The following is a 63129-nucleotide window of genomic DNA, read 5'->3' as shown; positions in this document are numbered from 1 at the left end:
TCAGGGACAGAGGCCCGTTTCTCTGCATCCTCAGCAACATATGTCAAACTCTGTATCATTGCTCGTCTGGATACCCATCCTAACAAGCGTGAGGTGGCATTCCATTGTGGGTTTGACCTGCCTTTCCCTAAAGACTGTGGATGCTGTGCATTTTTTTTTTTCTGTACGGGTTTATTCAAGCCACCCTTTGGTATTGGTGCCCCATCCAAAATGCCAAAACTAAGCTGTGAAGATTGTACTGTGCGGGTAACAGGAAGCCAACGAGAGTTTGTGAGCGGATGTGACCAGAGATAAAAAGAAAACCTTGGCAGACGCAGGGAAGATGGAGCCAGAGACCCAATTCAGAGGTCACTGTGACTGGAGCCACTGAAGCTCACATTGACAGAGCATCCCTAACAAAAGCGACACTCAGAGGCACCGAGGCAGCTACCCGAAATCACAGGGGGCTCACGTAAGGATGTTACAGCCCATGTGATGAATGGCTCTGCGTCCATAAAATTAATGATGCAGATGAATAAATCATGAAACAGAAAGCTGCTCACACTATATTAAGTGAAAAAAAAAATAAGGTTACAACACAGGTCGTATATCACAATCACATCCTAAGATAGATGACACATAATTAGATGGGAATGGAAGAGGAGGACAGGTTGGAGAAGTAGAGGACCTTGAGAACAGCCTGCCCTGAGATGTGAACAATGGCTGTGTCCCGCTAAACTCACCTCCCATCAAGCTATACACGAGCTCTATTTTCTTTATCAGCAATGTTGAAAACATCCGACTCGTTGGATCTATGCTGCATTCTCTCTGCGTTCTCAGGACCCATCACCAAGCAGGAGACATTTCATAGATATATCTAATGGCTCTCTCAGCAAAGCTGGGGGGGGGGGGCGGGGAACAGAACTCTGTTTCCTTGTCTGTATTTTCAAGTGTGCACATGCATTATGAGTTTTGTCACAAGAAAAAAAAGTAGTAAAGAAGAGTAATTATTGCCACCTGTAGCAGGAATCTTAGTTCTTATTAATAAAGTTCTTATTAATAAAATCAAACCCGGAGCCAAGTATTGGGGTGAACTGGAAGATCAGAGAGACAGAACAAGCCACAGCTAATCTCACCTGGCCAACTTCTCAGCTGGTCTTGTTTCCTCAGACTGGAAGCTTCTGTGTCCTCATATCCGAATGGCTCTCAGCTGAACTGTGCTGCTCAAAACCTAAAAGCTTAACCAGCTAAATGCTTCTAGTTCCTAGTCCTCACACTTTATATCCCTTTCTGCTTTCTACCACCACTCCCTGGGATTAAAGGCTCACTTTCTGGGATTAAAGGCGTGTGTCACCATGCCTGGCCGTTTCCAATGTGGCCTTGAACTCACAGAGATCCAGGGGGATTTCTACCTCTGGAATGCTAGGATTAAAGGTGTGAGTGCCACCATTTTCTAGCCTCTATATCTAGTGGCTGTTCTGTCTCTGACCTCAGATAAGTTTATTAGGGTGCACAATATTTAGGGGAACACAATACCACCACAGCCACCACCACTTCCACCAACACTAATGGGGTTCTTTGATTGTTCTCTTGGGTCCCCCAAAGAACCTCAAGGCCACAGGCCACCATCAGAAACCACTAGTAAAAAGTCAATGAGCTGTTCTCCTTCCATGAGCCCTCCCAATGTGGCCTTCCTCCAGCTCCCCATGTTTCTACTTCCTCTATGCAGAGTCAGCACAGGAAGAACCTGTTGATGCCCTCATAGACCTGGCCCCCAGATAACCACAGTTGGCTAATACCAGAGAAGGAAACCAGGCTGTAGCTATAGATCAAGCAGAATGGAACCAACAAGTAGCATGCTCTAAAAGCCACCTGCAGTCTGGGGTGTTAGCGCCTAGCACTTGAGCCCAGCACTTCTAAACCAAAGATGAATCACCCTGGAGTCAGCAGTCCTCTGAGGTTACTCAGGCAAAAAGCCCCAATGATTTTAAATCACTCAAGATCCTACAGTGAGTTAGCACATAATGGACTACATAGTAAATACATTTTGCTTCATGATGAGCTATGTAGAGAAAAGTACATGTATACATCTATAATACATACAATCACACAGATTATTAAGCCTTATACATGTGTAGGTATATATAGAAGATGAACATTCCATCCTTCATGTATTATTCTGTAATGTAAAATATGGGCCCTGATATTTCATTCCACTTTGTAGGCTAAAGGAGGAGGTAAAATTAGATTTTCATCATGGGGGTGCAAAAAGATTTTCATCATGGGATGCAAATAGGTTTTTCAAGCCATCAAAGTATTTCTCAGCTGCTCTTTGGAGAAAGGTTGGGTTCTTTACAGGAAATTTGAGGAGTTAGGAGATGAAGGAGGTGTTTGGATCTGGGAGAATCCCTTTTAGAAGGCTTTGAATTAAGCAAAGGTGTAGATAGTCTTCTTCTGGGAAAGTCTCCATTGAGAGCTGAAGTACATCTCTCTAAAGAATACTTCTGCGGCCTGGGAGATGGCTCAGGGGTCAAGAGCACTCACTGCACTTGCAGGATTGGTTCCCAGCATCTGAGTCAGTCAGCTCAGAACCACCTTTAACTCCAGCTCCAGGGCATGAGATGTTCTGGACCCTGCAGGCACCCACACATTTGTGATGCCATACTTACACACACACACACACACACACACACACACACACACACACACACAGGAAGGAAGGATGGAAGGAGGGGAGGGAGAGGGAGGGAGGGAAGAAAGGAAGGAAGGGAGGGAGGGAGGGAGGGAGGAAGGAAGGAAGGAAGGAAGGAAGGAAGGGAAAAGAAATGAAGGAAGGGAAGTTAAGGAAGGGAGGAAGGAAGGAAGGAAGGAAGGAAGGAAGGAAGGAAGGGAGGGAGGGAGGGAGGAAGAGAGTGAGGGGGAGGGAAGGAAAGGAAGGAAGGGAGGGAGAGAGGGAGAGAAGAAGGGAGGGAGGAAGGAAGGGAAGGAAGGAAGGAACGTGGAGGAAAGGAAAGGAAAGGAAAGGGGAGGAAAGGAAAATGGAGGAAAGGAAAGGAAAGGAAAGGAAAGGAAAGGAAAGGAAAGGAAAGGAAAGGAAAGAGGAGGAAAGGAAAGGGGAGGAAAGGAAAGGAAAGGAAAGGAAAGGAAAGGAAAGGAAAGGAAAGGAAAGGAAAGGAAAGGAAAGGAAGAATATCTCTTGCATTTATAACTATACCACTCTAACACGCCCAATCTTGTCTCATCCCAGAAGCTAAGCAGAGTCAGGCTTGATTGGTACTCAGATGGGAGCCTATGTCTGTGTGACTGGATACAAAGAATTCTCTCTCTAGAACAAAATAGGAGTCCAGGGCTTTAACTCTGACGGCAGGAAGGGGTTCAAAGACTGGGAAACTGGTTGACTCAATCCCACAACATAGGCAGGAGAGGAAGGTCCCACTTTGGGGTGCCCATGAGCATGACATATGAACTCTGACATGTTTGAAGGGCAGGATTAAGGATCTGTGCTTTCCATATATTTTTACAAATTCACCATTAGGCTTCCAGTAGATGGCTAAGTTCTAAGGTTACCAGAGATGCTGAGTTAAAAAAATAAATAAATAAAAATTTTAAAAAACTTAAGAACAGGAGCCCAGAAAAGCACACACACACAAAAAAAAAAAACCAGATATGGGGACCACAAAAGAATTCCTCAGGTATCCCATTCCCGGCCCCAACCACCTGAGGATGGCCTGGTTCAAGAATGCAAATCTTGGAAGAGGTCTCCAACGGTGGTAAGGCAATCATTACGGGAAAGCTGAAGACTCCCATACACCCGGGTTACAAGGGAGGAACTTGACAAAATTCTGTACCCAGAACCAGAAAGGCAGTGGTGAGCAAAACAGACATGGTCCTGGGGAGGGAGAGATGGCTCAGTGGTTAGGAGCATTTGTCGCTCTTGCAGAGGACCTGGGTTTGATTCCTAGCACCCATATCTAGTGAACATTTTGGCAAGCTCTTCCCATAAGGCATTGTGTGGTCTGGTAAAGACTTATTTAATATTTGCATTTCATACATTTCTCCAGCTACTTCAAAATGCAAACGCCATTCTTGGTTCACACAGGTCATAGGAAAACAGATGGTGGCTGGATTTAGACTGCGAAGTGTAGTTTGGCTACTCCGGTTAAAGGTTAAGCCTAAAACATAAATAATAATTAAAAATAGCTTATGATTTTGAGTGTTGCTAAGTACCTGGTGACACACTAAGTTTACTTCACTATGATAATATTACAGATATAATTCGGCCCTCTACTGCACTTTCTCAAGTGAGAGAAAAGTAAGGGGCATTTGCGGCTACATTTCCAAGAACTGACGGTATCCACGGGTGTGGTCAGCCTTGTGAACACCATCCATTACATCCATTTCTTTTAAAAGGCAATTCTAAGGGATGGGGAGTCAGCTTTGTCAGGAAAACTTTGGCCTTGCAAGCAGGAGGGCCCAAGTTTGATCCCCAGGACACTTTTTTTTTTTTTTTTTAAGCTAGACATAGTAACAGGCGTTTGTAACCCCAGTGCTGGGGAGGCAGAGGCAGGCAGATCCCTCACCTAGTTGTTAAGTTCAAGATCAAAGAGAGACTCTAAGATACTGGAGTAACAATCCTGGAGGTCGTCTGCTGGCATCTACACATGTGCGCACACACAACAATAATGACGATATTTACAATAACAATAACCTGCTTTTAAAAGCTCCCCTGGTTACCATACTTCAGACTACCCCAGTGCAGAGTAGGAAGGAATTGGATCCTACTTCGCCACTTGACAAAAGGAAAAGAGTCAGAGGGGGCTACAGAAAACACACTTAATATGAAGCCCACAGCCCATCGCCTCTCTTGACCCCACTGACCACCACTTCCCCTCACCTCTACAAATCGGCAAAAGGGACCACGGGAGACCAGGAGAGACCAGGAGAGCATCCTTCTCAACGAGGCAACACTTAGCCAAGAGAAGAGGCAAATTTAACAGGGCTTCTGGGCAAGGTGCTTGGCCCTGTTTATTGATGGGAAATGATTTACCAAAGTAAGGGCTCTTTGGGGACCTCTGAAGATTTTGGCAAGCCCCAGTTCCAACAGCTGCTGTGTGCTAAGAGGAACTATGGAGCTCTGAAAGCCTAGCAGCTGGAAAGTCAGCTCCCCAGAAACCTACCAGACATCCTCCATGTAAGCAGGGGGCATGTCAAGAGCTACCGTTCATTTGTTAGGGAGATGCCCTTCCCCTGTGTTATAGCTTAAATCTAGAATGTTCCCCCAAAGGTTCATGGGGAACCCTTCATCCCCGTATGGTGGTACTATTGTTAAGTGGAGTTTCGTTGGATGATGTAATCAACGGGGTATGTGTTGAAAGGATATATTGGCACCCTGGCTCTTTTCTCTCCTGCCTGTCGGTCACTGACATGCTCTAACATATGCTCCTCACCATGTCATCACACATCCAGAGACAAGAGAACCAAGCGACCCTGGACTGAGGCCTTTCCAACTGTGGGGCTAAACCAACTTCTCCTGCCTTAACTTGACAAAATGCCTCCGGGATTTTGTCAGAGTAGCAGGAAGCTAAGCAGCACACTCGGGAAGAAAGTCAAGGCTTCGACGCCACGCCTATAACACCTGCTTGGAAGGAAATATGGTTGCAATCAGTCCTCTGGGTGTATTCTCTCCCTCCGGTCTCCAAGTGCTGTGTTTGTTTGGTTGTAGTAGCACTGTCCCTGAGGATAAGAACTTCTTATCCTCCTCCCTCTCTCTCTCCCTCTCCCCTTCGCCCGCTCTCCCCCTGTCCTCCTCTCCCCCTCTCTCCCTCCCTGCCTCCTCTTTGCATGTGGATGTCTACAGAGGCCAGAAGAGGTGGATGTCTGCAGAGGAGCCAGATGCCCTGGAACTATAGTTACAAGTGGTTCTGAGTCACACCGCTGGAGTGCTGGGAACGGAACCCAGACCCTCTGTGAGAGCAGCAAGCGCTCTTAACTACTGAACCATCTCTCCAGCCTTCAGAACTGATTTTTTTAAACGTTCTTCTTTGATGATTCCATATACGCATATAAAGTGTTTTGATCAAATCCACCCTCCATTCTCTCCTCTCCAATTCCTTCCCTGTCTCCCATGACTTTTCCCTCCCAGCTTTTTTTAAACCTTCTGCGTCCACTTAATGCTGCCTGTATGTGTGTGACTGATTGTAGGACCATTTACTGGAGCTTAGGTAGCCTCTGAGGGGTCTTGCCCCTGAAGAAAACTGACTTTCCCTTCTCAGCAGCTATAAACTGCTGGTACTTCTCAGCTAGGGGTAGGACTTCATAAACCTCTCCCCTGGCCATGATGGGATTTCAGCTGACTTTATCGTGCACAGGACATGTTTAAAAATGCTTGGGTTAGGAGGCTCAACTAACCATGTAAGAAAGATAAAAAGTAAAAGTATGAATGTGATATATATATAATAAAATTACAAAGAGCAAACCAAGTATCTTAAAGGCAGCCAGGAAGAAAACACAGATCATTTATAAAGAAATGGTCAATAAACAGACAGTACACATCTCGCCAGCAACACTGAAAGCCTGCTGCAAGTGAAATAGTATTTATAAAATATGGAGGAAAAATAACCTGTCACGCCAGTATTGTGTGCTCAGAAAAAAAAACCATCTTTCAGAAATATGAACTACATAAGGCATTTTCAAAAAGGCAGACACTGGAATCATCACTACCAACAGAGCTCTCTAATACAACTCCTTGAAGAGATTTCAAAAAGAAGAAAAATGATGCCACAAAGAAAATCTGAACTATAAGAGCAGTGGCGAAGACATTAGCCAACCAGTAGACATGAACAAATTCTATCTATAAAAGAATGTTTCACTCGTGAGCTATAAAACTAGACTTAAACTATGAGAAAGTAAAAATACGTTCAATGAAGACATAGTGGAACATGCCTGTGATTTCTGCATCGGGAAGCTGAGGCAGGAGGATCTTGAATTCAAAGCTAGCCTGGGCTACACAGTGAGACCCTGTCTCAAAACAGTTCTGGCTTCAGGGGCCTTTCTATAGACCATGGCTGACGCGTATATTACATTCTTGGAAACTGCTGAGAATTCTTTTGTTTCCTCTTTGAAAAAGCTTCGTTTTTCACTTGGCCCAAGGCTTGGAGGGGGCTGGTGGGCAGTTACAAAGCTGCCTAGTGGCTGGAGAGGTTCAGGGGGAGGTCCTGAGACAGGCTGGTACAGAGCACAGTGGGCAGGAGGGGGTGCCTCTTGGAAGTGGCACCTAGTCATGCTTGAGGGCTAGCCTCTGGAAGGGAGGCTAGCCCAGCAACATGCCAGTCTGCCATGGAGGCAGCCCAGCCAGCCTACAGAGGTTGGCCAAATGGTCGCCAATCTTTGTTATTTTTAATGATCTTTTTGAGGTTATAATATAATTACATCACGTCCCCCTTCCCTTTCCTCCCTCCAAACTTGCCCATATATGCCCCCTCTTGCTCTCTTTCATATTCCTTGCCTCTTTTTTTTTCTTTAATTGTTGTCGTTGTGTGTGTGAATGGGTGTGTGTATGTATGTGTGTGTGTGTGTGTGTGTGTGTGTGTGTGTGTTCTTGATGCCCTTCACCTCCTCATCCACACAGTGGTCCTCCAGGAAGTCACAGAAGTGTGGGTCTGTGTGGGCAGAAGCTATCTAATGAAGATCCTGATCTGAAGAGATGACAGGACCCGGCTCTAAGACGCACACTTGGACTGACAGAACTGAGACGCTCTCTTCTGCAGGGTCCTCCCCACCCCAACCACACTGCTCCCGGGTCGACCCTCCAGTGCCTGGGAATGAGTGTGAGGAAGTGGTCTTCGAGTGGTGTAGGGTCTGGACCACTGAGGTCTGGGAGAGGGTCAGCATGTGGGTCCCAAGCCTGCTGCTGCTGGCTATGACCAACTGGAGAGAACGCCAAGGTTAAAGAACCTCTGGAGATGCCCCCACCCACCCGGCCTTGTCTGTGTCAAGCCAGCTGCCGGCCACCTCCCCTCGGGGGTGCACATTCTAGTCTGATGAAAGCATCAAGGCATCATTAGGCGGATCTCTGTGAGTTCGAGGCCAGCCTGGTCTACAGAGCGAGATCCAGGACAGGCACCAAAACTACACAGAGAAACCCTGTCTCGAAACAAAAAAAAAAAAAAGAAAGAAAGAAAGAAAAAGAAAGAGAAAAAAAGAAAGAAAACAAAAACAAAAGAAAAGAAAATGCTTTCATCTAATGGGGCAAAAATATAGAGGATGTACAGTAAATGTGAAAGCAATATAAAGATGGAAATAGAAATTAGTTCAAATACAGAGGCAATAAAACATATAAATTCGGGCTGGAAAGATAGCTCAGTGGTTAAGAGCCCTGGATGCTCTCCCAGAGGACCCAGGTTCGATTCCTAGCACCTACATGGCAGCTCACAACTGTGACTCCAGTTCCAGACGATCTGACGCCCTCTTCTGGCCTCTGCAGGTACTGCATGCACATGGTACACAGATACGTGCAAGCAAAATGTTATACACATAAAATAAAAATAAATCTCTTTAAAAGTAGATTATTTAACCAATAAAAAGATAGATGCTGTAACTTACTACTGTCTGGTTTAAAGTAACCGGTGTGGTGACTCACCTGCAATCCCAGCACTTGAGAGGCTTGGGCAAGAGGACCTGGAGTTCAAGACCATCCTTTACCATTAGACCAGTCTGGGCTAAATGAGAACCAGGCTCAAAAACTAAAACAAGAGGCTGGAAATATGGTTCAGTGTTTAAGAACACCGGCTGCTGCTCTTTCAGGAGATGTGGGTTCAGTTCCCAGCACCCACATGGTGGCTCACAACCATGTATAACTCTAGTTCCAGGGGATCTGATGCCCTCTTCTGGCCTCCTTGGGCACTGAACACACCTGGTGCACAGATATACATTCAGACAAGATACCATACACAGGAAAAATAAAGATAAATAAATCCTAATTTGTTTTTTTTTTTTAAAAAAAAAAAACTAAAACAAAACATAAAAATAAAATAACATAAGGGTAAGAAACAAGAAGTCAGAGAAAGATGGAGATCATTCTAGTGACCAACCACAACAGAGCCCAAACTACTATCTCACAAAACAGCCACAAAACAAAACAACAAGAAAAAAGTTATTTGTGTTTGCTAGAATGATATGGGAATAATATTCAATGATTAAAGCATTCATCAAAAATCTGTAACTGCTACAAACTTATAGGCCACTGATAAAATAGCATTGGCTCATGTGAGCAAAACTTGAGCTAACAGGAGGAGAAACCGAGGAGCCCATACCCAGAGTGCAGGATTCCAGCTCCCACTTCATTTAAAAGCTCGATTTAATGGGCATAGCATATAGAGCCAGTATCTGACAATTAGATTCCTCTCAATTACACATGAAACATTTATTTTAAAAATGGACCACATTCCAGGCAGTAAAGCATATTTGAACAATTTTCAAAGAATCGATATCATATAGACTGCAGTCTCAGATCATAATGCAATTAAGTCGACAGCCTTGAGGAAATAAGAAGACTGGACATTTAAGACCCAGCTTCTCTATAATTCATGAGCCAAAGGAAAATAACAACAGAGATTTTAAAATACTATTGAAAATGATAAAAAAAAATGCTGTAGATTAGATTTTATGAGAAAAAATTAATGGAGTACTTTGAGCAAAATATATATTCTTAAATTCTTGTGTTTAAAAAAAATTAATTGGGCCGGGCGGTGGTGGCGCACGCCTTTAATCCCAGTACTCGGGAGGCAGAGCCAGGCGGATCTCTGTGAGTTCGAGGCCAGCCTGGGCTACCAAGTGAGTTCCAGGTAAGGCGCAAAGCTACACAGAGAAACCCTGTCTCGAAAAACAAAAAAAAAAAAAAAAATTAGTTGGCATGATTAAAATGCATTGTATATATGCATGAAATTCTCAAAGAAAACATTGACAATATTACATTATATTTTGTTTGTTTTGGTTTTGGTTTTGGTTTTTCTGAGGGTCTCACTCTTTAGACCAGGCTGGCCTCTAACTCACAGAGATCCACCTGCCTCTGTCTCCCAAGTGCTGGGATTAACAACATGTGCCAGCACACCCAGCAACAAAAATACTACATTTTTAAAGGACTACAAATTACTGAAATGAGTACCCAGCCTTAGAATTACAAATCCAGCAGAGTCGCTCAAGGAAGGAGGAAATCATCAAAGGGACAGAAAGTCACAGGAAGCAGGATTAGAAGAGAGACAGCCAGATGAAGTCACAGATTGGTTCTATAATAAAAACTCATATATATACTCCTCTAAAAAAATTCACCTGTGATAAAGGGGGTACATCAGAAATAGGGAATATACCTAAAATGACCAACAGGAGAAGTTTTTTCAAAATAATAGAGTAACATTAAATTTTATGCCAATAAGAAGATATTTTAGCTAATATAAAATTATATATTTTTACCAAAATTGGCTCCAAAACAAGTATAAAATGGGGATAGTCCTATAATGGCTAAAGAAAATTAGAAACTTAAACTATTTCCTCAAAGGAAGAAGAGATAGGACCCAGAGAGAATTACAGGCAACTTATACCAAACTTGTGAGAAAGGGGTGATTCCAATTTTATACAAACTCTTCCAAAGAATGAAACAAGAGGAAATGTATCCCAAATATTTTAAAGCTAAAATACCGCAGAGGCCAAAACCAGACAAAATAACAACAAAAGGATCGTTAGAGTATACGATGCAGTGGTGGAATCTTGCTCTGTTGTCTAGACCAACCTCAAGCTCTTCACCCTCTCTCCCTCAGCCTCCAGAGCAGCTGGGATTCTAGACATGCGCCTTCATACCCAGCTAACTTTGCAACTCTACACTCCAGGTTTATTTAAATTTTTTATTTTTTTTAATTTTTTTTAATTTTGGTTTTTCAAAACAGGGTTTCTCTGTATAGCCCTGGCTGTCTTGGAACTCGCTCTGTAGACCAGGCTGGCCTTGAACTCACAGAGATCCACCTGCCTCTACCTCCCAAGTGCTGAGATTAAAGGCATGCACCACCATCATCCTAAACATATTTTTAATTGATGATACTTTCAGCCAACTAGGGGTTTAGCAGAACATGACTAAGCCATCACAAGCCAACAAGTAAGTGTGTGTGTGTGTGTGTGTGTGTGTGTGTGTGTGTGTGTGTGTGGTAAATACACAGAGCAGCAGTGAAATAACTAGACAGAACAGATTTTAAAACATGGAAAGTAAACCAATATGGAATCTTAAAAAGTATTCAAGCACCCCACCAGAAAGCCACTGACAATGTGCCAGACTTTAGTTCTAACATAGCAATAGCTAGCTACCTTAAATATAAATTTTCCAAATATATTAATTAAAATAGATTAATACATTGAAACATGAATAGCAAAGCCAGAGTCAACTACATGCAGTACAAGAAACTTCAAACATAAACAATTTAGTGTTTCAAGAATGGAAAATAATATATGACACAGTTTTTATTTGTATATATTATTTATGTATTTACTTTATGTGTATGAGTGTTTGGCCTCCTTGTATGTCTGTGAACCATGTACTGCCTGGTGCTCAGGAAGCCGGAGGAGGGCACTGGATTCCCTGGAACTGGAGTTGTGAGTGGTTGTGAGCCACTATGTGGGTGCTGAGAATCGAACTCAGGTCCTCTGCAAGAATAGTCAGTACTCATAAGTGCTGAGCAATCTCTCCATCCCGTGGGAGAGTTCTCACTTAAGAAAAATGTCCACCAGAGAGCTTAGGTATGATAAGGCAGCACCAGCTCGCTCATCCTGACGAGATCACACAGACACACCGGATACAGCAAGAAGAATGTGGATGAACTGCTGGTGTGAAATGAGACAGGCTGGGACTCTGACTAAGGGAGAAACAGCTGCTCTTTTCTAAGTTTCTAATTATTTCAAAATAAATTCATTGTAAACAAGAAAGGTGAGACACTCATACACCAGACAAGCAAACCCTGAAGGATTCGTCTCAGGAGACCCAATATACTAAAGGAAAGATGAAGGGGGCAGTGGATTTGTAGAAACGAAGACTGGAGATTCTGCAAAGAAAGAAAGAGAGGCACAAACAGATATGGACACGCTTTGATGACATTAATGCTAGCGTTGGGTTCCCCTGAACTTCCCCATGGGGTGTCAATTTTATGCCTGACCCAAGCAGATCTCATCTGCTGGACCTGGGATCTGAGGACCTGAAAGAATGGGGCGGACTACAGTCTAATGCTGTAGACAGCCTTACCTCATTTTCAGTGGACTTTTATATAGGAATGTAACAAAGAAAGCAATGATCCAAGGAAGGTTGTTCGAGTTCAGAAAAACATGTAAATATACATCAATAAGCACATACTAAATATCAACAGAGCAGCCCTTTCTCAGAACTTTCTCAGGACAGACCTATTTAAACACAATTGTTGGGCATGTACTATAGATTATATCTGGGAAAGCATGAAAGCCAGGCACAAGGCCATATCCAGATTCAGAGCACACTGACCACATTGGGTTCTATAGCTGTATTCTGACATCCAACAAGAATAAACATGTCTTACAAATTGAATGTAAATGTTTGTCCCAGGAGGCACAAAATCACGTCCAAGAACAATCCAGGGAACAAAACACACCTGAGGTAAAAGGCCCTCTGCCTTTTCCCCTGGAGCCTCTCTCGCGGCTCCCCAAGGCACTGTTCACCATGCATCATTCTTTTGACCTTGTTCCAACATTGGAGGTCAGGGGTCCCGTACTGTGACCTCAGACCATAATTTAAAAGTCCTGTTTTTACAAAGGACTCCGAGACTTAGATTCATGATTGATGCATCCTCCCACCTCACAGAGCAGTGGATGCCTCTGATGAACTTCAGCATTGGCAAGGTTGAGAAAGTGTATCTTTCCCACAGAAATCAGGGTTGTGGGGTCAGAGCCAACAACAATGGGATGTTCTAAAACACCTACAAGGGACACCAGCACCTCCAGCCAGTGCCACCAGCCACTGCAGGACACAAACACGGGACCCTGACATGCTGACCACAGCTGACAGCCTGTTGAGTATACAGGACATATGGCCAGGGTCTGCCATCCTCTGAAGGACTCTGGAGGTGTGGGTGAGCCTAGGGAGATAGAGGACCATCCAGCCGATGCAGCTAAACTCAGAGAAATATCAAGTTACGTGCTTCTCAGTAATATAAATTAGGTCTTCGCTACCTCTGTGCCCTCAAAGACTGGAATAGGGCAGGCGTATTCATTTGCTAGAGCATCCATAACAAAATGCCACTATCCATGTGCCTTAAATGACAGAAATTCCTTTTTTATTTCATGATGCTATAAGTCTGAGGTCTCGGTGTCAGGTTTGGTTTCTTCTGAGGCACATGTATCAACTGCCCAATGATTCTGTTCTCACACGATCTTCCCTATGTGTGTTTGTGTCCTGATGTGCTCATCTCATGGGGACATTGGTCATACTGGATTAGCGTCTGCCTCAATGGCCTTATTTTAGCTTTATTGTCCCTTTAAAGGGCCTGCCTCCCCTCCAAATGTGGTCATGTGGAATTAAGGCTTCAACATATGAATTTTGAGGGGACACAATTAGCCTATAAGCATAGGCATTTGATAGCTGTAAGCAAATAAGTATTACTGAGTGAAATATATATATTTATATTTATATAATAAATATATATATAATTATATATATTTATATAATTCCTCTATTATAACATGACTTTTGTGGCAGATTTCAATCCCAGATGCCTGAGCTGAGGCATGCAGCAGCCATGAATGACCTGAACTCTCTTTCAGCCAGTGATTACAGTGTCCTAACGCCATCCCAGTGGAACATCAGGCACCAACCAAGTGGAATACAATCTGCTTGCTATTGCTACTACTCTGATGTCCTCAATTTTCCAGCACTAAGCACAGAGGTTACCGTCCAGGAGGGCTCAGTGACAGTCAGCTTTCTATCACTGTGACGAAATACTGAGGGAAAGACTCAAAAGGAGGAAAGATTCATGTTGGCGCATGGTTTCAGAGGTTTGGGTTCAAGGTCACTTGGCTTGGTTGTTTCCGAGCCTGTGATAAGATAGAACAACCTATCTGGGAGCACAGGGTGGATAGAGCAATGCTCAGCTTAAGGCAGCCAGGAGGCAGAGGGATGGAGAGAGAGAAGATGGGCAGACAGAGAATGGGCCAGGAAACAAGAGGAAAGAACCTGGGAGAAAATACCCTACAAAGTACACCTCTAATGGCCTTCTTCCTCTATGCAGACCCCTCCCCTGAAGTGCCCACTGGACTAGGAACTCATCAATGGATTAACCTATGGGTGAAGTTAGATCCCTCATAAGTCCCGCCTCTCAACACAGCCATATTGTAGACCAAGCCTTCAATACATGAGTCTTGGGAGGTGTCTTAGAGTTTCTGTTGCTGTGATAAAACACCATGACCACAAGCAACCTGGGGAGGAAAGGGTTTGTTTGGCTTACATATTCTAAATCACAGTCCATTGAGGGAAGTCAAGGCAGGAACTCAAGGCAAGACCTGGAGCAGAAGCCATGGAGGCATGCTGCTCACTGGCTTGCTCTCCATGGCTTGCTCAGCCCACTTTCCTGTGCACATGACCACCTTCCTAGGGATAACATCACCCACCAGGGGCTGAGCCCTCCCCCATTCATCATCAACCAATCTATGGGCTTGCCTACAAGCTACTCTGATGGGGTATTTTCTCAATTGAGGTTTCTTCTTTCCAAATGCCTCTAACTTGTGTCAAGTTGAAAAAAATGAGAGGGGATGTTTCAGATCTAAATCACAGTAGGTTCCTTGAATCAATTTATCTTTTGAAATTAACTCATACAGATCCCCAAATGCCATTTAAGCACAGCACATACAATGCCATCCCAAGGAAGGATTTCATCATTAGTATACATGGTAGGACAGTACTGGCTGGTCCAAGATCTCTGATCATTTACCCTGGGTTTTCTAGATCAGCACCCCTAATATCCTCAAAACAAACATTCAATTCCAGGTCCCAATCTCTAGATACATCATCACCTTAAAAAATATTAAATGTTTTAGGCTAGGTGTGTTGGTGCACACCTTTAATCCCAGCACTGGGAAGAGAGAGTCAGATCTCTGCGAGTCTGAGCTAGCCAGGGATACATAATGAGATCCTATCTCAGAAAACTAATAAACAAAATATATGGTTTGAAGTTAATCTCTCTGATAATTTCTTCAAATCCTAAAATTATTTGTCTTTAGACATGGTGGATTCTTAATCAAAAATAATTAGCTTTGCTATCCATATGTCACTTTATCCATTTATTCATTTATTCAATATTTAATGAGCATTTGCTACACGCCAGGTCCCAGTCTAAGGCCTAGAACATAATTATAAAGAGAAACTTCTAGTCCCATTAATCTTTCATTTAAATGAAGGAGACAGATACTATGATGATGATGATGATGATGATGACGATGATGATGATGGTGATGGTGATGCAGAGGATCCAAAAGTACTGAGGATGTGAAAGCAGATAGGGATTTGAAGGCTAGATTAGCTCATGTGCCAAGAGGGGACCCATTGAAGGATGCAAGAGCTGAATGTCAGGAGAGACGGTCATGTAAAGTTCAGAAGGATCCTCTTCCAGAAGGAGAAAACAGCATGTGCTAAGGCCCTGGAGCGGGAAAGGGTATTTAAAGGCATGTTCTTTAAAGGCTCCTAGTATCAAAGGGTCAGCAAGGATCTGGAATACAACATTCTTGCAGTTGAGACTGAGTCTCCTGAATTGGGCACTAGGAGTTTCATTCCTGTAAACAAGCAGCAGCCCCACCCCTCATCCTTCCGATGCATCTAGTTTTTTACCATAACTAACCTCAGCTTTTCGTCCTCTGGCTTGAAGCACCCTGTCGGCTGGAGCTGATCTCAGGGCACATCAGGTCCTCCTGATGAATATGACTTTGTCCTTTTGGAGCCCCGGCACCTAGGACCCAGCACTTTTCACCCACCAAGCACCCAGCTAAGCACTCCATATGCAGTGTCTCCTTTAACCCCACAACAGCCCCATGGCAGTTACCACTTTTCATTCCTATTTTGCAGCCAAGAAGATCAGGGTTCCTAGAGAACGGTGATTCATTCCAGTCTCCCAAGCAAGTAATGGGAGAGCAGGGTTTCAACTCATCCACGTGCATGCTCTGCCATTGTAGGCGGTCTGTGCCACTATCCCTCCTGTTATTTGCAAGACTTGACCTAAACCGGTTGCTGAAATACTGGGGGAAAGAGTCCTCAGGCTTCTTTACCACCACCCCCCAAAGTCTTTTGGGACCAGATGCAGGTGGACTCCATCTGTGTCTCTAGGGAGGATCTTACTGATCAGAGACGCCAAGACTTGAGCACAAGACAAAAAGTATATTCACTGCTCAGAAAAGTTCCCCCTGGGAACTCCGGTGAGGAGCCAGGAGGGTTGAGTATCTCACATGCCTGCTGCAGGAAAACTCCAGGGGCTCATAACATTCCACTTGGACCCTAATGGTTGAAAATTCCATTCTCTTTTGCCTGAATTTCTGTTTTTCCCAAACTTCTGCTACCTGGAGATACAGAAGTCATCAGTGCCTGGGTGGGACAGCCTGACAGTTGGTGATTCTACACCTTCCCTGGAGCCGCTCAGTGACTCATTTTGAGTTTTATAGAAAAACAAGTAAGTACCATGAGGGACGGGTGGTACAAACCTGCCGTCCCAGAACTCCAGAGCTGAGGCGGGAGATCAGGAGTTCAAGGCCAGCCTAGAACACATGCTGAATTCCAGGCCTGGCTGGGATACATAAAAAGACTATGTCAAAAGAAGAGGAGGGAGGGAGGAATGGAAGGAGGGACGGAGGGAGGGAGAGAAAAAAGGAAGGGAGAGAGGGAGGAAGCAGACAGACAGAGCACTTCAGAGTGAGATAAGATAGGAAAAAGTACGTCTCAATCCTCATTATACTTACTTCACAGGATAAAAACAAAGCAATCAGGTGGATGGACAGAAGAGAGCATGTGGAAGGAGGGAAGACGGGAGGAAGCCACTGATGGAAACAGAAAGGAGCGAGGAAACAGAAGAGGTCAGATATGGTTCTGCTCACCATAGTGCTGACTTTGGGGGAAGAAAAAAACAAACAAACACTTGATGATACTCAAATGGACAAAAGAAAACCTTCCTGTAGTGAGAGCATGCTGTACTTTCATTGGCCAAAAAAGATGCAAGAAAGTTTAAATCCTTAATGCACAAAATTCCCCAGGAGCCCCTGAAGAGCGTCCGAGCTCACCCTATCATGTATAATTGAGTACATCGCGGACGGCCCGATGACCTTTCCTGTTTCCACACAGATTAGCTTTGGAGCCTCCAGCAGCAGCTAATGTGCCGCTCCCTCACGGAGCTCTCCACAGCAATTAAAACAGTTCATTCTGAGTGTCGGCGGCCCATCCCAGCCTCTGTGTGGATTGCAACGGCGCCCAGAGTCACTCACTTCAGCTGTGTCTGCTCATCCAGCAGCATCTCTTCAGGTAGCACTCCCTCGTTGTGGAGGGGAGGCGTGTTAAGTTTTTTCCTCAAAAAAAAAAAATGATTGTTTTGGATAAGCCTTTCCTATTCCTTATCCAGCTGGTTTCTCACTTGTCAGATGGAGGCAGAGAAACTGCATTACGTGTGGTCCTGACCCTTCGGGAACAATTTACTTCCAAGAGATTAGTGGTGGAACCCATCTTCCGCACACAAAACCCTAACTTGGTCCACAAATGGTGCGCTGATTTTTACATCGTAACAGTGACACCGAGTCTCCAAAAGCAGAGAGGGAAGGGCTATCTTATTGGGCCTAGAGCAGAGTTATTCCATGTCCAGTTCCACAGACCAGTGGTAGCTGGGGTGTTCTAGAAGTGCAAAACACTATTCTAGCATAGTGATACTAACTGAGGTGACTGCCTCCCAGGGGACACTGGACACATTTGATTGCCACAGCTCCTGGCAAGCAGGAGGTAGGGACTCCTCCAAAGCACAGGACACATCCCCCAATGAGAGAACCACCCTGCCCTAAAATATCAACAGAGTCAAGCCGAGAAATATATATTTAACCCATGTAAAAAGCCAGACATGGTATAACATGGATATAATCTCACATTCCTGCAGAGGGACGGACGGTAGGGAGAGACAAGAGAATTATCTAGAAACTCATGTGCCAGCTGGTCTGGATGGAGAACGCAGCTCTGCAGAAACAAGAGGCCTGCCTCAACCAAGTGAGAGGAGAGAACCAACTCTAAAAGTTGTCCTCTGACTGCCACATACACCTTGTGACACACACACACACACACACACACACACACACACAGAGGCATATACACACATGCACATACATGTGCACACACATTGACACATGCACACACTACACACACATGCATATGTACACACATGCACACACACATGAACACACTAACAATTATTGTTATTATTATTCACCATTATGTGATCTTCCCAAGACGTTGAACCTATGGTCAGTTCTGAGTTAGATGGTTGGTTAGTGAGGTTTACATGGTTAAAGGTGCATTAGCACCGATCTGAGACTGTCTGTGACTGTTTAAATGACCTTATACCCTCCTGGCAGGATGCATGAACACTTGGAGGATGATGGTGTAGAGACGGGGTGGGCAAGCTTGGCAATAAACTCCTTTGGGTCCAGACCCAATCCCATGCTTCATTAACGGTGGGATGTTGGGCAGGTGACTTGAGCTCCGTGAGCGTGAGGTGCTGTGGAAGTCAGTAATAAGAGCTAGAGCGCATGTCATGTCGGCGTCTGAGGTAACCTCAAGACCCCCAACCAAGTCTTGTCCCTGCTATGTGCCTCCACTTCAGCCTGTAACAGACCTGATGACTTGCTCATAAACAACAGGATACTCCAACAGTGATGGAGTCACTTCTGAGACTAAGCTGTAGAAACACTCTCCCTGTCCCCCTGCCTCCCTCCACTTCTCTGCCCTTGTTCTGAGAAACCGGGCTGCTGTGACTAAACACCTATAGTGCAAGAACTAATGTCTCCCCTCACCAGTTAGCAAAGACATGGGAACCAAAGAGCAAAAACAGCCAGAAAGGGGGGATGAGCACTCTCTTTGCCGTGACTACAGGGTAGCAGGGGTCTGGTTCTAGAGGGCTCCAAGTCTGGGCAACTTTGCTTTGATGTATTTCAAAAACAAGTTTGAGTGGGTGTAGGAGGGAAACATCCCACTTTCTTTAACTTTGAGACACTAGAGTCTATTGTACAAATCCCATTTTAGGGTAATTATGACAATTTAGTCATTCATAAGCCAACTCGGGCGCCTTATAGTGGGTTATGTTGAGATCTACCTGTGTCTGGGGCTGCCCCAGAGGCTGCTAACCTGAGTGCTAGGTCTCGTTACTGACTCCCATAGCAACTCAGGCTTGTGAAGTTTAAGTCCAGTTTGCTTTTCTCATATGTGTGTGTGTGTGCACATACATGTGTGTGTGTGCACATACATGTGTGTGTGTGTGCGCATGTGTGCACGTGCACATGTGAGATACGTAGCCAAGTCCATTTGTACCTCTGTCCTGCTCACTTCCATCTCTCCTGCCTAGTGGGTTTCTATCCTGGATCTTTACGCACCTACTTCTTCTCCCACTACATGTCTTGGCTTAAATGTCCAGCTAACATCTGAGTGAGACCTTCCCAGTTCCTTGTTTTCTTGCCACACTTGGGGATGGACCCCAAGACCCAGTGAATGTAAGGTGATGCATTCCACCGCTGAGCTACATCTCCCGCCCTTAATAAGCCCCTGTTACTAATCGGACGTTTCCTATTTGGACCACCTGGTCCCAAATAACTGACTCAGGGGCTGAATATGAATTATAAATGTTCGGCCAATAGCTCAGGCTTGTTATTTACTAACTCTTACTCTTCAGTTAACCCATATTTCTACTTATGCTTTGCCATGTGGCTCATGGCTTGATACCTCATTTTCTACACACCCTACTTGCTCAGAGGCTGACTGGCAGCTCTCCTGACTCAGCCCCTCTTGATCCCAGCATCCTTAGTTTGGTCATCCTGCCTATACTTCCTGCCTGGCTATTGGTCAATCAGCATTTTATTAAGCCAATTTGAGTGACAAATCTTTACAGTATACAAGAGGATTATTCCACAGCACTATGATTTGTCTCAGGATGCACTCTAATTTGATTTTCTGTTACTGTGATAAAACACATACCAAAGGCAACGTTGGGAGAAACAGGTTTGTTTTAGCTTACAGCTTACAGCCCATCCTCCAGGGAAGCCTCCAGGGTCTCGAGGCAGGAGCCTGGAGACAGGAACTGAAGCAGAGACCATGAAGGAATGCTGCTTACTGGCTTCTTTCCCCTAGTGTCCTCAGCTGCCTCTCTTACACAGCCCTGGCCCACCTGCCCAGGGATGGTACCACCCACAGTGGGCTGGCCCTCCTAGATCCATTAGTGTTCTAGTCACTCTTCTATTGCTATGAAGAGGCACTATGACCAAGGATCATAAAAGAAAGCATTTAAATGGGGGCTGGCTTACAGTTTCAGAGGCTTAGCCCATTATCATCATGGCAAGGAGCATGGCGGTACACATGGTACTGGAGCAGCAGCAGAGAGCTACATCCTGATCCACAGGCTGAGATGGAGACACTGGGCTTGGCATGGGCTTCTGAAATCTCAAAGCCTACCCCCAATAACACACTTCCTCCAACAAGGCCACACCTCCTAATGCTTCTAATCTTTTCAAATAGTGCCACTCCTTGGTGACTAAGCATTCAAATATACGAGCCTATGGGGACCATTCTTATTCAAACTACCACAATTAGTAATCAAGAAAATGTCCCATAGATATGCTCACAGACCAGTCTGATGGAGGTGATTTTTCAATTGAGGTTCCCTCTCCCCAAGTGTGTCAAGTCGATGACTGTAGTGGATAGCTGTTCCATCTATGACCTTGAAGCACTACCCCGTAGAGATATAGAAGGTAACTGCCCTAAGTACCTGCCCCTGAGGTGTGGCTCAAGGCTACCCTTAAGACCTGAGATGCATGTAGGCCAGGTCTCTTTGCTCCTTCATGGGACTTGAAATTCCCAGGCCGTCTGCTGTCTGATCATGCCAGGATTAAAAAAAAAAAAAAAAAAAAAAGAGGGCTGGAGAGATGGCTCAGAGGTTAAAAGCACTGGCTGCTTGCTCTTCCAGAGGTCCTGAGTTCAATTCCCAGCATCCAAGTCATAGACAGAACAGCTATCCACTACAGATGCCTGAAGGTAACTAAGATAGGTTGTCAGCTTACTAAACCTCACCAGATATCTACCATATGTTGGGTATGGGTTAGGCTCTGAACATACAGCTGTGACCAGATCAAAGCTCAGAACTGAGACGCATTTTGAAGTGATTTGTTCACACATTTTGAAATAATTTTGATCGCTGTTCTTTTTTTTTTTAGAAAGGGGCTCACTTTACACCGCCCCCTCAAAATATAACTTATTTTTTATCATGATACACATCCCTAGCTCCTAACATAGCTCAAGGCATTTGCAGTGTTTGCAAACAACTCAAGGAAGAGGTGACTCCTTACTTCCTTGGGCTTCTCACCTGCTCATTAGTAGACTCAAGACAATGGCCCTGAGTTGAGGCAACTCTCTCCCAAGGGGTTGGAGTTTGATCCACAGACACAAGCTAATCACTAGGAACCAGAGTGGGGGGTGGACAAAGTCCTCTGGTGGGTCCCCAGCTTTGTCTGCTTAACCACTAATGGTTAAGCAGTCTGTCTGCTGTCCTGGGATCTGCTTGTCTATCTCTCCTTAGAGCCTGTGGAATAAATCTTCCTCTCGATAAATTTCCCCACATCAACTTTAATCACTCTCCAGATCTGACAGCTGACTAATACAACTAATTAGCACAAAAGAACATTAATTAACTCATCTCCAGATATAGTTTAAAACTCTTTAAGGATATCCTGATGTTCTTGGAGTAAAATCCAGACTACGCCTGGACTGGAGAGGCCTGACCTGATGCAGTAACCCTCATCTCTCCTACCTCATCTCCTTCCCTCAGTGGTCTTCTTGCTGGAGTTGGGACATTCAGAGTCCTCCCCACTACTTTTTAAACACTTTGAGTTCTTTTCCACCTCAGGATCTCTGCATGTGCCATTGCATCGCCTGGAATATTCCTTGTGCAATTCTTCAGGTGCCCAGCTTTTCTCAGTTGCCAGATCTCTACTCAAATTGATGTCACTTCTAGAATAGAGAAACTGCTCATTAGGTAAAGCACTGGTCGGACAAATATGAGGGCCTGATTTTAGACCATAGAAGTCGTGTGAAGACAGACAGGGTAGTGTAGTTCTGTAATCCCGGAATGCCTCTAAAAGATTGGAAGCAGAAACAGGAGAATCCATGGAAGTTCACAGGCCAGCTAGCCTGGCCTACGCAGAACAAGAGATTGCCTCAAATCTTTACATGCATGCCAGGCATGGTGTGCATGCACTCACACATACACATGCACACACACATACACACACATACACACGCACACACACATACACACATACACACACATGCACACACACATACACACATACACACACATGCACACACACACATATACACATGCACACACATACACACATGCACACACATACACACATGCACACACATACACACACATGCACACACATACACACACGCACATGCGCACACATGCACACTCACACACATGCACACACACATGCACACACACATACACACACATGCACACACACATATACATACATGCACACACATGCATACACACACACACACACACACACACACACACACACACACACACACGAAATAACACCTCTACAGAGAAACACTCGAAGTCACTCATGGGTCCAGCAGGTCTCAACTGGCACATTCACATTTTGAACATCAGAAAACGATTTGCAAGGATGCAGAGAGCCAGCAGGGGTGACACACAATACCAGGAACAACAAAAGGGCTGGTGTCATATGTTGTCTATGGCTAGAGAGAGGAGAGCAGTCACTGGGACCCAAAGGGAGAGCTCCACTGAGAAAACCACTTTGGAGGATCTGTAGTCTTGAACCCAGTGGTTCACACAGCTCTGAAAACACCCTGACATCTCCTCCTCCTCCTCCTCCTCCTCCTCCTCCTCCTCCTCCTCCTCTTTTCATTCTCCTGCTAGTACTTCCTGTTGCCCAAATCCATGTGAAACCAGAAGTCAGGGAAACCTGCTGTTACAGACCAGAAACTGACCAATATTTCCTACTAAATATTTTCCACTTTTCGAGTGTCACTATCACAACTACTAGACTCTGCTTTTGTGGCTTGAGGAAAGCCATGGAGAATGTATACATGTATGAGTGTGACTGTGTCCCGGGAAATCTTCACTTGCTGGTTGCCCACCAGAGCTTGATGATAAGACTCTACTGTGCTCAAGGAATCACACACACTCCAGTCAAAGGACACGGAGAAATCAAGTTGGTGCTGATCAAGAGCATCCTTCCTGATAGCCAACTTTCAGAGTACCAGAAGGTGTCATGGAAGATGCTGAGAGTAAATATCATCAACAGTCATCTATGCAACAGCAGTATGAAACTTATGGGGGTAGCAACCCACTTCTTAATTGGATTTAAGGCTCACTCCATAAGAGTACTATGTCAGTACTGTAAATCTGGCTAGCAACCTGTGGTTGAGTTCACAAGTCCCAAGGATAAACTACTACTATTATTCCCTTCAATTAAAATAGTATCAAACTGCCCTCTAAATTAATCTCTCTACCCATAGATTAGTGCAGCTCAGACCTCATCAGAGAAGATTCTTTGTGCAGTGGGTTGGGGTTAATGCAGAAACTCATGACTCAAAATGCAAAGGATTGAGTTCTATGGAGTGCTCGGCATCTATTTCACCCTTCCAAGGCTCATGGACTATCACAGAAAAGGGGACAGAAATATTATAAAAGCCAGAGGTCTGGAAGAGCTGGACCGAAACAGTGACTTCTGGTCATGACAGGAGTGATTGCCTACACAAGATCAAGCCAGTCACCATTCTGCATGGAGGAAAGAGGGAATCATGAGCCCCCATCCTGAGAAGTTATTGACAGTTCGTAGCTTCTGGAAAGGAGAGAGTCAGATCTCTTTAAGGGTGTGGTCCCTTGTAGCCAACCATATTCCAGTGGACAGCCCCATACCCATGACTATATGGGCATCACAAATTCAACTCAGTGGATTATCTTTAAAAGAGGACACAAAGAAAAGTAGGGGTGGATCTGGGAGGAGTTACAGAGAAGAGCAGAGTGATGATGATCAAAATACACTGAATGGAATTCTCAAAGATCAATAAAAATATGCAGAAGAGAGGTTGGAAGATTGTAAGAGCCAGAGGTGGTAGGTGACTTCAAGGAAATGGTGTTTTCTGGACCATGTAGAATAAATATGCAAACTTAGAGATTGTGACAGTATGCACAGGACCTATAAAGCTCAAGCCAGACAAAACCCTAGCATAGAGGAGGGGAGGTAGGCATAAAGTCCCGCCCCTAGACAAGGAGCTATTGGCATTTGATTGATGGTGGAACAGGGAAATGTTGGTTTCCTTCAATGGAGTGACACTAGTATACATCAACCACACTACATGGTAGGCCTTGTGCCTGGGACTAACAACACAATCTGAACTCCATCATTTGTTTTTAAATAAGAAGGAGAAGAAAGAGGAGGAGGAGGAGGAGGAAGAGAAATAATATGTAGCTGGGTGGGTGGGTAGGTGGCAAAGGATCTGGGAGGATTTGGGAAAGGGAATGAATATGATCAAAATACACTGTATGAAATTCTCAAAGAATAAATAAAAACATTATAAAAACACCTTTTATAAGACAAATCTTTATTTACAAAAGCAGACAATAGGCCATAGTTTTCAGGCCTTTATTGTAGAACATTAGTGGTGATATTCTGGAGCAGAGGATAGGGTAGAAACAGGAGAGTAATGACTGTGGGGTTGAGCTAAATCTATCTAGTATGCTTCCCCAACCATCCTATCTAAAGCTTTTGCTACAGTTTGGATGTTAAGTGCCTCCCAAAGGCCCATGTGTTAAGGCTTGGTCCTCAGTATGGCATTATGGAGAGATGGCAGGATCTGTAAGACGTGGGACCTGTTGGGAGGTGTTTAGGGAGATGGAGGCATGTACTCAGAGAGCATTGTGATGTCCAGTCCCTTCTTCCTCTCTTTTATGTCCATGTCCATGAGTTAAGTAGGTTTGCTCCACCACACACCCCTATGAGCCGATAGACCATGGACTAAAACCTCCAAATCTGTGAGCCAAAGCCAACCTTTTCTACTTACAGGTCAATTATCTTGGGTGTGTGTTACTATGATAAAAATCTGTCTAACACTGGGTTGTAGCCGTAAGTTTTCTCCTGTCCCGCCGGGCCCCGCCGATCCTGCAGACACTTATAAAATAATCATTCAGAGGCTTAATATTATTTACAAACTGTATGGCCTATGGCAGGCTTCTTGCTAGCTAGCTCTTATAACTTAACCCATTTTTATTCATCTACAAGTTGCCACGTGACTGTGGCATTACCGGTCTGTTGGCATCTTGTTGCTCCTTATGGCTACACTGGGTTTCAGTTTTCTCTCTGTTGATGTGATAAACCATCTGAGCAGATACAAATTAGGAAAGGGTTTGTTTTATCTTATACTTCCACCTCACACTCCATAGTTGGGAAAAGTCAGGGCAGGAACCTAAAGGTAGGCTGCTCGCTATCTCATGTAGTGTTACCTCTGACCAGTGAAATCATTCACAGCCCAGGATAGTACAGCAGGAGCCATGGAAGATCCTGCATGCTGGCTTGCTCCCAGATACACACTTATCTAGTTTTATTATACAGCCAAGGACAACCTGCCAAGGGAATGGTGCCACCCACAGTGGCATGGATCCCCCTACATCGATTAATAATCAAGACAATCCCCCACAGATATGCCTATAGGCCAATCTGATCTTGGTAATCACACAATTAAAACTCCCTTCTCAAGCGACTCCAGGCTGTGTCAAGCTAATAGTTAAGCTAGGATATACAGTACTCCCTTCTATCAACACAACTTTATCTTATTTTATACCCTATATCATAAGTTATAAGTATCTTGTCTATCTAAAGGCACAGGAATCATGAGTCTCTTCCTCTCCACTCTATGACTGGCACCCAAAATAGTACCTGGTAGATGGTAGGCAAATAAACACTTTTGGATGAGTAAGTAATTAATATAAAGACACGGGTTGACAAAAATCCAGACTAACTTGTCAACCTCGAGTTATATGCACCAAGTAATATGTTCCAAAGGCAGAAACCTAACTCTCCCCTTTCCTGGGCTACACTTAAGTACAGTCCTTGTTGATTCCATTTCTATCTTCCAAATGCCTTCTCTGTGCCAAGCTCGCCCACCCTCACCCACGTGTCTCCACTGTCCATTAATGCAGGTTGCAATTCCCCATGTCAGCGTTCAGCCTTTCAGGCTGTGAGTGGTTGGGAGTGCAAATGTTTTTTAAATAAGTCTGCTTCGTGGGACCTCTCCCCCATCCTCCTGATGTGGCTAGCCAGAGCAAGCCTGCTCTTATGTTGCCATTTATTCCAGGGGAAGCCAAGGCAGCATCCTGGGTAGGGCAGTAGGAGAAGAAGGAAAAAGAATGGACTGATGAGAGTCTCTGAAATTCCCTACACCCTCTAACGCAAAAGGGAGCACTCTCCAACGTTGTTCAGCATGAAAGAAACAGTCAGATCATCGTAAAATATCAAAGTCCTTAAAAAATGATTAAGCAGAGAATAAGGTGGGAGATGGGCCCTGAGTTGTAAAGACTCAAGACACAGAATCGTGCATGCAGTTTTATGGCAAGGATGCAGAAAGCCGTTCCTGTAAACAAGGATGATGGGGAGCATGGGAAACATCACTGGCTGGAGTTGTGAAGTATGAGTGATTTCTGTCTGTCCGTTTCTCCCACCTGAACAAGTATCTCAGCCCTAGTCCCAACCCTGGCACTTCTGACCTCTGGGACCTTACCTAAGTCTTCTCTAGTTGACCCTAGATGTCCCATCTGTAAGAGGGACATCTAGCTTACAGAAGCTGCTGTGGGAACCAAGGATGTGTTTATTGAGAACACAGAGTGCACATAGTAGGTACTTACTAGATGTGAGGCGATTCTTGGGTGTTGAACTAGCACTGAGCACTTGAACAGTCCCTCACCACTGTTCTATTGGGCTAATTACCATAAGGACTGTAGAGTGGGGTCCAAGGTGCAGGGTTTTATACCATCCAATCAGCAGGAAGAGCAATGGGATGGATAGGCACTTTATTAATGAATACAGTGGAGGGTAAATGAAGAAGAATTACAGTTTAAGCTTTAGCGGGTTTGGTTTTTATGTCCCACTGTCCTGAACTGGTTTCACTAAATTACTCAGTTTAAGAAATTAACAGGCAGAAGACTCTGCTTTCATAGCTCCTTTCTCTCGATTTTGCCTTTTTTTTTCTCCCTCGTGAAAAGTTGCTGGAAACTGGGAAGGTGTTCTAATAATATTAGCCAAAAAGCCATTGTTCTCTTGTAGCAACCCCCTGAGACCACAGCAGTTACTTTACGACTACTAAAGGCTGGTGCTTGAGACTAATGTGAAATTTGGCAACAAACACACTCGACCTCTTATACCATTTCCTAAAGATCTGGACTCTCTGGCATTTCATAGATCAGCAGATTCATAGGGCACTCTCTCCCTCACTCTCCACCCTCCCCCTCCCCCCACCCTGTTTTCAGTCTCACTAGGTAGCATGCATACTTCCTCTTGTTTTCTGGCATCCTGTGCACATCTATTGCCCGAACCCCTGAGTTCCAGCATGACCCGTTGCATATTAGGGGTCCACCAAGAACTGTGAAATCGGTCTCTGAGTCCTTCTTTTTTCCTCTCACCTTATTTCCATAGTACACTGAATCCAGGATCTTTTTTTTTTTTTTTTTTTTTTTTTTTTTTTTTTTTTTTTTTTTTTTTTTTTTTTGGTTTTTCGAGACAGGGTTTCTCTGTGTAGCTTTGCGCCTTTCCTGGAACTCACTTGGTAGCCCAGGCTGGCCTCGAACTCACAGAGATCCACCTGCCTCGGCCTCCCGAGTGCTGGGATTAAAGGCGTGTGCCACCGCCGCCACCACCGCCTGGCTCAGGATCATTTTATTTAACCTGATTTTTTTCGGCTCTTGTCTTACCTCTCCTCTGTCAACCAGCCTGTTTTTCTTGCCCTTACGAAAGTTGCCTGGGTTCCAGCCAACAATCCCCTGCCCGAGCTCACGGAAGCCACCCTGACAGAAACTCAGAGACCCAAAAGGAGAAAGACATGGGAAAGGAGGAGGACTGGTGGGGAGGAGGGGGATTCAGAGAGAGGGCAGTGTGAGAGAGGTGTTGATGGTTAAATAGATGAAAATACACTGTGCATGTGTGAGAAACTGTCAATAAACAAATAAAAATAAGTTAAGAGCATTTGCTGCTCTTCCAGAGGATCCAAATTCAGTTACCAGCACCCATATCGGGTGGCCCACAACAGCCTGTACCTTCGACTCCAGTGGATCCTACCTGTGGGCCCCTGCACTCGTGTGTACATACACACAGACACACATACTACAGAATAAAATACACATTTTTCAAAGATTGACATTTGTCCTGTAGGATCATGAGTCACAAAGCAATTGTCACAAATGCAAACCCATGGGTATCAACCACGCTCACCGCAGTGTTTTTCAAAACTGCGACAACAACAATAATAAATACTAAAACGACCTAGCCCTAGTGACCAGGTCATGGCGGCAATATTAAGAAATAACCCGTGTAGTCAGTGGGAAATCCCAGGGACAATGGCAGCATCTGCAAAGAGTGTTAGTAGCCAGATTCTCTTGAGGAAGACAAGGGGAAATAAGAGCGTAAATCCAATTTTAGTGAAGAAAAGTGTGTCCGTGTTAGAAGGCAAACTAGAAGCCAACAGGCCGTGTCTTTGTGGCAGTCACCATTGTAACCCTTCCTTGTTATGCCGCTCTGCGTTCCTTGGTTCTCTAGGATGAACTCAATTCACATGTGGATACAAAACTCTCAGCAAACATCAGGAAGACGTTTTGCTCTCCGGGGCGCCAGGCGCTTCCTTCTCCAGCCTGTTAGGAATTACTTTCTCTCCATCACCCCTTAAAAGGGAAGAGAGTGCCACATCACTAAGCAACCAGCCAGGAGGGTTCCTCCAAGAGCAACAAGCTGACCTCTGAAAATCAGTGAGCCTCTGGATCCTGCACCTGGAAACCCCAGCCGGATAACCTAACGTACATCCCCCGCAAGAATCTGCACCATGTACATCATACTTTCTGGTGTGAGCACTTTCTTCTCAATTTCATTTTAAATGTTTCAGGTCATTGCAGTTTCACGGCTACACTTTCGACCAGTCAACAAGCTATTAACCCGTCTTCCCTGAGTAGACTAGAACAACGCCAACAAACTTCCAAGATGTCCATCTAACTTTCTTGTGTGGATCTTATAGTGGGAGAAAACGTCTTAACCCTAGTTAAAATGCCTGTACTTCCACTTGGACCCTACAGGAGACTTCTTATTAAACTCATCCTAGGTGTCCCCATTTGTGAATGGATACCTCACCATCTAGCTAACAGATGTTGCAGGAACTGGGGCAGGGGAGAAGGCTCAGTGGTTAAGAGCACTTGCTGCTCTGGCAGAGGACCCACGTTCAGTTTCTAGCACCCACATCAGGCAGTTCACAACCACCTGTAACTCCAGCCCCAAGGGATCCAACACCCTATTCTGGCCTCTGCTTGTACACACACAGGTAGCCATACATACACACAGACACACACACAGGTAGTCATATATACACACAGGCAGACACACGCACTCACATACACACACACTCACACACATAACACACATAAAGTCATTTTTTTTTTTTAGTTGTAGGGATTAAATGACATGGTGCATGTAAGGAATTCATTGTGTGCATAGAGGAATCACTCATTAAATGTGTGATAAATTTGGTAAACTGGACTATTGTCTGGCAGAGGCACCAGCATCTTGGTTTCCATTTCCCTAGTTAATACTAGCAGGTTAGAGTTGATGGTACAGCTCGTGACCTTGAAAAAGCAAAATTCCACTTGGTATCCTAATGCGATGAAATCGCTACCAATCCATGGAAACAGCTTAAAGATTATAGGAATTTATTGGGGGGGGGGGGTTAACTCACGATTCAGGAAACTCACAATACAGGAAATAGGTATTGAGGCACGGTCCAGCGCTGTTCTCCAGAGAGCTCTGCCCTAATCAGCCCCAGCATCCAAGACCATAAGGTAGCGATAAGAAGTCCAGGTACTTCATCCCAGGTCTTAAGGGGTCCCTGAGCAAGCTACGCCCTGGGAGGGGGGTAGGTAACTAGGAATTACCTGCTGCCTCACTAGGGGTGGTCCTTCAGGGTAAGGCACAGACAACCACCTCTAAATCATCCAAACCTAAAGTTTGGTCACACCACTAAATTAACCAGAAGCGGTACCACTGAGCCTTCCCACTGTTGATAATAGACAGAACTGGAACACTGGTTGTAGCAAAGGGGAAAAGAAGACAGAGTGAAGAGTCACATTTGAGATGGAATCAATAGGGTTTGATGAATAGCCCTTAGAGAGGCTGAAGGAAAGAGAAGAATGGAGTCCCCAAGCATCTGATTTGGATGATTAAATACAACTCTTATTCACTCAATGAATTATCTACTGTGCACTTACTATGGTTCAGGTGCTGTTCTGGGTGCTGGAGCAATCATAGTCTACCGAAGAAGAAAAAAAGTTCTGCTCTGGAGAGTTTCCTATTATGTCAGGGAGACCAGCAAAGAAACAAACAAAGAAAATGGCTGACTGTGAGAACTTAGACAAAGACAGTAAACAAGTTAATAAGGTGGCGAATAATAAGACAGGGTCTATTTAGGACAGGATGGTCCCCTCTGCACAGGTAACCAACCCATGAGGTTCCTGAGGAGGCGGAGCCAAGAAGCAGGGAGGAAGGGAAACATTCCAAGATGGGGAAGAGCAGGTGTAGAGATTGTGGGGTGGGAAAGGCACTGTATTTGATAAGGAAAAGCCTATGCAGCTGAACTATAAGGAGGGAGAAACTAGCAGAGAGGCTGGAAGGGAAGGCAAGGGCAGTTAGTCAAGGATGGGCCTTGAGAAGAAGGTTCTGAGGTAGATCTTACGGTACTTGCAGAAATCTTCAGACTAAAATTCCAAGGCTACAACCTAAAATCTACAGCTGATACTGAATGGGAGAACGTGTCCAGTTGTACCAGAATTGCCAGAGAATTTCAGAAATAATGGATTTCTCAGGCACCAAAAATATAGGTTTCTAGATCTAGAACTGCCCAAGACCTGGAAATCAGTTTCTTCAATGCTCTGGTCCACTCATTCAGTAATGTTTCTTGCCTCCCTCCCACATGCTGGGACGCACCTAAAATAGCTTCTGAGGTAGAGAAAGAACACACCGTAAATGAGCATTATGACCCTCACACACAAAAATCGCCAATGCTAATAAAATATCACCCAACAGTAATTGGACCTACTCTTGATAAGACCTGTCTTGAGAAAATGACTTTGAACTGACAGATCAAGAATAAGGACAGGCTGTCTGAGAGGAGAGCATTCTAGGCAGAGGGAGCCACCAAGGCAAAGGGCAAATGGAAGGCTGAGTGGGTGTGGTGGTACACCTCCCAGCACATGAGGTGTTGAGGCAGGAGGAACCCACAAAGACTGGGTCTAATCTTCTGGTTTATCCAAACTCAATTAACCAACCAAAGTAAGAGAAGAAGGCATAATGAAGAAGACACCAGTTCATCTCCGGGTGTTCCTCAGCAAGATCGCCCTGGGCACTGCTCCCCGCACTAATACAAAAGGTCAGAAATATGATTGTTCTCTCCCCTTTCTGTGTCTGTATCTGTGTCTCTCTGTGTGTCTCTGTCTCTCTGTCTGTGTCTCTATATCTCTGTGCCTGTCTCTGTGTCTCTCTGTTTCTCTGTCTGTCTGTCTGTCTGTCTCTCTGTCTGTGTCTCTATATCTCTATGCCTGTCTCTGTGTCTCTGTTTCTCTCTGTGTGTCTCTGTCTCTGTCTCTCTCTCTCTCAGAATTGGCAGTTCAGTGAAGCAAATAGGTAAGTGCAATCCAATAAGTATGACCCCCCACACACACACTTTATAAGCAAGAGCATCCTAGACAATGACGCTCATGTTCTGAGAAAGCGGTGATGATTAATACCTTTGGGTATGGCGATGTAATTGCTTTTGAAACCTTGTGTTAATGTTATTGTTTTATGGTCCTAGCAAGCTCCAAATATCTGGATTTCAGATGGAATTTCTGCAGCAGTGAATCCTGGGTCTGAAATACTGCATAAACATTTCTACTTTAAGAAATCAGAATCCTGGAAAAATGCTAACATTTATTTATTGTGCGTATAGATTTGCCTGGTTTAATGTGCAATCTCATGCCTTCCTTGCAATGTCCAGGTAAGGCACGGACCATGACACCCCCCAACACACACACACACACACACACACACACACACACACACACACACACACACACCTTTTTCAAATGCAGAAGCTGGGTAGGTGATGGGGACTTCCTTTCCTGTGACCAAGCTGCATCTGGGCCAAGAGTCTCCATTCTGATTTCTCAGGAATGGCTAAGATCTTAATGCAGCTGCTCTCTTGGCCCCAGGACCCAAAGCAGATCTCTCTGTCTCTCTGTCTCTCTGTCTCTCTCTGTCTCTCTGTCTCTCTGTCTCTCTCTCTCCCCTCCCCCATCTGTCTGTTCAGGTTGTATGCACCAGCCAAAACTACGTCTCCCATGTAAAAGGGAAAGTAGAGAGAAGACCTCCTTGTTTCTACTGGGGGGGAGAAGGTGATGGAAGATACCAAGGTGCCTACTCCAGCCTCCTGAGCCTCCTGTGGAGTGGAGGAAGTGTACTATAAAGACTTTTATCAGCTGGGTAGGAGGATCTTATTCCCTCTAATGATTCAAATTCAGCGGTATTTTAAAAGGTGAGATGGTCCTTTGCAGCCTGCACACCACCACCACCACCACCACCACCACCACCACCACCACCACACACACACACACACACACACACACACACACACACACACACACACTAACCAGTTTAAAACTTAAAAGGCCTTGTTTCTTCTTTTCCTGAGTCCTTTCTTGCAAACTTCTCAGTGCATCCACAGAAGGGTCTCTAGATGTGAGGGAAGTGTTTCCCGCTGCTCCTCTGCCTCCTAGAGTCTGTGTGTGTGTGTGTGTGTGTGTGTGTGTGTGTGTGTGTCTCTCTCTCTCTCTCTCTCAATCTCTGTGTCTGTCTCTCTCAGCCTCTTTCTCTGCCCCTCTTTGTCTCTCTGTGTGTATCTCTCTGTCTCTCTGTGTGTCTCTGTCTCTGTCTCTCTCTGTTCCCCGCCTTCCCTCACTTGCTTTCTCCCTCCCTCCCTCCCTCTTTATGGGGAGGCTCTTGGCCTAGGTCCCTGAGCCCAGGCGGGCGCAGGCAAAGGACCGACCTACAGGAGGAGTGAAGTCACATCTCCCTTGAGGCTGGAGCTACAAGCTTTTCAGTGCCTCTGCTCACCATGAGCCGACAGCCACAGCCCCAGGCTGCGCGGACAGTGCGCTCCGCGTCTCTCCCGGTGTCGCCGACTTTGCCCATGTCCCAGTATGCGTCCCGCTCAGACTCCAAGGGTGCTTTGGACAGCAGCAGTCCCGATGCCAACACGGAAGATGACAAGACCGAGGAGGACATGCCTGCGCCCAAGAGCTATCTGTGGCTCACCATTGTCTCGTGTTTTTGCCCAGCGTACCCAGTCAACATCGTGGCTTTGGTCTTCTCCATCATGGTGAGTGGGGTTGGTACCAAAAGCAGCTGCAAAGGAAAGATCCGGCGGTGCTGTCTCTCATGGACCTTGTGCGCTGGGTTTGGGGGTGCATACCTCCGCCTTGCCTTTCTTCGGCTCGGGGGCTCGGCTCTCTGAGCTCTGCCCAAGACCATCAGCGCTCTGCTGCACAGCGCTAACCAAGCCTTCTGCAGAAACAACTTTGCGCTTCATTGCCTCAGCGCTCCCTCTCCAAGTTCCCCGTCCCCAACTGTTTTCCTAGGACCTCATTGCAGCAAGCCCTGGCAAGCCACAGTGCGCCCCATGCTGTGAGCTTGCAGGCTGTGTGTCCCGGGCTTGGCCACATTGAGGACCCCTGCCCTCCAGCCCCCCAAAGCTGCGGGTTCTTTCTTTTCGCTGCACGCTGGGCACTGCCTCCATGGGGTCCCCCGGAGATTAATCAAGGCTCCTCCTTGAGCTTGCCGCTTTTTGCCCAGAACGCTTTCTCTAGTTTCAAAGTTTCTTCCTACACTCAGAACCTCTCCCTTGCTTCTCGCTGGCACCTGTTTTCCAGCTCCCTGGAGGCGTCACCTGGACATTCCCACAGGACTTTGATTGTACCCTACGCTTCTCTCACAAGCGAAAAGCCTGTTCGCTCTTTACTCTCCCTCAGGCTGTCCCAGTCCGTCCGTCCGTCCCCACTTAGCTGCACAGGGACCTTGTCGGACTATTCCCAGGAGCCCCTCCACCGCTCTATCCTACTCCCAGGGCCTCCAGCCAGTGCACTTGGGGACTCCTCCATGGAGCTGCACCCTGGGGCTCAGCTCCATCGCCCTCTTCAATGCTCTCAAGAACCAGATCCTCCCTTATTGACTAGAGCAGCTGGTCCCCGGGTGGTGGCGGGGGTGAAATTCACACAGACACTGTCCCGGGACAACCCCAGCAGTTTGCGCTCCCTCCCCCACAGGCTCACTTCCCCAGCGGCTAGCCAGTGCGACTCCCACCAAAGACAAGACTCCTTCGGCTGGCCTGAGGTTCGGCAGCCTGCATCAAGTGTTACCCCCACACACACCCGTAAAACCTTTCCTGGGTACAGCAGAGACTCCATTTGCACCCACCCACTGCCCTTCCCCAAAGGCTGCACCAGCATGCAAGGGTGCAATCGCTGAAGCTTTGAGCTTGGTTCAAATCCCAGTGGCACCACTTGTTACTCCCAAGGTGTCCAGAAATCGGTGCAGATCGCTGAACCTGGGCTTCTTTATAAAACGGGAATCATCATAGCCCCATTTTACAGCGATCATAAGTATGGATGAGATGACTGTGACGTGCCTAGAACGGTGCCCAGCATCACAATAATATTAATATTATTTTCCTTACCCAAATGTCACTTCGTGAGGCCTGACTGAAAGTTTAAAACAGAAGCCCTCCCCCGAGCTGCAGGTGCCTCTTCCCTGTTGCTTTCGGTACAAGGTACTTCTCTCCACCTGATACACTATTTAAGACTTCTAAGTTTTCATCTGGGGGGAGCCCATGAGTGGAGGTCAGAGGACAGCTTTCTGGAGTTGCTCCTCATCATCTTCCACCTTCATGTGAGTTCCCGGGGATGGAACGTGGGTCACCGGCTTGCACAGCAGGAGCCTGTACTGGCTGGGCCAGCTCTTATTTTATTTTTTAATATGTCTGTTGCCCCCTCATTACACACAAACTGCAAGCTTTATGAGGGCAGGGATGTTTGCCGTGTTTATGAGTGGGTGCTACAGAAGCAGTCACAAGAGCGTCTGACACGTGAATGATCTTACGAAACCAATGCATGTTTGAAGGGAGGTGTTGATGGATTCACATGTCCATTTTGCTCCTGTTTCCAAGTCCCGGAAGTTGAAGCTATCGCCCCTGTTTCCGTAACACCAACCAGCCAACTTCCCCACTTCCTTCCTCTCCCTGGGTATCTGATCCTGGGTTGGTTTTGGGTTTTATCTTTATTTTTAGAGAGGCTGGAAGAGTTGTGGGCCGCCAGACTCTCCCAGCAGCAGACTCCCAGGCTGAGCACCAGTGCCCACATTCGATCCTGGTTTATTCGTGAAGCAGCTAACTTACCCTTCCCGGTGTCACGTCGGGAAAAGCACCTACAGAGACTGTTCCCTCTCACTAGTCCAGAATCAGCTAACAGCTGGTGGTGACAGGCTGGATGCTAATGACGCAGCTGGGGTGTCCTGGAGGGATGAGGCTTAGGACGGAAGCCTCTCCTAATCCCCTCACTTCCCAAGCTTTTCTCCATAGCTTCACAGCATGATACTTGACTGTCAGAACACAGAAGGCTTTGGGAAAGGTCTATACCTTTTTTTTTTTTAAGCTTTAGTTGTTCATCTGAAAAGTGGGGACGGGATGTTGGTATGTGTTGCTGTCGTTTGCTGTGGTTTGGAGTTCTAATTTACTTTTATTTGTTTGTGGGAGTGCCCGTGCCCGTGATATCAGAGGCCGGCTCTGTGGAGTTGTTTCTCTTCTCCCACCTTTACGGGGGTTCTGTGGATGGAACTCAGGTCATGAGGTTTGTGTGGCAACCGCTTCACCAGCTGAGCTGTCTTTCCAGCTGTGGTTTTGTTGGTATTGTTTCAGGCTTGGGGTTTGTTGGTAGTGAGTCTGGCATGGCTCTTTTTGAGAGGGAGTTTCACTTTACAGTCCAGGCTAGCTTTGAACTCATGAGCCTCCTGCCTTGACCTCTTGAGTTGCTGGGTTGACAGGTCCATGCCACTGTACCTGGCTTGTGTGCATTGTTTAACATTGAGTAGTACAGTCATGAGGATGAGACAAAATGTATCGTGCCAATCATGCCGAGCCCACAGTGTTGTGCTGGGTGTGTGCAGCAATCATTGCACCGATCAGTAGATTTGGTATCTGGAGGCATCACATGTTACATATGGAAACAGGCAGAAAATGAAACAATTGAAGCCAAAATTCTAAACAGCACCTCCTACATGCTTGCTATTGTGCACTCTCTGAAGTAGTATTGGAAGTCGTGTCCCATTCAAGTAGTACAAACACGGGCTGGATGAATTTCATGACAATGATTACCAAAGGCAAAGAGAAATAAGGTTGTGCAGCGGAGAGGTGAGAGTCTGGGTGTGTCAGTTGTTGAAAGGAGAGAGGGAAATTGTATTTGTTCCAAGGTCAAAGCAAAGATCTTCTGGCTGGCATGACATCATGAGAGCAGGGAGAGCGAGAAAGACCCAGACACATTGGCTTTCTATTAGATCCACTCTCATAATTTCTCATTAACACATCAGTCTATCGATCATGTGATTGGGTTCATTCATTCATGAGGGTAACACCCTACTTACCTTCTAAAAGCACAACCTCTTGATAGCTCGTAACAGGGCCTGAATTCCAACATGAGGGCTGATGAGACACCATATTCAAACTATAACAGTAATCATCCAATCCTGCCATGGATGCACAAGATTTAAGATGTCTTCTGATGTCCTATCCTGGCTGTTTTCCAATCTCATTCATCTATAAATTCATGACAAGTACATCAATGTGTCTGGGGGTCTCAGCTGGGAGTTGCACATTCCCCATAAAGACATTTGGAAATGTTGGGGATCATCTGTAAGAGCCACAGTGATTTGGGGAGTCTGGCATTGAAGAAAAGAGCCAAAATACAAATGTCCAGCAATGCTTCGGGTTTTCTCCCAGTGCCGAACTAACATATCCCAGGTACCAACAGCACCCTAATTCATGTGATCAAACATTCTGACCAAAGGCAATGTGGGGAGGAAAAGGTTTATTTCAGCTTGTAATTCACCATCTTCCTCCAAAAACAACATGGTCAAGTCTATCACAGCTTGATTTCTGTTGCTGTGATTAAAAAAAAAAAAAAAAAAAAAAAAAAAACCACCCTGATCAAAACCAACTTGGGGAGGAAAGGATTGATTTGGCTTTCACTCCCAAGTCACAACCTATCACTGAGTAGAGTAGGGGCAGAAACTCAAGGTAGGAACCTGAAGGCAGGAACTGTGGAGAAATGCTGCTTGATGACTCTCCCTGGTGCATGCTCAGCTAGCTTTGTTATCAGCCAAAGTCCACCTGCCTAGGGATGCTGACACCCACAATGAGCCAGGCCCTCCTGCATCCAATAACAATCAAGACACTTCCCCACAAATGTGCCTACAGGCCAAATTGATCTGGGTAGCTCCCCAGGTGAGATTCCCTCAAATGACTCTGGGCTGTGTCAAGCTGACAGCCAATGATAACTGGACATTAGGACACACTCTAATAATAATTTAAAAAAATACTGTATAATGGAAGATGATGTAAATATCGTGTGCTGAAAATTTTGAAAAGACTCAGAACAACCAGTTTCAAAAGTGGTTAATAATATATATATACACATGCAATCTCAAAACAATCAACACCTATACTACTAAGCCAAGCCTGAGGCGCATTCTATAACATGTACATGGGCATAAAACTACTTTGAATAAATACAGAAGATTGTTCAAGCTGTGGGGATCTGTGTTCTTTCTAACACCCACTGTGGAACCGGGGAGTCCTGGGGTTAAAGACGCCACACCCACAGGTAAACGGCAGGACAATACCGATGCTATATTGGAAAGCTGATGTGCTTAGCATCCCCTGTGGTGGAAGCATGGAAGTTCTCAACACACTGAGAGAATACTTGTCGGAAGTATATTTCACCTGTATTCAACGTGGAGCCTTGTACTGTGTGACTTTTCCTAGGGTGACATGAACAAATGTCTGTTCTTTCCAGACAAGGCACCAAAGACAGACAAAAGAGATAATTCCACCCAGGTCTAGCTGAGTGAATCTGTGAGTGAGTTTGAGGTTACTTCCAGGAGCATGGATGACTCAAAGGCAGCTGCATTACTAAAAAACCCAAAGTTTAAGCTGGGCGGTGGTGGTGCACGCTTTTTAATCCCAGCACTCGGGAGGCAGAGGCAGGCAGATCTCTGTGCGTTCAAGACCAACCTGGTCTACAAAATTCCAGGACAGCAGCCAGGGCTACACAGAGAAATCTTGTCTTGAAAAAAACTTAAAAAAAAAAAAAGTTTCCCTCCTCCCTCAAGGAGGCAATGTTTCAATAGCAGGGAAAAAATGACTACACAACATATATATCCCAAGAACTTCCCTCTAGAATGAGTTATGGCTAACCCACACTGCGTTCCCACTTGAATTTGAATACAGCACCTTCCTCAGCACAGGTTCAGCCCTGAACCAGGGCACACAGCTCGGCAAGTGGAGCATAGGCTGGTTTTCAGGTTTCTTTCAACATGCTCCCTTCTGTCCCCAGTTATTTCTATTTATTACATCTGAAAGGAGCCCCATAACTTCTCAGCCCTCCACCCTGGAGAAAGAATGCTTGCCAATTCAACAAACATCTCTATGCTGGACTTTCTCCAGGTACTGGTACCTTCCCCTATCTCTATAATAGACTTTCTCCAGGTACTGGTACCATCCCCTATTTCTATACTAGACTTTCTACAGGCACCAGTACCTTCCCCTATCTCTACACTACACTTTCTACAGGCACCAGTACCTTCCCCTATCTCTATACTAGACTTTCTCCAGGTACTGGTACCTTCCCCTATCTCTATACTAGACTTTCTCCAGGTACTGGTACCTTCCCCTATCTCTATACTAGACTTTCTCCAGGTACTGGTACCTTTCCCTATTTCTACGATGTTAATAAGACCAGCAAAGATCTCTGTGGATCTGTAGATCTGGAAGAAGTGAGGTCTCCAGCGAGTTGTAAGACTACTGACAAATTTGGAGTTCACCTTCTATCGGTATTATAACTAGAATTTGATGGCTGCCTCAGAAGACTGTGGCTCAGTCTACGCTAAGCCTCCCTCCTTCTTGGTATCCTGATGCAATGATCTCTACAACTGACCTAAACGGTCACTGCAGTCATGGATACAGAACAGCCCCCGACTTCTGACTGGATAGCTTCCAATCTTCTTTCACCAGGAATCCTCCTTCACACCTTCAGAGCCTCCCTACAGACGCCAGTGAGGTTCCAATCCTGTGCTGCTTGTCCTTTATGGTTCCATATAAGTGTCTCAACCTTTCTGAAGCTTGGGGTGTTTTAACCCTGCAAGATGGGGGCTGAGATGATACTTAGCCAAGTGCACTTGTGGAGATTAAAAGATAAACATTTACAAGTTCCGGTTTACGACCTAGAATCCAAGCAGAACACAGTACTGAAAATGATGATGGTGGTGATGGTGATGGTGATGATGATGATGGTGATGGTCATGATGGTGATGGTGATGGTGATGATGGTGATGGTGATGATGGTAGTGGTCATGATGGTGATGATGATGATGATGACGGTGGTGGTGATAATGGTGGTGGTGATGGTGTCTATAGACTAGAGGTACAAGTCATTACCTTTCCCAGTGGAAATTGGCTGTGTGACTAGCAAATCTGATATTAATAAAAGCAATGGCACACCTCCTGAATAAGTACTTCTTGCAGCCTCAACGTAAACATTAAAGCCAAACTAAAATACACTGATAAGCCTTCATCTCCGCACGGAATAATGGAAGTTCTCGTTTTTCTTACCCTGCTCTGAAACCACTTAAAGTGCTGGTCGGTGAACTTAGAAGTGTATACACACCCAAAGACAAACTAAGAGTACAGGAAAAGGAGAGAGAGAGAGAGAGAGAGAGAGAGAGAGAGAGAGAGAGAGAGAGAGATGGTTGCGCACTAACTACACAATGTGCCACTATGAAATCTAGATCCTATGGAGTAGCCAAGAAGAAAAAGTCAATTTTCCCTGCAAAACTCTAAAGTAACGAGATTCAGAAATTAGAGGCATATTGCCTTTGGAGGTAATTAAAAAATGGTATGGCCAAAGAAAAGAGAAATCTTTGAAAGCCTGTTCAAGAAGTGATTAGGTTGCTAGGGAGATGGCTCAGTGGCCAAGAGAACTTGCTACTCTTACAGATGACAGTGTTGTGATTCCCAGAACCCACACGGCAGCTCGGCAACCCCCTACAAATCCAGTTCCAGAGACTCCGACACCTCTTTTGAACTCCAAAGGTGCCAGGTACTCAGGTGGTGCATGGGCACACATGCAGGCAAAACACTAATACACATAAAAAATAGCTCTTTTTTTTTAACAAGGAAGCCAGAAGATACCTAATCATCATTTATGGCCTTATGAAGCCAGGCAACTGCATCCTCAGCAACTGTGACCGGAGGTGGATTTGCTCTCTGTCGAGAATTAACAGAAGGTGTCTGTCTAGACACAAGTCAGGGCAGAGAGTAGCATGCAGGAGCCACCTGAAATCGGGATTAATGGAGAGTCACTGTGTTCAACAAGGAAGCCTGTGTCCCTGCTTCACTGATCCCTTACTCTGGCAACCAGAGAGGGGATGGGAGAATTTCTCTCCAAGGATGTGACCATTTCAAACACAAAGTTGTACTAACTACCAATCTTAGTGCCATGACCAACACATGACATAAAGAAAAGAGGGCCTTGTTCTGCCTCACAGTTGGAGGGCACACTCCATCATGGTGAAGAAGCTGAGGCAGAAGGTCACATTGAGTCTGAACTGTGCCCCACAGACTCATGGTTTGAGCCGTTGTCCCCAGCTGATGGTGAACTTCTGGAAGGATGTGGCACCTCTGTGAGGTCAAGGCTGTCCTATGGAAGGAGGTCAGTAGGTGTGGGTCTTAGTAGGTTGTAGGGGGCCTCTGGCTCCTTTACGCTCTCTATGCTTCCTGGTCTGCCATAATGTGAACAACAACCATTGCACATCCCACGGCCGTGAACAGAGCTCCACTTTACTGCCTCCATGGGCTGAACCTCTAAGAGAGTGAGCCAAAACAAATCTCTCCTCCCTTGAGGCATGTCTAATAGGTGTTGTGGTCACAGCAATGTGGAGGTAACTAATATACATGGAATCCAGCAAAGCTATCCAATATAGAAAAGAAGCAAAGAGACATACTACTGAGGACAAGACAATTGGCTTTATGAAACAAGAGAAGACTTCATTGATAATGGATGCTTGGGCCACAGCCATTTGCAGGAAGCCACAGACCTTCCCTGAACTCAACCACACCTTCTCACAATGACAAGATTTGTGGTCACGGAGAAAATAAATGCCCACAGAATGAAATACAAACTGAACTGTGTGTTCTCTCCATTTGACCCAGGATCTACCAGGCACTGGCTCATCCATCAAAGCTGAATGTCAGGTGAATGACAAGTAGTTTGCCTCATCTATATAGTGACTTCCAGGATAGTCAGAGATATGTAGAGTGACCTGCTTCAAAACACACACACACACACACACACACACACACACACACACACACACACACAAACAATTATGGATACCTGCCAAGCATGGTGGTGCATGCCTTTAATCTCAGCACTAGGGAAGCTGAGGCAGGTAGGTCTCTGTGAGTTTGAAGCCAGCCTGGTCTACAAAGTCAAAGCTATATAATGAGACTGTCTCAAAAATAATAAATAAATAAATAAAAATAAACAAGATTATGAACAGCTGTGACTTAGTCTCTATTTATTTCTATTTCTGAAGTCTAAAGCTCTGAGGAACATAGAGGTAGTTCCAGAGGACAAAGACCTGAGTGAAATCCACCATCATATCAAATCATTCCTCTAGACACACACTGACTTTATATAGCACTGCACATTGTCCAAGAAGCTCCTGCTTCATTATTTCCAAAGTTTGATCACTGTATGGGAGAGTATCAGTGAACATCTGTACTTAAGAACCTAGAATTAAGTTACTATGGCAGTCCTTTTGATCTGAGATCAGAGGTGTGGAATACATGCATTGCAATACGATAATCCATGTTTTTCTACCAAAGAACACATATTTTTAAGTCCCATTTGGATTTACTGACAAAATGCTGATACAGATGGGTCTGTCATAACATGCATGGACATGGACAAATATACACACTACAATGTAATATGTGTGTATGTATGTAATACATATTTATACATGTGATTGGCCACTAATGGATGGTTGTTGAAGTGGGATTATAGGAACATTAAAATGCATTCTGTTATGCCGCCAATGTTTATGTACCATTGGAATTACACATAATAGAAGGAAAGGAAGAAGGACAGATGGACAATGGGATTAGAAAGAAAAAGACGGAGGCTTCCTTCCAAAGGCAGGAAACACTGTCTGGATGATGAGCAAAATAAGAGCAAAATATCAGTGGGCTGAGTCACTAACCAGGTCATGGCTGAGGTAAGGTTGGCCATTCCTTAACAAGCAAGCGGTTTCCAACTTACTGTGTGTAACACCGAGGAAGAGGATGCTTTCAAAGGTTCAAGAGAGGGACAGGGAGGAGTCCCACACTAAACAATGCTTCTCAGACTCCAGTCACCCAAGGAGCTTGTTAGGTCATAAACACCTCTGCTCTTTGAGCGCCCAGTTGGGAAATCACCTCTCCTGTGGCCTCTCCCGTCTCTCTCCATGCCCTACATGGGGAGCTTGTCTGTTTCTTCCACTCTTTATGTCACATATCCTATATGAATGGGGAAGAAAGTGTCTATATTTAGCTCTTTTTGGGAAAACTATCTATTCTTTGAAAAGTCTGGGGTTACTGTTGTTACATGTGCTGTTCTTCGAGTGGTCTGGAGTCACCCTTGGTATCAGTGTGGCCCTTCGTATTGTGCTATTTTACAACATGCAATGTTCTGCTTTTTGAAGCACTTGATATGCATGAAAGTTACTCTCCCTGTTTAGACAGACTCAGGAAGGCAACACAAGGGGGCAAAATCAAAAGCAATCATCCTTCCACATTCCACTCAGTCACTTGGAACGCTGTGATGAGATGGTCATGAACAACCCTCTGATAGGAACATGGCTCCGAACGCTGTGTCTTTTAATAGACATGCCTTGTCAATATGAGCGCATCATCTATTACTCTCCCTCAACCCCAGCTGAATTCCTCCCTGACGTCTCGCTTTAATGATGGGCAAAGGAATAATTCTGATTTGTCCTTGAAGATATTTATGGAGCAAAAAATACTAAGAGCCTATGAGGGGACAGATGAGCATGAATGAGTTCACGTAATAAGAGGAAATACACCTTGCCCTCTGGAAGCCCGGTCTCAGAGTTCCCAAGAATATTTTCAGGCTAAGAAACTCAGGAGCAAGCAAAATCTAAACAAGAAACCCCCAAATGATCTGAAAATTCAGGCATCATTACTAAAAATATCCACTAAGTACCTACATACATCAAGATGTTTTGATGCAAGTCAGCTGTCTAGGAGTTTGGAGTCCAAAATGCTGATCTACACAGAGTTCTTGCATCCAGTCCAAAGGACTCGGGTTGTGATCAGGTATTAATGTAACTCTACCTGTGTGCTGAGAGGATGCAGGGAGAGAGAGAAGCAGAGAGTCGGATGACAGTTGCAAGGAGAAAAACCCACTCCTCACCAGCCGCATACACGGGGAATTAAGGGGTAAGACAATGGCAGCGCCTCTGGTTTAAATAAAAGGGAACATATTATGATATTAAGACTTCAGTGTGGCAACTCACATGATCAGAGGGGTAGTGAGATGGCTCAGAGGGTAAAGGCACTTACCGACAAACTAGACAATCTGAGTCCATACTATTTTGGTGGAAGGAGAGAACTAACACCTGAATATAATTCTGACATTTACATACATGTTGTGGCATGTGTGAACCCCAACACACACACACACACACACACACACACACACACACACACACACACACACGAGAGAGAGACAGAGACAGAGAGACAGAGAGAGATGTTTAATTAAACATCTGTTTTCTTTTTATTCTTAAAGGACAAATATTAGTATATTCAAAATAGCCAATAGAAAATATTAAATACTCATGACTGAGGAGATGGTGTCATGGCTACAGCCCTTGCTGAGTAGGCATGAGGACCAGAGATAGGCAAGTGTGGTGGCCACCTCTATTCCCAGACCTCAAGAGAACCTCTCCAGCAAGCCGGCTAACTACACTAGCCAATCCATGAGCTCTGGATTCAATTGAGGGACCCGCCTCAGTCAAAGCAGAATAATCCAGGAGGACCCCTGACATCAAGCTCAAGTCTCCACATACATGCACACATGGGACCATACATACATGTACAAACACCACACATACACACAAATGCTTTTGATTCTCAAAGCAAATGGAGGATACATGTCAGATTTATATTTAAAAAAAAAAAAGCTACTAAGAAATGAAAATTGAAAAAAGAGCAACTGAGTGAAAAGCTATCCCGTGACATGCTAGAGATTCAACCAGCATTGGCAGTGGATTATAGTGCACGTCAATAAATTTGAAAACAGAATGCTTAGAATAGTAACTCGTTAATATTTTTGGTCTCCTTGTTAGAAGTATGAAAAAGCTTTAATAATAGTTTGATTAATTCTTTGGTAATATAATATAATGTATATTGAGCCTGTTCAGTCCCCTCCCCCAACTCCTCCCTCCCAGATCCACCCCTCCACCCTCACTCCTTATCCATCCAACTTTGCATCATCATTATCGTTGTCTTCTTCCTCCTCATCTTCCTCCTCTTCCTCCTCTTCCTCTTCCTTCTCCTCCTCTTCCTCCTCTTCCTCTTCTTCCTCCTCCTCTTCCAAACCTACTAAGTCCAATTTGTGTCACTGAACTGCTCTTGAGATTGGGACCTGCTGAGGGGTGTTGTCACCCTACCACAGGACACATTAAAGGAAACTGACTCTCCCTCTCTCTGCAACTACCACATGCCAATAGCCCCTCAGCTAGAGGTGGGACTTTGTGTCCATTCCCTGTCTTAGCCAGGTCTTCTATTGCCGTGACAAGACACCATGATCACAACAACTCTTATAAAGGAAAACATTTGATTGGGGTGGCTTACAGTTTCAGAGGTTCAGTCCATTATCATCATAGCAGGGAGCATGGCAGACATGGTGCTGGCTACATCTTGATCAGAAAGCAGCACGAAATGGTCTTAGATACTGCGCGGTATCTTGAGCATAGGAAACCTCAAAGCCCACCCCCACAGTGACACACTTCCTCCAAATAGGCCACACCCACTCCAACAAAGCCACACCTCCTAATAGTGCTACTTACTCCCTATGAGCTTATGGGGGCCGATTACATTCAAGCTGCCACATTCCTCCATGCTGGGACTTCGTCTTGCTTGAACTTGCTTAGGCTTCGTGCATGCTGTCATAACCAGAGTTCCTGTGTGCCACTGCCCTTCCTGTACTGAAACCTGTTTCCTGGAAGTTATCCATCTCCAGCTCTTCCAACCCTTCTGCCCTCTCCTGGAGAAGAAGCTTGAGAGCTGAGGGAAGAGGTGTGATGTGTACGTGTGGTTTAAGGCTAAGCACTCCATAGCCTGCTAGTCTCTGCACTCTGAGCTGCTGTGGGCCTCTGTGTCAGCGGCCATCTACTGCAAACAGAAGTTTCTCGGACGAGGGTGGAGAGGTGCACAGTCTGTGGGTATAGCAGCAATCCTCAAGGGTCCATTTAGTAGAAGAGTATTAGGTTCCCCAAGGGTCTGTGACCTCTCTAGCCACAGACCCTTGGCCCCATGGTGCCAGGTATGAGTTCCATTTTAGATCCAGCAAGTCTTAGATCGAATTGGAAAGTGGTCTTGAGATGGATATAAATATTGATTCCAGTATAGAAATTTGACTCAAGTGTAAAACACCTATGTGTGGCATGAGACCTCGCATAACAGTCAGCATTACATGGGAAGCTTAGGGTGAAGGATCGAATGGGAAGGCAGGTCAGAACATAAAATTGTCTGAACAGTGAGACCCCACATAGTTCATCAGTAAAAAGTGTCCACTCACCATATCTCTGTGCCCAAACACGGACGGAGGAAGAGAAGGCTGGAAGCATTTCCGAACGCCTGTTGGCCATGCACATTTTACCAAGTCAACGAGATCCTTCCAGAGAGTGACGAGCCATGGAAGGAGAACGAACAAGCAGCGAGAGAGGACAGGCAGAGGCAGTGCTGGAGAAGGGGTTTTATTTAGAAACAGTGGTGGGCAAAGGCTAGAGGGTGAGCTGAGGCTCAGGGGCAGACACAAGCTACGTGGACACGAAGGTACATGCGTCATCTACAGCATCACTTAGAATGCGTTTGACTTCTTCAGGAAGGAACCATACCATAGAGTGGGTCACAAGGAGCTGGGTCTTCAGTCACCTGGTGGAGTGTGCCAAAATAGTTTTTAACAGGCCTTCCTTATGGTCTGCCCTCAATACAATTCTGTTCACATATCCAGTGCCACGTCACAGTTTGCTCTTTCTCCAACCCTCTTTCCAAACTGGACCTATTACTCTAAGCTAATGTGCTCACGGCGGAAGCAGGGTCTATTTTTGTGTGGGTGCTGGTTAGCCTATGTGTTAATGAGCTGCGATTTAATGGGGCTTACGTTAATCAACAATAGCTGGGCTTGGATGGTTCTTGTCTTTCACTGCCAACCCCGCTCCTGATAAAACACCTGTCTCTCCTCTCCAGGGGTGTTCTAGTTAGCTCTCACTGACAGTGTAACACAGTTTAGAGTAACCTGAGAAGGGAGTCCCAACTGAGGAGATTGTCTGGATTAGATTGGCCTGTGAGTGTGTCTATAGGGAATTGTCTTGTTAATTGATAAAGGAGGGCCCAGCACACTGTGGGCAGCACCATTCCCTGGGAAGGTGGTCCTGGGCTGTAAATCGAAGCTGGCTGAGCATGAGTCAGAGTGAGCCAGCAAGTAGTATTCCCCCCATGGTTTCTGCTTCATCTTCCTGCCTTGACTTTCCTTGATGATGGACTGTAACCTGTAAGCTGAAATCCTTTCTCTACCTAAGCTGCTTTGCTCACAGTATTTGTTACAGCAACAGAATGAATCTAGAACAGGAGGTGTGTCTCAGGGGCTCCACAAAAGTCTAATCTGCTCATTCTGGCACCTGCTGGGTCTTGCTGCAGCTCCCAGTGGGCACCTGAGGGAGTCACTGTGCCCAGAGGCTGTTTCTGAGCCCTGCCACCATCTCAGGAAGTGGCTTATCCCTGGAGGGCTTTGAAGACGCTAACATTCCATCACTGGACATTTTCCCTTCTACCATCGGCTCACACAGTGAGGTGGGGTGTAATATATCTAAAAAGCTGTAAAGTCATCACCACTATAGGATTCCAGCGAACTTTCAGGCCCCAAAAAGAAACTTTCATCCAGCCAGGTGTGTGGCTCAGACCTAACCCAGCACTAGGAAGGTTGAGGCAGGAGGAGCCTGAGTTTGAGACCAACTGAATTAAAAAAAAAAAAAAGAAAAAAAAAAGAGATATTATAAATATTGAAAATTTTTTAAAGATTTATTTATTATGTACACAGAAGAGGTTGCCAGATCTCATTACAGATGGTTGTGAGCCACCATGTGGGTGCTGGGAATTGACCTCAGGACCTCTTGAAGAGCAGTCAGTGCTCTTAACCTCTAAACCATCTCTCCAGCCCAAATATTGAAATTTTTGCACCAGCATAGAAATTCCATTTTCTTAGCCAGGCATGGTGGTGCAGGCCTATAATCCCAGCACTTGGAGGGCTGAGGGAAGGGGACTGCTACAAACTCAAGGCCAGCCTTGGCTGTGTAGAAAGACCTTGTTTCAAATAAAGAAAAGACTTCTGGATATGACAGGGCTATTAGACTCATGGACATAGCGGCTATGGCTGCCTATGTAAGACCCACATAAGGTCAAGTCAATCAATGTTCCAGCTTGGATAGGGTGGGGGGTCATAGGCACTACCCATAGCTGAGAGCTATTGGTACTTGATGGCTGCAGGGGGTGGGGGTGTGAAAGCCAGTTTTCTTCAAGTGTGTGCCCTCCCCTAAGTTGTCTATACTTCGGAGAGTGGCTCTGTCCCATGTGAATATGGGCAGTACCAACTGGACTCCGTGGGTTATAAAGAGAGGGAAAATGAGGACACAAAGTTGGAGGGGGGAGTCGGTGAGGAGCTGTATACACAGACACATGTATGAAACTCTCAAAGAGTAGATAAATAAAAACATAATGTTTAAAAGAAAGGAAAAGATCCCATGTCTGTCATCACTCACTCCCCAACCCCACCAGGCAAAACCAACATGCCTTCTGTCCTGATACATTTCTTTATGCTGGATATCCCCTTAGATGGAGTCTTACACTCCGTGACCTTTCACATCTGGCTTCGGTCATTTTGCACGCTGGTTTTCAAGGTCCACTTACATTATCCAACATCAGCACTCTCTTCTTTTTCAGGCTAAACAATATCCTGCACCCTTTTTTAAGGCGAAGCCCCGGCAAATTATACCTCTGATTAAGTGTTGGATAAATTGAAATTGCTGTGTGACTCCACTCAGCACTCTTAATGAAGAGGGAGTTGGGTGTCTAGTTACTAATTTCAACATTGTTCAAGTGTTGCAGAATCATAATGTGCATCCACTCCTGTGCCAGCCCTGGGGGCAAAACCACAATATATACCTTGATGTTGTTTTAGATACTGATTTTTTTCCAATTTTTCTTTTTCCTCTATCACTTGTTGATGGATATTTGGATTTAATCCACTTGGGGCCTATTATGGTTTGAGTCTAAAATGTCCCCCACCGGCTTGTGTTTGAATACTTGCTTCCTAACTGGTGACACCGCTTGGAGAAGTTGTGACACTTTGGGATGGGAGGCATGGCATGTGAGGTGAGCCACTGGCTTTTTTGGTTGTAGTCCAGCCCCACTTCTGGTGAGCTCTCTGGTACCTCATCAACTAAGATGTGGCAAGCTGAGCAGCAGCCACTGTCAGAACCCGGCCACCATGCCTCCCCATCATGATGGACTGTGCCCTCCACACCATGAGCCGAAATAAACCCTTCCTCCCTGGGCTTGTCAGGTGTCCGTCACAGAGACACATAAGGAACCAATACGGGGCTCTAACAGATAATGCTGTTACACACCTTTGAGCATAAGCTCTGTGTGGTCACATACTCCGGTCTTCTTGGAAGCATCCTATGAGCATCATTGTCAAACCTTGTGGCGATTTGGCCTTCTGAGGACCTGACAGACTGCCTGCAGAGCAGCTGGGGTGATTCAGATTCCCACAAGTCCTTAATGAGGGCTCCAGTTTCTCTGGATCCCCAGCAGTCTTTCCCATTACCTCTCTTCTCCAGTCTATCCCAATGGGTGTCAGTGGTGTCTTTTGTTTGCAGATGACCCATGACCTTGAGCATCTCCTTATTTATTTTTATTGGCCATTTGAAGAGATGTCTATTCAGGTCTTCAGTGTACTTTTAATCTGGGTTAGTTTTGTTGTTTAGTAACCACAACTCTTTACATATACTAGTCATAAGCATACGTTGCTAGCAAATGTACCCCCTCCCCCATCTTATGGGTCATTGGGGATTTCTTCTCTCTCTGCTTTGTGATCCTTGGAGAGGTCTGGTTAATCACGGAGAGGTTTTATTGCAAGTGTTGCTTTCACTGTTTTGTTTATATACTTCTTCCCTCCCTCCCTCCCTCCCTCCCTCCCTCCCTCCCTCCCTCCCTCCTTCCCTCCCTCTCTCCCTCCCTCTCCCTGGGCTCTAATAGAAACACTGGGTTGGGGACAGACTCAAAGACACTTGAGGCTTTGGACTCAATGCTAAAACTCTGAATCCCAGCTCTGCCCCTTATCCTAAGTTCCCTGAGCCTGATTTCTCACCCATACGTTGGGCGTGTGGATACCAACCTTGCCTGCACATTGTTTCCAGTAGGAAACGCGAGAGAGCCAGGCTCCATTCTGCTCTGTCTCAGCCTCACGACTGGCTGGCACTGTGCTTTGGATGCTTTCCCCATCTTACAAGGACAGAAAACTCTGTGCTTGCATGAGCACAGCTACCACCATCTCAAAGATCTGTATAACTCATCTCTTACATCGTTCTCAAACGGGGCTTAGTGTAATTCACATACACAAACACCAGCTGTGGGGTGTGGGGTGGGGAGAGTCTCCATTCCAAAGAAAATCAGCAGTAACTCAGGCTTAAGAAGCAAAGATCCAGCAACCTGTGAATTCTCCCCCACGTGGGGCTCTGTCTTAATTCCTTCACAACCTTATTTCCTTCTGAGCAATTCTCATGTCGGAAATTTCCACTTTTTTGTAGGTACTATTTGAAATTTGTTCTTGGTGTTTCACCTGGGCTTTTGTCTTGAACTCCTGGATTAAGCAATCCTCCTGCCTCAGTCTCATGAATAACTGGGACTACAGGCACACATCACCACACCCTGCTGCCATTGTTAATGTTGTGTCTGGGTGATAAATGTATGGTTCACCTCTCTGAGGGCAGGGACCGTGCCTGCCTCGTTCGTACCTGCCTAGTGTCCCCAGGACTTACTGCACTGCTTATGAAATGGCTGTGACTTAATAGTTTTGAGTGGATGGAGAAATGTGGCTTGCAATGTCTTCACGCTCTGGGGAATGTACCGATAGGCCAGCAGTCTAACTTCCTTCTGGTGACTGGAAATAGAAAATAGTTGCTATTGGTTGAATGTTCGTGGCAGAGCAAGCATTGAGAGTGCATGCATTCATGGAATATGTGGGAAATTCAATGAAGTGAACACCCACCCATTTGGAGACGGCACACAGAAGAAGTAAGGCAACTTGCTCAGAATTCTGAGTAAAGCTCTGGGGTGTGGCTCAGATATGGAGCACTTGCCTCTCATGTTCCAAAAATTGGGTATGAACCCTAGAGCCAACAATAACAACAACAACAAATAATCATTAGTAATTTCTCAGGTGTGGTGGCACACTTTTATAACCCCAGCACTGGGGAGCTGGGGCAAGAGGAACATTTGATTCACAGTAACCCTGGGCTACAAAGCAAAACCCCATCCGTGCTCCTGTAAACAACACTGATGAGACTTGCTAGGTCACACACACAAGCGCACAGACACACACACACACACACAGACACACACTCACACACAGAGACACATACAGACACACGCACATACACAGACACACACACAGACACACAGACACCCACACTCATTCATAGACACACAGACACACACACATACACAGACACACACACACACACACACACACACACACTCACACACAGAGACACATACAAACACACACAGAGACACACGCACATACACAGACACACACAGAGACACACAGACACACACACTCATTCATAGACACACAGACACACACACAGACACAGACACACACACACACAGGAAAGCAGAAATAAGGCTAGTTAGAAAAGGGAAGGCGGTTAGTGGAAGGTGAGGGGGGGCAAGAAAGTATCACAGGAACAATGAATGTGATTGAAAGGCATTAAGAATACGTATAGAAAGTCAGTGAATCCCATAAGTACGTATAATTAATATATATTTAAAATGTGAGTCCTAGTCTCAGAATGGTAGCACAGGCTCCTGATTCAGCTACTCAGGAAGCTGACACAGGAAGATGGCAAGTTCAAGGCCAGCCTGGACAACTTAGTGAGAGCCTGTCTCACAAAGAAAACACACAGAAAGCTGTGGGGGTGGGTACAGCTCAGTAGAGAACATCTGCTTAGCACTCACAGAGTCCTGGGTTCAACTCTCCCTTCTTTATGCTCACAGGGTTGGCATTACCCAGCATGGAGAAGCTACTGCACATTAACACTGGGAAGGATTATAAGAGAGAAAACTGGATGAGGGGAATGTGGAACATGAAAGTGTATATAAAGGAGCTGGAGAGATGGCTCAGAAGTTCAGAACACTTGCAGATCTTGCAGGACATGTGGGTTTGGTTCTCAGCACCCACATCATGGCTCACAACCATGTATAGTTCATGGGGATCTGGTAGCCTCTTTGAGCACCAGGCATGTATGTGCTACACATACATACATGTAGGCAAGCACTCAGGCACATAATATAAAAACACGCAAATCTTTTTTTAAAAAACATATTTAGAGCTAGAGAGAGGGCTCAGTGGTGAAGTACTTTCTGGGTAAATGGGAGACCTGAATTCAGATCCCAAGAATGCACACAAAGCTGGACATGGTAGCAGGTGTCTGGGATCCCAGCACTCCTGCCACAAGATGAGACACAGAGACAGTAGAATTCCAAGAAGCTCATATGCCGCCGCCTGTACAGCAGCAAACCACAAACCCTGCCTCAAAAGCATGATGGAAGGCAAGAACCAATATCCAATGTTGTCCTCTGAATTCCATATGCACATCTCAGCAAGTGCCTGTCCACTTATGCACACAAGCATGCCTGTGCACACACATACACATGCACATCTCAGCATGTGCCACCCCACTTACGCACACAAGCATGCCTGTGCACACACATACACATGCACATCTCAGCATGTGCCACCCTATTTATGCACACAAAGATGTATACACACACATACACATGCACATCTCAGCATGTGCCACCCCACTTACGCACACAAAGATGTATACACACACATACACATGCACATCTCAGCATGTGCCACCCCACTTACGCACACAAAGATGTATACACACATATACACACAGTTTTCTTTTAAAGGTGCATTTATTTTCCTCTTTGCCAACACTGGAGAGGGCTGAGGCTATTAGGCTGTTCATGAGACACAGTCCTGAGCACTTTGCATGAACTAGCTCTCTTAAACCAGAATGACCAGGCAGCTAAACTACAAAAGACCTCTTAACGTCTTTCCTTCGGTAACATTTGGTGTTCGAGGAGCCTGTTTTGCTTGAGGGTGAACATAGAAACTTCATAGCAGTTAAGGACCAAGAAAATGAATAAGCTGTCAATACCGTGAGATCAGAGGCACAGCTTAGAACCATTTTCCCTGTTTCCTTAACCAGTGGACCACACTGTCCGAAGTCAGAATCCAGTCACCTGTGTGGTATGCATTCCTCTCCTAGGTTCTGCAGGAGGCAGACTGATGTAGCTCAGGAGAAGGCTTGGTCAATGGGGTGTCTTTGGCTTAAGTCTGTGGCCCCCACCACAAGTCACGTTACTGTGTCTCTCTCTGAGCCTTGACTTTCTAATGTGTGCAGAGGGCTAAAACTGTTGGGTTTTTTTTGTTTTTTGTTTTTTTTTCAGCCCCAGGAAGTGTCCGGCACAGTACTTAGCACATACAAATGATTAGAGCAATATTATTATGACTATGAACATACCCCCTTCTCTCTCCCTACATCTCAGCCATATTGAGTTTCCCGGGGGGGGGGGGGGGGGGACAGCTCTTCCCCACCTCTGTCCTTGTTATCCTCCCAGCCATAGCCCCTCCCTCCTGCTCTCTACACACCTGACTCCTCAGCTCCCCAGGTCCAACATCCCTGCCTCTTAGAGCTCCCTTCTCCCCTCCATTGTTCTTGCCATCATAACACTGTGTGTGTAATCCTCTCATTCATCAGCATGTTTACTAAAGTATTCTCTCTCCCCGCCGGAATGTAAGCTGCATGAGGGCGGGAGCAGTGGAGGTGTTTACCTGAGAGTCACTGGATGAGTGTATGAATGAATGCCTATCTATCTAAGACAACGGTCATCAATCTGCCATTCCCCAAAAGGACTTCCCAAGCTCCCAAAAAACCATATAGAGCATCTAAGTGAGACGGCACAAGCCTGTCATCCCAATACCCCGGTGGCAGGAGGCAGAAAGATCACAAGTTCAAGGCTAGCATGGACTCTGTCTCCAGAAAGCAAACAAAAATCATCTGAGCCCACCTCTAAAGATCCTGACTTAAGGCCGGGCGTGGTAGCACACGCCTTTAATTCCAGCACTCAGGAGGCAGAGCCAGGCGGATCTCTGTGAGTTCGAGGCCAGCCTGGTCTACAGAGCAAGATCCAGGACAGGCTCCAAAGCTACACAGAGAAACCCTGTCTCAAAAAACCAAAAAAAAAAAAGATCCTGACTTAGTCTTAGTCTTAAAGAAGACTTGAACATGGGAATGTTTTAAAGCAGACCGCCCCCCCTCCCGCCCCCGCCTCCTCCAAGCAATCCTAAGGTTTAGCCAGCGTTAGAAATTACTGATAGAAGGGAATGTAAAAACAGCTTTGGAGAGCTTCACTTCTTGTCTCTATGGTAGCAAGCCCATAGAGGATGCTGTCTCACCCAGGTACCACATGGGATGTAGCAAGAGCTCTGCTCTGAAGAGCAGAGGGAAAGGACCTTCACATTTTCCTGGCTTAGAGCAGTGTGGCAGATGTGCCGTTCAGCAGGAAGTGTCAGGAATTCCTAGACAGTAGATCCACTAACATTGAGATGCAGCTACTAATATTTATAGCATCTTTGAGATGCCCTCCAACGGGAAGCCAGGAGTTGCCGCTGCAGGACACGATGGGCTTGCTGTTCTCTGCCGCAGCCTTCTCGAGGCTCAGCATAGAAGGAGTCCTCTCTTCTGCTTCCTGACCAACTTCCTTTCCCTGGTTATGAGGATCACGTGTCTACCCATGGCAAGCGGGTGTGAATAAGCTCAGAGTGACCACGTGCAGTGGCCATGACGTCATTAGATTACCACGGGAGAGATCCCTTGGCCTGGGTTTCTGTTGAAGTGTATGTGCCCTTTACAAGTTCACAGCACCTGACCAAGATCTGCATGCTGTGGTGATGACTGCATTTTGCCTGTAGGATCCCACAAAAAAAAAAAAAAAAAAAAAAAAAAAAAAAAAAAAAAAAAAAAAAAGGAAAAAGGCAGTCTAGGCTACCTTACAAAGCACGTGACAGAAATGCACCCCGTTCTACACTTCGGTAAAGTTGCATTGTTCCCCCAAGGGAAACAAACACTGAGAGGACATTAACAGCCTCTCTCTCTCTTTTTTAAAACATTTTGAGATGGATGAGACTCAACTGACGGCTGAGCTTAGAGTTGTTCGTTTGTTACCACTTTTCAGGCTTTGGGCTAAGATGGAAGGAAGAGTTATTCATTTGTGAAATTATAAAATCTATAGCTTAGAAGGAAATCCCATGCCACGTTCAGGTTCCATGAGTATCAGTTTAAAAATAATGGACACAGAGGCAGAGACAGGAGGATCTCCCTGGAGCTCTCTAGCCAACTAGCCTGGCCTACTTGATTAACGCCAGGTCAGTGAGAGACCCTGTCTCAATAAAAAGGTAGGCACCTGAGGAATAACACTTGGGGTTGTGTTCTGCACCCTCACACACACTCATACACGCACACGTACCACCTCCTATATACATACACACAAATTAAATAAATAAATATAGATACTAGATAGCCAGGCATTGTGGTAGACACCTTTAATCCCAGTCCTCAGGAGACAGAGACAGGAGTATCACGAGTGAGTTCAAGGCCAGCCTGGGCAACACAGGAAGTCCTTGTAATAATAAATAACTTTTCCCCAAGAGTACAACAATGGCAGGACATGAAGAGGAGGAAGTCTATGACTCTAACTCAGTCTCTTGAATTATGAATGGAAACGGAACACAGAAACAGGGCGGAGCTAGAAGCACCAGCCTGGAAGGCTGTCTACCCTGGGCCAGGTGGAAGCCAGCAAGTCATATTTTTGAAACAAAAAAATAAAATAACCAAAGGCCCATGTCTACATCTCCATCTCCATCTCTCTCTTTCTCTCTCTCTCTCTCTCTCTCTCTCTCTCTCTCTCTCTCTCTCACACACACACACACACACACACACACACACACACACTTAAATAAGCCATGCTAGTTTTTTTTGTGACTGGTAAAACAGTAGTGATGAACTCCTTACCTCAGAGAGCTGAGGAGAAATGAGACAACCCTTGGAAAGCATTTAACGCGATGTCAGGCCCTAAGCAATGCTCCACAAATGCTGTCCATTATCCTCGCTATTTCGTCACAGGGTAAGTCAGAGGCTGTGCCAGCCAGCTCTCCACTCACTGCAACAAAATACCTCCCATCAACTCGGAAGGAGAAAGGGTTCGCCTTGGCTCATAGTTCTAGAGCGTTCTGTGCACTGTCTGTCTGTCTGTCTGTCTGTTTGTGAGGAGTCAACTGCACGATAGGAACACAAGGTAGAGGAAGCGACTCTCCTCACGGAAGCTGGGGAAACAGAGAAAGAAGATGGGGAGGAGAAACCAGAACCCCACAGAGTCCCTTCAAGGACACACCCTCAGTGACCTGAAGCCTCCCAGCCTCACCTCTTAAGGTTCCGCCACCGAGCCTGCAGCACGTGGCCCATTGCAGAACATTCCAGAACTGAACTATAGCAGGAGCCGAAACATACAGAAAAGGAGAAGAGAAGGGAAGGGAAAAGAGAAGAGAGAGGGGAGAGAGGGGAGGGGAAGGGGGAGAGAGAAAGGGAGAGGGGACCTACTTAGAAAGAAATGCAAGGAAGTCCAATTCAGAAGTTCCAGCCAGCCAGTAAAAAGCACAGACAAGTGTTTAAAGGAAATGCCAATGGCAGACCTGCCAAGTCTACCAGGATTTACAGTCGTCTGCTCGTAGTGAAAACAGCCTCTGCTGCGCCACCAACCTTGCCTGAGGGAGGATGAAGCTGCCTTCACCTGTGAGGGGTCAGGATTAGACACGCAGACTTATTACCGCGGCTTTATCTTGGGGTGCGAATTTCCTTCTCCTAACCTCCGTTGGAGCGTGCTTAGTCATCACGGAAGCTGGAGCGAGTGTCAGTGATTATTTTCGCAGGATTTGTGGATGCAACATCTAAAAGGCATACCAAGCTGCTTAAGACTGAGAAATGAGATTAAATGAAGTTTTATGTTCTGTTTGTTTCTGTGGTGTTGAAATGATTGGCATGTATCCAGATGGCATTCATAACTTTTAGAGGAATGAGTAAGATCGTATAAATTGAGCCAGGGAGGTGGCCCAGCAGGCAAAAGCACTTGCCACCAAGCCTGATGCCCTGAGTTCAAGCCACAGAACCTACACGTCAAAGGAAGCATCCGCTCCGACAAGATCACGTACATCTTAGACAGCTAAAGCCATCCAGGCTCCTCTCTTGTCCTTTCCTACCAGATGGCAGAGTTTGCCTTCTGAGTTCTTCAGAAGAAAAGATTTACAGAACATGCATTTTCTCCAAAACCCATTTCCAGCCCTTCAGTCTGCCCCCACCTGCCAGGAGACCCTTAGGATTACACTCTAATCGGAAGAAGAACAGAGTTACTGTAGCTAGGGAGGGGAGCACTTGTCCAGAGTGTCTGAGGCCCTGAGGTACACCCCCAGCACTGGGCAGGGCTGGAGGATTCCTCCCTCTGTTACTAGCTCTCCACTGTTAAAGGTTTGGATGTGAAGTGTCCACCACAGGCTCACGTGTTTGAGCACTCGGTCCCCAGCTGTCACTGCTGTCCGAGGAGCCTGTGGGAACATTTAGGATGAGGGGCCTAGCCGGCAGAGGTGGGTCATTAGTGGTGGCCCTTGGAGGTTGTATCCACCTCTGGTTCCAAGCCCTCTCTCTCTGTTTCTGATCTTTGCCACGATGTGAACAAGCCACCACCCTATTCCCCTGCCACTACAGATGGAGCAGCCCCAGCCACCATGCTTCCCGGCCATGTTGCACCGGGTCTTCTGAAGCCATGTGCCAAAGGAAACCGCCCCTCCTTTAAGCTGCTTCCGTTGGATATTTTGTTACAACTATGAGCAAAGTAACTCTGGCGTCAACCCTTAAGCTGATCCCCCTACCAAAACACAAGTCCCTCAGACTGGAATCTGGGAATTCTATAGTCTTCTGCCCTGATCCTTCCCCCCAATCTTTACAATCACCCAGCAGATAACCAGGGAGAGGCCTTCTCCAAGAACCAGAGGGGAGACCAGACTCAGAGTGGGAGTCCTAGATACAGAGGAGAGAACCCTCCTTGGCACTGAAAGGGGCTTCTCAACGGTTTCAAGTCAGCAGCGGCCTCACTGGGATTCTCTCTCAGGAGTCTTGGAGAGAGGGTGGTACCCGAGGAGGAGAGGGTCACAGGCAGGATGCCAGGCTGGCTGCAGGCGAGGAACGGTATCTCCATAGCTTGTTCTCAAACCCCTCAGCCAGGTGGTCAGTGTGGCTTCGCTGACCTGCACCAAACAAGCCAAAGAGCCCAGACCCCCCCACCTCTTACCTGAGCCCACAGGTGATGCCCTGATGATACCTATGACCTTCAGTATGCCCCAGGCTGGCTCTCTTCCCTACTGCTACTAGAGAAAGAGAGTTTTTTTTTCTTGTCTGACAGTCAAGAGTTAACATTGTTTGGAGGTCTCATTATTTTTCCTTTTCTTAATCAAATCATCACTATGACTGATCCGTACACTGCGTTTTCCAAGGACACACGGAAGAACAATGATTTGTCAGGGGTGGGTGGTCTGAATCTTCATCACTCTAGGCTTGATTATAAGGACTGAACTTGAACTCCTAATGTTCTGGACAGTGACTTTGAGTGTGAAGCCACCTAAAACACTGCCTGAACTTGGATCCTCGTGATCACGGAGGTGGTCAGAGGTAGAGAGGAGCCTGTCATATCCCTCTCCACCCAACGACTGACAATAAGAACGAGGTGGGAGTAGCAACCGATTCATAGTAAAAGCCGGAGAGCATTGAGCATGCAGGGTCAACGCTGCCCACTTCACACGTTAATTCACGGGATCCTCTGTGTGAAGCTGCTGCTACTCCTGCCCCAGTGCACAGACAAGGACAACGGGCCTTGGAAAGTTTGGTTACTTTCTGCACTTACCACAGCTTCTCAAATAGAATCTGAACTCAGACCTCTGGGATGAGATCTTCGGCTTTCTCAAGCAGCCCCAGGTGGGCCTAGAGCTGGCTGAGGGCAAGGACTTGCCTGAAGTCCTGATCCCAGACCTTTGTGCCTCCACCGCCCCCACGTTAGGTGTTTCTGGGGATCAAACTAACCCACAGAGCAGCATCCCTGACAGAATGGGAAAGGAGGCTCTGCTGAGCTCAATAATAAATAACCCTTAGCACGCCAGTTCCTGGAGAAGTCACGGGTGATACAGAGAAGGACCCAGGATGCTGGGGGATGAAGGAAGGAGGACTGAGGCTCAAGGTAGCATTTCTCATCCGCTGCAACATTTTAACAGCCTGAGAAGCTGTGTCTGTGGGGACTACTTAAAAGGTGGCCTTGACTTGGGCATAGAGGTGAATAATTGAGGCAAAGTTTTGTGTGTAGGAATGGCTGAATGTCTTCTGTAAATAACCAAACAGCAGATAGTCTGGGTTTGGCAAACGCTACAACTTCTGTCCCAAGTTCCTGACGCTGTCACTGTAGCACAAAAGCAGCCACCAGCAATAGTAAACGAGTCAATGTGGCTTTGATCCAAACAGGCGGGCAAGCTGGCCAGGGCTGTGGGTGAGACTCGGCAATGACTCCCTAATGCCTGACACAGGCATGTCCTTCCCATTCTACAGACATGTACTAAGTGTCTTCCACTTGACAAGTACGGCTCTGGGAGCTGACATGCTGGGCTGAATGAGAGAGACAAGCGTTACCACCCACATACTCCCTAGAGGGGTGGGTGAGACAAAAATCAGCCCTCTGGTGGAAGGAAGGAAGAAATCCAGAGGCCTTGGGAAAGCTTCCTGGGAGATGACAGAGCCATGTTATTTTCTCAACAGCCCGACACTGAGGGGAGCGGTCACCAAGGGCTCCTTAAGGGTTGTTCCATCAGGACAGCCTGAGAAGACCCATGCCTCTCCTCATGGGTTATCTGTGGTCACCGGCTTTTCCTTTGTGTCCCCCCAGTCTCAGAACAGCTACAATGACGGAGACTACGAAGGAGCCAGGAGGCTGGGGCGCAACGCCAAGTGGGTGGCCATCGCCTCCATCATCATCGGCCTGGTCATCATCGGTGTGTCATGTGTGGTGCACTTCTCCAGGACGTAAGTAGGCCTTCTGAACCCCTCCTGCTACTGAATGCTTTTCTCGAATGCTCGTGGGAATCTACTGGGCTAGGTTAAGATCGGCTTTGATAATAAAATCAACAGGGTCTTCACGTTTTCTCCATGTTACACAGACCATGCAGGGCGGGTGCAAGGTCTCCCTCCAACGCAGTCATTCGGAGAGCCAGGCTGTCAATCACTCCACCGCATTCTAGCAATTCCATCAGGGAAGAAGAGATGGGTTCAACTTGACACGACTGTAGCCATCTTGAGTCATGGCTGCCATGACTGTCCATGACTGCATAGGTTCCCATCAAACTACAAGTAGACAAAACCATCAAAGTAGAAAGTCGAACTTTACAATCAGATCCAGGCTTGAGGGGTACATCTGACCCTTCAATAGCATCTGAAGAGAAACTAGGCACACTCCAGCAAGGATGAAGTCACCTCTTCCCTCCTTTTTGACCCAAGTTGTCGGGATCCAACTGTTCTTGTGCTGCCTGGAACCAAGGTTTCATCAGCAAGTCCCCCCAGGAAAGTGCACTCCACAGTCCTCGACCTGGCATATCAAGGCCGGTCTTCCCACATGGGGACTGAATTGCTTTGGCGTGGTAGTAAATATTCCAGGCCTTGCGGGACATGTGGTCCCTACCACCCCACTCTGTCATAAGTACTGAGCTTGCCGCTGGGACACAGCAGCCATAGACAGCGTGCGAATGATCAGTGTGCTGTATTCCAGCAAAACTTTATTTACAAAAGCAAGTATTTTTAGCTGTGGGCTATAGTTCCCCAACCTTCATTTCTAGGACAGGAAGTGATGTCAGGCTAAGGCGGGGAGTGAGGAAGTTCAGAGAACCTATGCAGGTTTTCCGCTGCTGGAACAAATGTCACTTGGGCTCACAATGAGATGACTGAAGCCTGTCTCGTGGCCCCACCCGACTGTCAGAGGGTAGGAGATGGGAAGGCGTAAATGGAACATCTAATACCTGCCTCACCACATGTCTGCAAAAGTATGCCCTGCGTGACTTTGCATTGTGCTTGCCTCATTCCTACTTCAAGGGCGGAAAAGCCATGTGCTTGGGGGTCACCCCTGAGCTCTCCTGTCATAAAGAGAGGAACGTTGATGCTTCTCCCTGGACTTACACATATTTTTTTCTGAATTCTCTAATAAGCTGAAATGAACTTCCCCTGATAGCATCAATGCCATTTTCCATCAGAGTTTTGACAGGGGCAAAGGACACATGGTGCGTAGCCTGGGCCCAGAAAAAAAGCAGCACAAACCCACGGGGCCAAGAATACGTTAGCTTTTCTTCCTGGGCAACTAATTCTTCCACATCCTTGACCAAAGCACTTTGTCCCTTAAGCTGAGAAGGCCAACCTTTTTTTTTGGCTTCGTTGACCAAAGAGACTCACATGGGTGGATGAGGGAGGAAGTCATATCCTTAATCTGGATAGATCAGCCAGCCCAACCTTGGCAATCGAGGGGACAGCGGATGCCACAGGAGATCAACTTCCTGTCAGATAAGCCAGAGATCCACCAGCAACGAGGACCAGGTGGATGTGGGAGCCCACATCCTAACAGAAAGTGTCCCAGGGGAAAGATAAACGTATTGCAGTGTCCCAAGAAAGGGACACTACAAGAGCAAAGGGAACTCAGAAGTTCTGTTTAGACGACACAGATGTCATCATCAAGTTCTTTAAAACCTGCTGATGTTGGCCTGGAATCGGGGGAAGATGAGAATATTGGAGGACAGATGAGAACATGCTGGACTTCATTCTTAAAGAAGGCACTGTGTGTGTGTGTGTGTGTGTGTGTGTGTGTGTGTGTGTGTGTGTGACTATGGAACATGGGTAATAGTACGAGCTTAGTACCGGATTGCCTGGACCTAGGTCATCACTTATCACTCACCCCAAACCAACTGTTTTAACTTTCTCAGACCTCAGTTTCCCCAGCTGTGACTCACAGTCAGTCCATAAAGCTATCGAAAACATTAAGCAGGTGACAGAGAATGTGTACAGCTTGGTGGCTGCGTCTTAGCACACAGAGAACGCAGACCACTTGCTGAAAGTTACTATTACTCTCGCGATAGACGTGGCAGGAGAGGGCCTTGGGTGTTAAGAAAACTCTAAAGAGAGTTCAGGACTGTGTACCATGAGCCAAGCTCAAAGGACAGTGTTCCGGCGGGGGAAGGAAGCCAGCCTCGGTTTTATTTCTGAGGATGTGTGAAAACACACACTGCCCAGATCAGACTTAGAACTAAGCAGGTTATAGTAACAGTGGCTGTCATTGGCACAGATCCTGTCACACCCCAGGCAACACTCGGAGCTCTCACAGGACAAGCTCATATGAACACTCCAAGCAGCCCAAGAGGTATTGCCATGTTGCAGAGAAGGAGAGTGAGGTACAGATGGTTGACAGGA

At 46.0% G+C, this 63129-nt stretch overlaps 1 protein-coding gene across 1 annotated transcript; it reads left to right on the top strand.

Moving 5' to 3' along the window:
• Positions 1-33685: 33685 nt before the first annotated feature.
• Positions 33686-60712, top strand: Tmem233 (transmembrane protein 233). The gene is made up of 2 exons (XM_059249747.1): positions 33686-33949; positions 60572-60712. The coding sequence occupies exons 1-2, from the start codon at positions 33686-33688 to the stop codon at positions 60710-60712; spliced, it is 405 nt and encodes a 134-aa protein (XP_059105730.1).
• The last annotated feature ends 2417 nt before the right edge of the window (positions 60713-63129 follow it).

The sequence above is a fragment of the Peromyscus eremicus genome, chromosome 23 (genome assembly GCF_949786415.1).
Source record: "Peromyscus eremicus chromosome 23, PerEre_H2_v1, whole genome shotgun sequence".
NCBI classification, from domain to species: Eukaryota; Metazoa; Chordata; class Mammalia; order Rodentia; family Cricetidae; genus Peromyscus; species Peromyscus eremicus.
The sequence above is the reverse complement of the archived record's forward strand: the minus strand, read 5'-3'. Positions and strand labels throughout refer to the sequence as shown.

Bases quoted from the DNA above. Each gene is read 5' to 3' on its own strand.
- Tmem233 (XM_059249747.1), top strand. From the start codon at position 33,686: ATGAGCCGACAGCCACAGCCCCAGGCTGCGCGGACAGTGCGCTCCGCG. The intron at 33,950-60,571 runs GTGAGTGGGGTT...GTGTCCCCCCAG, and splicing joins CTTTGGTCTTCTCCATCATG to TCTCAGAACAGCTACAATGA.